Genomic DNA, 72089 nt, shown 5'->3' on the forward strand with positions numbered 1-72089 from the left:
CTGCTGCTGAGTTACTCTCAGATTTCGACTGTAACACGGTGGCTGGCATGTGTGTGTGTGTGTGTGTGTGTGTGTGTGTGTGTGTGTGTGTGTGTGTGTGTGTTTCTTCTTCCTTTCTTCTTCCTTTTCCTTTGCTGTCGTGGTTTGAGCTTCAGTGAATCAACATTAGTATTAATCCGGAAAAAATAATATTCCACTGGATGGGTGATTGGCTTGACAATTTTTTAAAAGTTGTTTCTTTAATATGATTTATACAACATTCCACATACATGTACAACAAAAAAACAAACAAAGACAAAATCTTGATTTATTTTTGGCAGATGTATTACCAAGTTAATGTAAATCATAGTATTAAAAGAAAAAGAAACCCATAACTTAGTGCAGTGGTCACCAACCCTGGTCCTCAAGATGTCTGAATCTGGTCTATTGGCCAAGTCGGGTCAAACGAGACAGGGAATTTGACTTTTCCTCACTGTACAGTAACGGACAGCTCTTATTAACATATATACAATCCTCTGCTGAGCCTTCTTCCGTTTTGTTGTTGTTGTTTTTAACCCAGTAGCTGTCGTGGTTTGAGCTTCAGAGAATCAACATTAGTCTTAAAGGAGCATGAGGCTCCTTTTAAGAAATGAGACTCTCTAGCGCCACCCTTCACCACGACGGCCGTCGGGGGTACTGCAGCCAACAGTGAAGCCGGCACGGGAGAACGGGGAGAACGTGCATGCAGCGTCATGTGACGTCACATCCGCAGGACAGCGCGGGAAATTTGGGCCGGAATTGCAGCACATTTTGCAGCACACAGCCTGTTCAAGGCAAAGGAGAGATACACTAGAGGGCTCATTCTTTTTGGTTTGGAACGCTTCATCTGACATTATTACTAGAAAACTTAAAACGTATACAAATTTTTTTCATAAATCCTGCCTCAAGCTCCTTTAATCTAGAAAAAATTCTACTGGATGGGTTATTGGCTTGGTAATTTTTTAAAGTTGCTTAAATGCATGAAACTGACCGATCCGTTCTGTAAGTGGCCAATTTGGTGCTGGGTTTTGGCCAAGAGGTGCCGGAAATACAGAGATTAGCTGGTAAACTGAAAGTGAAACTATCGCCGCCCATCATGATGGAGGCTGACGTAATTTGGTCACTTTCTACGGTCGGTTGCATGTATATTAGGTTGAAGAAAGGAGCCCAGTTTAATCACCTAGTTGAGGCGTAGCTGGAGCACCACTAGGTGCAGTCAAGACAAGCGTCTCCCCTAAAACCAGCTGCTATTTCTGGAGATGCACTGACATGGCTGAAAAGGGAGCGGTTCTACTGTATCTCTGCTGGAATTTAACCCAAAACATCATATGCCCTCTTCTTTAACCCTTGTTAGCTTGTTTGCTTGGGGGGGGGGATTTGACCCTATTTAATGTTGAAAATCTCTAAATGAACAATTGCCTAACATTTTTTTGCTTCATATCTAATGAGTTTTTAATGTAAGCAGCTTGTTGGATGTGAAATGAACATATGTTTTCAGAGAGCTGTACAGCTCTGTTACCTGGTCTAAGTTTGGCTCCAGGTTGCATCACCTGTGCAAGATGTAGAAGAAATGTCAGCATTTTTTCTGTCTGTTCTGGTGTATAAATATTAAAAAAAAAAAAAACGTTGTTAGTAGGCCCTAAGTTAATTTTAGCACCCATTACAGTTCAGTTCTGACCGTTCATGTGACACAGGGGAGTGGAAGACAATTCCCATGATAGTTTCGATCTCCAACCCCCGCAACACCAGCTGTGGGGGTCATTGACAGTTCAGCGTTACGGAGAAGCAAACACATAAACGCTTGCACAGCAGCGTTGTAATCTAAATCATTTGTCGCATTACTTTCCAAAAATCAGATGCGTTTCCTTTCCCCCCCCAAACGTGATCAGAGTGGCTCCAGGCCCCTCCAAGCATGCTGCATCTGCACTAAACCATCAGCTGAGAGGAACGCAGTCAAGATGACAAACATGTAGGAGGGGGCGCATGTATGGGGACAGCTGGAAAGAGCTGCAGGCCTTCACTGGGTCGCTTGTGTTGGCAGGAATGCTCAAGTCTAAAGGTGAGGCAGCAGCAGGATCTGGCGGCGCTGACGCGGGAATATTTCCAGCAACAACTTCACATTTTCTGCTGTGTAACATAGTTTGATGAAAGAGAAACACAGCAGCGCCGGTGAGACCGCAGCAAGCCTGCGCAGCACAGGATGTATCGTTAATGCGCTAATTTACCGTTGAGCTTCTACTTCTCATTTCTGGAGTCAAACTGACCCCCTGAAGATACGCCTTTGCATCAGTGATGAGTCCTTAAAAACAATGTAACACCTAGAAAACACCAGGCAGTTCTCTTATTTCATCTGCAGGACAACCACAGAGATTTTATGAGTGTTTATGTATTGTTCATGGTCATGAAGACAGTGTTTTGCATCTACTGGAACGGCTCCAGCGCTAAAAAAAAAACTGCTTTGAAATGCTGAGGCTTATTGGAGGGTTCGGAGGAACCAGAGACGGGAGTAATGGCATACGTGAGCTGTATCTGAGCAGATAGATGAGTCTGGAACGGCTCGTGACTTAACATATTCACGGTGACTTTGATCCCGTGTGTGGAGAGTCTTCCTGTCAGCTGCTTTGCACCAAAGCAGTGAAGCCCACTTCCAATTTCACATCACAGCAGCTATGCATGTCCTTCATTTGGTGTAGTTTCTGTCACATGCACCCAGATCCATATATGGTGCACTAGTTTATATTATACCATAACACAAGGTGCACGGATCATGAAAAGTCTGCATAAAAGCTGTTGAAAACTTGTACGCCGAGTACAAGCACGTCCCCCGCTGGCAGTGAAGCAGATGGGCGGACAACCGCAGTCAGGATACTTTCAGCGGTTTATCTTTCTTGAACTTTTGCGGCAAACCAACTTCAGCCCTGTTTCAAATAAAGGTTAAAAGGTTGTGTAACAAATGCAAACAATTTAGACGTATAAAATGTATAAACTACAAAAGTTTTGGTCTTCCACGTGCTGTGAGCTCCATCTCCACCAATGTTTTCACTAAACTGAGGTTTCTCATTTCTTTCTTTAAAAAATATATACTTATTCTGAGTGTTTTAAAACAGTTGTGTTGAAAGCTTTTGTTCTCCTCTTTGTAGATTATTTTACCTTTAAGATAACATCTTGAAAACAAAGGCTGTGTAATACTCTTATAAATATAAGTGGTATTTAATTAACTACTTTCATGGGAATAAGTTAAGAAAAAAATGCCAGTTCATGGTGTAGTTAAAATCTACATAAATAACTATTGGGTATAAAGAAGATAATAAAATATAATTCATGTTAAAAGTAATAAGATTACGTTTGTGAGTTAAAGAACTTGGAGTGTTTTTGCACTTTGGAGGGACCTGGGAGAAAAAAAACACAGAAGAACAAGCAACACATTACTGGTGTAGATGAACTGAAACTCTGGGACTTTGTCATCAATGTAGAGTTTTTGAGTCACGGACTGCAAACTGGAGTTGACTAACGTGTTAGGAGTGTGCAAGTCAAACTTTCCACCACAGCTTTTATTTTTTGTGAGCATGAGGCAAGTTCGCTGCCGATATTTAGGGCCCGAGCACTTACAATGCGAAGGCCCTATTTGTAGGAATTTTTCTTTTTTTCCTCGTTTTCCTTCTTCCAACGAAATGAGGGCCTTTTTGCCCCCCTAAACGTGCCCCGAAAAAGTCACCAAATTTTGCACGCAAGCCAGGCCTGGCAAAAAATGTGATATTTAATGGTTTGCATTAATGGGCGTGGCCTAATGGCTCAACAGCGCCCCCTAGAAAACTTTGTGCCTCAAGCCCCACAATACGGTTTGACGTACATGCACGAAAATCGGTACACACCTGTATCATGTCGCAACTTAAAGAAAAGTCTCTTGGCGCCATGGCCGAAGCCGAACAGGAAGTCGGCCATTTTTAATTAATTGTGTAATTATGGCGCAAATTATGCCATTTCTTCGGCCATTAATGCGGCCGAACCGTAACGTGCACCCAGGTGTGTTATACATCAAAATGTGCGTCTCGATCCTGCGACGATGCACATTACTTTGCTCAGTCAAAAGCGTTACCGTGGCGACACTAGAGCCAAAAAGCGCACGGGACGGCGCTGTGTGGTGCTCCCCTGCTGCTGGTCACCATGTCCCATATTGGAAACAGAGATATTTCTACATTGTTTACGTCTTTAAAAGGTACTTTAATAAAGAGGAAATCCCCAACTTTTATGCAAATTCACATCAAGAAACTTTGCTATTGATAGTTGTTTTATAAGGACAATGACACCCGTCTTCTCACCTGAAAGCTGCTTCAAAGATGCTCTTTGTACTATTTAAAAAATAATAATTAAAATTACCATTTATCAATGTTTTCATTGTAGGGGATGGTGGAATAAACGTTTCTTTAACCTGCTTTGGAACCCAGAGTTTAAAGTTGACAGAAGTGAAATTTTCCCCAAAATGGTGGAAAATCTCACTTTTGATGAAAAGGCTCTGCTTGTTTTTGCAGAAAAACAAACTTCACACCTACGTGTGCAGGAATCCCCTGTCACACGAAACATTTATTTGAAGTTTGCTGTTTGGGACAAACTTTCAGTGCATTTTGAGTCAGAGTCAGATGGGAGGGCAGCACTGAGACTTCTGGTGAGACTTCCTCAACTCAGAGGTATGAGGCGTAGCTACCTCAGCTCCATCTTACACTATATTATATATTAACATCTACATGAAATAAATACCTATTGAACTTAAGTTTTCATGACATACAGTCATTTAAAAAACATGTTTGCATGTGAAGTTTGCCTCCACTTCCTCTTTTACTTCTTTCGTGATTTGATTGACATGTTTGTTTGTTTGTCGGGGAAATTTCCACATTACCAGGTTACCTACAATAAAAACACAAAAGTGACTCTGCCTGGTGCGTTTGACAACAACTAGACAGTAATGGTGGGATGGATAGTTGTAATTGGGAATTTATGGCAAAACGACATAACTTTGTTTTATTTTGTCTTTACACAGTTATGTTTTGATAATAAAGTAGCTTTAAAAGTTATTATAAGATATAAGGATTTTATTTAAAAAAAAATACCTTTCTACCTGGATAAATGAATCTCCACAGACATACTTTAAAAGTTATGAACAACAGCCAGCAGTTCTTTTTGCTAAGATTGAACAGTTAAAGTTAAAGTCATATTAAAATTTTTTTTGACTGTAACAATAATATATGTAAGGGTTTTGATGATTACATCATACAAATTGTTAAAAAAAATTGGTCACAAGCTGAAAAATTCATCGTTATTCAACTAATATTAAACCTGGTCAGTACCAAATAATAAAATATTATTTTCTGATACCTACAAATTAAAAAAAAAAGGAAAAGAAAGAAAGGAACCGTTCTTCTTTTTCATGTTTGTTTAAAAAAAGAAATCAAAATTAGGAAATGGTGCCACTGCAGCTGGCTCATTACATAAGTTAAGTTATTTAAAGAGGATGGGTTGATATCTGGTAAATAAAAAAAAAAAAACATTGTAAAGTTGTTTAATTTTGACTATCTAAAACGGAAATCTGGTCTTCATCATCTTGTGCTGCAGAAGCTATAGGGGGGCGGCTGTATGGACCCGCATCACTGCTCTTGCATCAAATCTGGTATAAAGCTCTCGCCCGTTTACACCCCCGACAGAGGAACCCACAAAGCAGCTAAAGGAAGTGCCGGTACACTTCACCGTGACAGTGTGAGACTCGCATTCAAATGCCTGAGATTTACCACCAAATGACAAAGACTTATATAACGTTGGAGGTAAGATACAAGTTCAGGTTGCTGTACTTTCTTCTTTAAAGTAGGATTCATTTCATTTGCACATGAGGCTGGAATATTTTGCCCTGATAACTTAATTTCATGTGTTTGGAAATCCAAGTTTTGGTTAAATTGGTAATTTCTTTAATTATACTTACCTAAAAGTGAGGTTTGACTACAGGATCAGGCATCTTTTAATTGCTGATGACACCTTTCAAGAGCTTAAAGGCGACCTATTATGGCATGTAATAAAATGTCTATTTTAAACAGCTCATGAATGTCTTAAAAACAAGCTTTTGATTGTTTTTAAATCTAAATAAATTAGAAATAAATTAGAAATTCAGCCTCTAAACCATTTCTTCAGCATCCCAGTCTCTAACCTCATTATCTATGTGGGATTCTGAGTGGGCGGGGCTATGATAATGAGGCTCTGTGCTGATTGGCCGCATGAATTACGCGTAGCAGGGGAGGGCACAAAGCATCGCTCTGGGCAGAAGAGCAGCCGGCTGCGTACACTATTAAACCGTGTCCTAACTGCATGCGATGTGAGCGTCAGTGACAAAATCAATTCCATTGCTTTATTTTCTATTGGACTGTCCTAACTAGCCGCAGCGACGCAGCGATGCAGCGACGCAGCGACGCAGCGCTGTGCAGCGCGACGTGATGCGGCGCGCCGTTTTGAGCTGAACATTTGTCGGACGCCCTGCTTCTATTTTCGTCCTGTCGCTCGCGTTGAAAGCCGGTTGAAAGCGCTGTAGGAAACGGTCATGGATGAGGAACGGCTGATCCAGTTAGTTGAAATGAGAAGTTATCTCTATGATTCCTCCTCATTTCACTACAAAAACCTCAATAAAGTGGCAGCTGCTGGAGGGAGATGGACAGAGAGCGTCTGATGTCACGCAGTGCGAAGCGATAGTCGGACGTTCACATGCAGTTAGGACACGGTGTTATGTTGTGGGCGTGGTTTGCATTTTGGTTAAGTAACAAAAATCAGCAGTAGAAGCCACATCAGACTGGATGGCTAATCCAAGCGGCTGTACAGACACTGCAGAATTTGGTTGCTTTCCTCTTTCTCTGAGTTTGCAGGCTGAGGGGAGACCACTTTATATATGTTAAAGCAAGAAAAAACATGTTTTTCATAATAGGTCCCCTTTAATGAAGTCAGTGCAGCTTTTTCAAACTCCCGGCTTTGCCAAGCAGGATACTTTGTTATCTTTATCCCACACTTAAAACTAGACTACAGAACTTTTCAAGCCTCGTATAACTGCATGTTTAATTACTGAAGCGTAGAGATGCTCTTTAACAGATGTGAGCTGGTCAAGTTGAACGTGCCCCGCTACTTTCTTGTTGTGTCGCCAATGTAGAAGGCCAGCGGGTCATATTCTCTCTCTTCATTTATATTGAAAATATAGGATTATGCACATTTGCGATAAGACTAAATACTTGTTGTAGTTGATGGTTAAAGGAAGGAAAAACAAACCATCGTTATCAGACCTAGAAAAGATCTCTCTGTACCAGTTTTGATGTGTCGGTTTTCAAAGCGGTGAGTCTTTGGTGAGATGTTAACTAGGTTGTTCAATGTGGTCAAAATGTTGGGTATCAAATTTACCCAAAGGTACGTCCAAGGCCTGTGGAGAGGAAGTGAAAAGGATTCAGTGTTTCCTGCTGAAGCGACTGCAGGAAGCTACCACCACCATTACATAAACATTTGTCTCTATGATGGCATCAGTTCATTTTTACTTAAAGCAGCACTATGTAACTTTTCCACCTTAATATCATATTTCTAGAGTCATTGTGATGGTACATCAACTTCCAACAGGTTTAATGACACCTCTGTCATGGTCTGAGGGGTCTGTATCACCTTCACTGGCACTATGTAAAGCTTGAGTTATGGTTCTGCGTCAAATCGACGCCGTGCACACGCCGTCGCCGTGACGCCGTCGTGAACCCTTCGGACTCTTTCCGGTCACAGTGAATCTAAGAGATAAGGACAACTATTGTGCAAAAAACCAAAACAAAAAAAATCACACATACACGAAGAAAAGAGCGTTGAAAGTTCACTACTGCTTCAAACCGGAAACCGGAAATGCGTTGCTTCCAAGTGAACCAATCACAGCCCTCTCCGTCTGCGTGTGGTCTGCGTCGCCTAGACGCGTAGTTACAATTTCCGTAGGCACGGCGTCGTTTTGACGCAGAACCATAACTCAAGCTTTACTTTGAGGTGCATGGTAGGAACCCTTCCACACTACTGGTAAAGCACTACCGCTTTTGTCCAAAGGAAAGTTACATTGTGCTGCTTTAATTTTGAAAAAAAATTATTTAAAACATTTTTTTGGGGGGGACTTTCAGTTTGCTAATTTCACAAAACACTGCATCTCTCTGTGTACGTTGCAGATGATGGACGAGGGAGACAATTTAACAGACTACGATGGGTTCCAGGACTACAACTTCACATCCATACCTGAATGCGACGAGTCGAGCCTGCAGAACTTTGACTCCGTGGTCCGCCCCGTCCTCTACGGCCTGATCTTCCTGGTGGGGGTGCTGGCCAACGGCCTGATGACCACGGTGCTGCTGAGGCGGCGGCGGCGCCTGCGCATCACAGAGATCTACCTGCTGCACCTGGCCCTGGCCGACTTCCTGCTGCTGCTCACGCTTCCCCTGGAGATCCAGGCCAGCGCCGCGGGCTGGGCGTCCGGCGAGTTCCTCTGCATGCTGGCCGGCCTGCTCAGGCAGCTCAACCTCTTTGGCGGGAGCCTCCTCCTCGCCCTGATCGGGTTCGACCGCTACTTGGCCATCGTGCACGCCGTCCCCAGCATGCAAAGCCGGCGCCCGAGGAGAGTCCACCTGGCCTGCATTTCACTGTGGCTCCTCGCTTTGCTCTTATCCTTTCCCAACGCCGTCTTCCTCTCCGTGGCGAAGGAGGACGACTCGTCCATACCGGCCTGCTACCACTGTCGCTTTGGGATACACTCCTCCAACTGGCTCCAGGCCAACAGGGCCCTGAACCTCCTGTGCTTCTTCTTCTCGCTGGCCGTCATGAGCTACTGCTACACGGCTCTGGTGGTCACTCTGTGCCACAGCCAGAAGAACCAGGCCAAGAAAGGCGCCATCCGGCTGGCTCTGCTCGTCACGCTGGTCTTCTGCTTCTGCTGGCTGCCGTACAACGTCACCTCGCTGATACAGGCCGCGTTGGACCTGGGCGGCATCCCGTACGAGTCCTGCGACTTCCTGGTCCCCCTGAACCAGGCCGTCACCCTGACGCACAGCCTGGGCGTCTCCCACTGCTGCCTGAACCCCTTCCTGTACGCCTTCGTGGGGGTGCAGTTTCGTAACGAGTTGATCCAACTGGTGTGCCGGCTGGGCGGCAGAGTCTGCGCCTGCTTCCCCAGAGGTCGGATCCACAGCCGGCCCTCCACCTCTGAGGGAACCAGCACCAACACCACCAACTTCTGAGACTCTCTCCGCCTGACGAACTTTATCAGGAGAATTAGAATCAGCTTTATTGGCCAAGTTTGAACATGCCAGACAGGGAATTGGACTCCGGTTGTTTCTCTCACTGTGCAGTAGAGTAAAGGAGCTCCGATGATACAGCTGCACACCTGTCAAGTCTCCCGTTTTGGTTGGGAAACTTCCGTATTTTACCACTCTTTCCTACTGTCCTCCCGTATTTACGGAAGAGTATTAGGGCCAGGCAGGAGAAAAATAAAAATATTTTAGAGGAGGAAGATTTTTTTTTCATTATGCACTTTGAGAAAAAAGTCAAAATGTCGAGAAAAAAGTCAAAATGTCGAGATGAATGTAGAAGCACAATTTCGAGAAAAAAGTCAAAATGTCGAGAAAAAAGTTGAAATGTTGACAAAAGTCAAAATTTCGTGAATAAAGTTGAAATGTTGAGAAAAAAGGCGACATTTCCAATTTTTTCTCGAAAGTGTATTTCAACATTATTTGATATTTTGACTCTTCCCAAAGTGCACAATAAAAAAATAAATCTTCCCCTCTCAAATTTTTTCTCCTGCATGGCCCTAATAGTCTTCCGTACGTATTAGTATTTTCCTGTAAATTTCCCATTAAAAACCATTCCCGTGCCTCTCCTAACTGAATTGCCACTAGCCTCGGGAGAACTGCCTCCTACCGCAGCCTGGGTGGAAGTTCTCGCGAGGCTAGTGGCAATAACAGGAACAAACTCAGAACAAATCAGAGATGGACGTAACGAGAGAGAAGAGAAGACTGTGTAAATATCTGTAAAAATGGGATATTAAATGTACTTTCCCAAAGAGGAGCGACTCCCCTGTGTGTTTTCATTTAGGCTCTATTATAGGAATTACATACGTAGGAATGTCCACAGCATTTCAGTGTTAACAAAAAGGTAGAACTATCAGATTAAGTGTAAGTGGTTGACAGGTAGTTATTTTAGACTTTTTGTAAACCTGTCTTGATATGTAAGATACTGGACCTCGGGTTTTCCCCTTACTTTTAAATCCAAAACTTGACGGGTATGCAGCTGTTTCTTTATCCCCTGACGTAGAAACCTCCAACCGAAACCCGTGACCTGCTTGCTTTGTAAATACTGTCGACTGAACTCAATAAAAGGTTTCAGGTTTGATTTCAGAAAACCCCGTCTCTTATTCAAAACAAAACCTGGCAACGCAGAAAGGGAAATGATTTCAGAGATAGTTTCTATTTTTTGACTTCTATTAAAACACAGTTATACAGAACAACTGCAAACAATCACAAATTGCATCTTATTTACAGCAAGTACATATTTTCGTATATATATTCATATTTCTTTGCACAACAGTTTGGTAGTTGGAGAAACAAATCAATGATATTAAAACAAATAGAAATTTTAGGCACTCCTCTCCTGACCACCAATCTGTTCCCACAACAAATACACAGATTCTTTTAAATTTACACATTTTACAGTATTTCTAAAAAAAAAAAAAAAAAAAAAAAGTTTCAAATTTTTTATTGAACAGTGTTACAGTGCTTTTAAATATTTATTATCATCATTATTTATTTTTTTTTAATCAGTTTAAATTCAAAAATTTGAAGTTCATCACTGATTCTTTTTTTTTCTTTTTTTAAACGTCTTTTCTGAACGACTACAAGGACAGCGAGGGGGGGGGGGGGGGGGATAAAAGATTTGGACACAATGAGAAGGGAAGGCGTGTTTTTGACGGTGTTTCTGGGCTGGATCAGAAGGGCATGTTGGCCATGCCCCCGGAGCCGTAGCCGATGGGCCCCTCCAGGGACATGCCCCGCTGCCGGAGCGCCTGGGGGCCCATCATGCCGGGCTGGGGGTGGGGGGGGCCCATCATGGGCCCCTGGTGCCCGAACGGCTCCCCTGGAAGGGCCATGCCGCGCTGCTTGGCCTGCATCATCATGATGTTCTGGTGCTGCTGGGGGGGCATCATGCCGGGGTAGGGGTTGGGGGGGTGCAGCAGGCTGCCGGCCATCATGGCCTGCTGCTGCTGCAGCTGTTGGTGCGGCATCAGGCCTGTCCTGCCCATCATGTGTCCGGGGGGGCACATGGGGCCCATGCCCTCCCCGGGCATCATGCCCCGGGCCCCCCCCGGGGGGATGCCCATGCTCTGACGCATCCCCCCGTGCGAGGGGTGGGGGGGCAGCTGCTGCTCCGCCATGCTCTGCAGGCTGGCCAGGTGGGGGTTGGACGACGGGCCGGCGCCGTGCTGGGGCCCGGGGGGGGCCAGCTGCTTCAGGAGCTGCTGCGGCGTGTGCGGGTGCGGGTGAGGGTGCGGGTGAGGGTGAGGGTGAGGGTGAGGGGGGGGCCCCTGGTGGGGGTTCTGCTGAGGTTCAGTTTTGGGGAAGTACTGCAGCGTGCTGCTGGGCTTGTCGGCGGGAATGATGCGGGAGAGGTCGAACTCGGGGATCCCCGTGTGCGACGGTCGGATGACCTCGCTCAGGTCCGGCCCGTCGTTCATGGGGAGGGAGGCGAACGAGTCCGAGGGGTGCGGGTGCCGCTGGTGCGGGTGGGGGTGGGGGTGGGGGTGGCCCTTGCTGAGCAGGTGCAGGTGCTGATGCGGGGGGGACGTCGTCGCCGGGCTGAGGGAAGCCCTGCGGCATCCCTCTGAGCGGCGAGTGCAGGGGCCCGTGCGGCGGCGCCGGCTGCATGCGCGGGAAGCCCGCCATGGGATTCTGAGGTAACGGCGACGTGTTGTTGGGCCCCATCCCGTCCGGGGCCCCCCCTCCCAAGATGACAGAGTTCATGGCCGGCATGCCCATCGGGTTGGGGGACGAGAGGACGGGCCCGGGGCCGTCGTGGGACAGGTGCTGCTGGCCCGGGACCACCAGGCCGATGGGGCTCTGGGGGTCGCTGTGGGGGCCCATGGAGCCCTGGGAGACAAACGCCCGCGATGCCTGGCTGTTACCCAGAGTTCCTGGGGAGGAAACAAAGCAGTATAGAAAAATCAATGTATGAAAATATACCGCCTCTTTTCTTTCTTGTTTTCATACCTAGTGTTGTTTTTTTCAGCCTGTTTCAGTTTTAGTCTAGTCTTTGGGTCAAGCTATCATTTTAGTTTTTATTAGTTTTAGTCACGTTCATTCTCCTTTTAGTCGTGTCAAGTTTCAGTCGACTAAAAGTCTGACCATTTTAGTCTCGTTTTAGTTAAAGATATGAACCCATTTTTTTTTTTTAAGATTTTTTGTGGCTCTAGTGGCCTTTTATTCAAGTTGCATACAGGAAGGGGGTAGAGAGAGAATGGGGATGACATGCAGCAAAGGTGTGCAGGCCAGATTCAAACCTGCGACTGCTGCAGGAGGACTGTAGCCTCAGTGTATGAGCCGCTTGCTTAACCCACTGCACCACCGAGCGGCCCAGATATGAACCCATTTTACAATTCAAACAAGTTTATCTTATTATTGTTACCTTATAGACTCAAGAATACATTCATTCCAGATACAGAAGACTCTCATTTGAGTTTACAACATATTTATTTTTCCACATTTCTCCCCATCTTTTTCTTTATCAACGACACATTGGGTTTTCTTTTCCACGTCTATGTAGGAAAGTGTATCCAAAGATGGTTCTTCTTCTTCTCACAGCCCCAGAGCAGATCCCCGCGAGGCCGGCCATCGGCCCCTTCCTCTATGTAACTTTGTTTTTAATCTACGTGAACCTAGAGCTCTGCGTTAACGGCATCAGCCTCTAACTCTGCAGCTGCATCTTCTGGATCCGATTCCCCACTGCAGCGACTGGGATTGAGGACTAACGTCACCCAGCAGAACTAACCCAGAGGAAACTACTGAAAACATGGATTAGAACATTTCGTCTCATTTTGGTCAACGAAAATGAAGACAAAAGTTTTTATTTTGTAATCTACATTTTAGTCTCGTTTTTATTCCTCTACGATATTGCATTATATATTTAATTATCGTCACATGATCTGCATTTTCGTTGCGTCGTTTTCCTCGGGTGATAAAGGTTCGCCGTCGACGATATTTAGTCATAATTTTCTTTGATCAAAGCAACTTTACGTACCTCCAATACTGACTCCAGAGAGAAGAGGTCGATCTGGCAGCATCTCATCGTCGGAGGTGGCGATCGTTTTGATTGCGTCGTGGTAGAGAGGAGTAGAACTGGGAACCGCGTACTTGGACATCTGAGTCATGATTAGGGACAGAGGATTCTGGGTCGTCGGTGCGTCTGGAGACGACGTAAATGGCATACTTGGATTCATGGAGCCCGGTTGACTGACGGGGGTGGAGCTGGAGCTCCTCGGGGGAAGTGACTGACCTGCCAAACACAGAAACAACCGCACATCACAATCAGAAATCCTGTTTATTTGGCCAAGTCAGGTCAAACAAGACATGGAATTTGACTGTTAAATTCTGCTCACTGTACAGTAAATAGTCAAATTACAGCTCTTATTAACAATATACAATTAAAAGAAGTGAAAGGTGTCTATGAGGTAGACATGGTTATTAGGGCTGGGGATCGATTCAAATGTCAAGAATCGATTCGATTCAGATTCTTAAGATTCAGAATCGATTATCACGATTTGATTCCGATATTGATTTGGGTTAGTGTTATTAAAACTGTTTTTTGAGCTGTTGCATGAATTATATGACTGTAGTTATGCAAAATATTACTACTAGTATTATATTGAGATTAAACAGCAAGTATTGGCAGCTAATGATGCTGTAAAGACCAATCAGCTCCCAGAATGCTGATAGAACTGCTTTCAGAAACATCATGTGGGTCAGAATTACCAAACAGATCCAGGGAGGAAACAGAGACGGATGAAATCGGTTTTAATTTTTCCCACATTCCGTTTTTATTTGTTCCATTTTCGGTCTATTTTGGTTTTTAATTTTTGAGCATTTGGTTTTTAGCATTTTTTGCAAATGTAACCCCAAGACAGTTTATAAAGTAATGAAATATAGACAATTTATGCAATTATAACCTAACACTTTAATGTCTTCATACCATTAAACATATTTAAAGGCAAAAACATGGCACCAGTTATTCTCGTGTCCAACAAAACATTACTTTTTTGGGGATAAACAAAAAAAATAACCAAAAGTTGTAAAAAAAAAAAAAAAACATAAATAAATAAATAAAAGAAACCCCCCCCCCCCCCCCCCCCCCCAAAAAAAAAAAAAAAAAAAAAAAAAAAAAAAAAAATCGATCTTTAGACATATGAATCGATTTTTAGGAATTAATATGAGAATCGATTTAGAATTGGGAAATCGATTTTTTTCAACACAGGCCTAATTGTTATTGAAAGGTGCATTGTTACAGCATATTATTGTTATTATTATTATTGTACAGTGGTTGATTGATTTCTCTGAGACTCTGAGTGATGTGAGTTCATCAGAGCAACAGCTTGGGGGAAGAAAGAAAACCATGGAGTGTTAATGTCCAGCAGAGAAGCCAGCGCCTCCATCACCGTCTCCACGTACCTGTTTCAGTGGAGCTGCTGCCTCCGTTCCCCACGACCTTCCCGGCCGGACCGCCTGGGCTTGGAAGAGCGGTTTTGGGCGACGCCCACCCCGGGGAGCCGACGCCCATCGACGGAGACTTGAGTCTCCCCGGCGAGACAGACGGAGAGTGCAGCGCCAGGCCGGACGAGCCCATGATCTGAGGAGACTTCATGGAAGAAGAGCAGGGAGTCCCCGCGCCGGACGCGGGGGGCAGAGGGTGGTGGTGCCCCGCCGACGAGAGCGGGGACTTCAGCACCGGGGCGGAGGGCGAAGGCAGGAGCGGCGACGGCTCCTGGTGGAAGGAAGGGGACTTGAGCTGGTGAGACGGAGGCACTGAAGGAGAGGTCAACGGGTTGACCGGTAAGTCCGAGGCATGCCGAGGACCCATGTCCATTCCTCTAAGGCCTCCGGATGACGGCATGTGACTGAGTCGCGAAGTCCCCCCCATCTGATTGGGGCCCGGCTGATCCGGGCCGAACATGTCGGGGCCCGGCTGCTGCAGATACGGCCCATCCACCGCTTCTCCAGAGAAGGGCCCTTGGTTAGGAAACTGGAACGGCCCCGGGATCATCCCTTTGTTTCCTCCTCTTCCGTTCTGCGAAGCACCGATTCGTGAAATCTCCCCGGGGCCAAACATGTCGCTCAAAGCCCCGGGGCCGCCGTGGCTTCCCCGGAGCCTCTGGGCCAGGATCATCTGCTGCTGCTGCTGCTGCTGCTGCTGCTGCTGCAGGGTCATCTGAGGGTTCATGCCCATGGGGATGTTGCACCCTAACGGGGAATCCACCAGGTCTCTCATCTGAGGGCCGGCGCCGGGGGAACCCATCATCTCCCGCGAGGCGGGAAAGTCCATGGGGTCCCCTCGGCCGGGAGGCGGACCTCGGCCCATGCCCATGTTGGGGAAGTCGGGGCCTCCCAGACCGTCCATGATCCTGGGGCCCAGGCCGCTCTGCTGCTGGTGCTTGGCCAGCCGCTCCAGCTCGTAGCGGGAAACGCCCTGCATGTAGGGATGCAAATTATCGATTATTTCATTAATTGACAGTTGATAACCTTATCGATCGATCATCGATTAGTTGATAAGCGGCGTTTTTCCCCCATCTGAGATACAAACATAATTTTTTTTGCTTATATAAAATACAAAAGGACATTTTAATGTATTCCTTAATCAAATATTTATTTGATACAAAAGTAACAAAAAGACATTTTTGTACCACAAGGAATATAATATAAAGTGCACTCCAAGGCTATTAGTAGTAGCAGCAGCCATAATAGTGTCATTTGTGTCAAGCAAATTTTAAGTTCTAGTTACGTTTTAAGTTAGAGTTTTGGCAGTGTTCAAAATAAAATGATGAGACCTGCTGTATTGGAGCACATTTTCTTTTAGTTAAAACTGTAGCGGGGACAGACGTTTAGAGAAACCTATGTATGTACCGGGTGAAGGCTGATTTATGGTTCCGCGTTACAACAACGCAGAGCCTACGCCGTAGGCTACGGCGGCGGCTCTGCGTCGATTTAAGGCGGAACCATAATTCAGGCTTTAGGGGAGCATATCGGAGAACAACCAGAAGAATATAGAGTGGATTAAAAATAAAAGTTAAGCACTGAGCTACATGTGTCTCCCGTCTGGGCCATTGCAGACTCATTGCCTGAGCATGATATTACTAAAATCAAACATATCCGCCGTCTCTTTCTTCTACTTTATGTGCGCAGCGCAGCGCGTTGTGTCGCATTAAATGTGGTCCGGGCGTAATACCAGCTGGTGAAATTAAATGAAAAAAAAAATAAATAAATAAATAAATAGATAGATAAATAGATTAATTGTAATCGTTAATTTTAATCGGGTAATTTCATAACGGCAATTAATCGAAAATCGATTAATTATTAACATCCCTACCTGCATGTGGCGCTTGTCCATGATCCGGAACATCTCCTCGCGCGTCAGCAGCTCCGGGTCTCCGTGCAGGTGCTGCTGCGGCGGCCCGCCGGGGTAGCAGCCGTGGAAGGGCCCTCCGGTGCCGATGTTGTTGGGCATGTCGTCCAGCCACATCACGCCCTGCCGGGGGGGGCCTCTGGGGCCCCAGCCCCTCCAGCGGCAACCCCCCGCCCGGACTGGCGGGGAAGCCGCCGCCGCCGCCCCCGCCGGCGTGTCCTCTCTGCATGAACCTGGGCCCGCGGGGCCCGTCCTGGTGGACGTCCAGCATCCTGGCGTTTCCCCCCTCCCATCATGTTGTTGGGGGCCCACTGCTGCTCCCCGGGTTTGCTGTGGTAGGGAGGGGGGGGTCTCCTCATCAGCACGGGGCCCCCGTGCATGCCCATCTCCGTGATCATCCGGAAGTGTTGGGGGTGCGTGGGCGGCTGGATCTCCTGCTGCCGTCTCTTCTCCTGGTAGTACTCCTCCTGCAGCTTCCTCCAGGCCATCTGCTCCCGGCTCAGCCCGTCCGGCCCCAGCAAGGGGCCCATGTCGTCGCCGGGCGAAGGCATCTGGTGATGTGGGTGCGATAGGTGGTGGTGGGGGTCCATCTGAGGGCTGTCCAGGCCGGGCCCCCCCAGGGACTGCGTCTGGGAGATCATGGACTGTAGCGGCTCCTCGTATTTCTTCATCCCTCCCCCGGGAGCCAAGGCCGACGACGGTAACATGTTACCGCAGTTTCCCGTGTTGTTGGTACCGCCGTCCCCGTCCTCCACCCCGCCCCTGTCGGCACCGTTGTTATTTAGGTTGGAGTTATTGGGCGCGTTGCTGTTGGGAGCTCCCGGGTCTCCCGGGCCGCCTCCCGGCCCGCTGCGCAGGAACAGTCTCTCTATGTCCCTCAGCGTCTGCAGCGAGCGCTCCCGGTGCTCCAGCTGCTCCTTGGAGAGGCCGTCCGTGTTCCCCGGACCGTTCCCCGGACCGCCCCTCTGGCCCGCGTCGCTCTGCAGGTGTGCCGACAGGATGGAGGGACTTCCGGAGGGAGAGAGGGTGGCACCGGGCGGGAGCATGCCTCCCGGACCGTCCCCGTTCCCTGGGTTCCCCGGGTTTCCCGGGTCCGGGCCTCCGGAGGCCGAGTTCCCCCCCTCCGACCGGCCCGGCGCTCCGCCGGGTCGAGTCTGAGGGGAGTCGGTGTCGGAGTGCACGGCTGACGACGGCGTGCCTGCAGCCAGCAGGCCTCCCACTCCTGCAGAGGCCGGACGCGGAGTCCCGCTCTGGGACTTGGGGGTTCCTGTGGGCGGAGAGCTGCTGGAGTTCATCTTCTCCGACAACGTAGAGAGCTTCCCCATCGGCTGGCCCTGCGGCAGAAGAAGCAGTTTCAAGCTACGGAAACATACACTTATTGTTCAAAAGTAGTAAGATTTATTTAGTTTGGTAGTGTAATACACACATTCAGCTTTACTTTATCAGTATTAATAAAAGCAGTCATAGCAAGTGACAAATAGAAGCAGGAGATAAATATTAAACAAGCCGCAAGCCACAACAGTGTAACTTGTAAAGAAAAATACTTCTGTTAATTTTGAGTATTTACATATTTAAAAAAAAAAAAAAAAAAAAAAAAAGGGGGTCTTCAATTTAGGAAAATACAACTGCAATCAAGCAATAATGTAGAACATCTATATACCGTGTACATTAATCCCTGCCCTGTATGAACAACTAAGGCCACTTTTACACATAGCCGGGTATTTACAAAATCGGATATTTCCCCCTCTACGTTTACACATCATTTACACGAACCCGCATAAATACGCTGTTAAGGTTGCTATGAGCAGCCAAACCTGCAGGGGGCAGTGTAACGAGAAGATAAAGTCATGCTAGCCAATCAGAATCCTGGAAAAAAACGTCAACAAATGACTTCCAGTTACTTCCAAGACGGAATGAGAGTCTTTCGTTTGGAGTGACAGAGAAGTGGAGTTACTTTTAAGTGTGACTTTAGAATATAAAACAGGTAAAATACAAGAAAATATTGACGGTGGCCAAACAAATTGTAAACACAGGTCGCACACATGACGCTGGTGACGTTTCTGTCTCATAACGTGACGTTCTGAAGCCTAAATGTCCGTTTCCCTCCGTTTACAAGCAAACGTGAAGACGGGGTTTTTGCAAATCTCCACTTTGGCCGGAGTTTTCAGAACTGATCATTTTTGGTGACTTTGAGCTTCGTTTTCGTGTAAACGCATGAAAACACCACCGCTTTTGCTCCGTGTAAACAGGGCCTAAGATTACCCCTACAAATACTTGATATTCAGCAGCTACGTAGCTGACAGGTGCGGCCAATCAACAGCCTTTCCTGAACTGATCATCTAGTATACAGGTGTGTGTTAACACAATGCCAAAGAGGAACAAATCAGCCTGGGAAGAGAAAACCAATCGAAACACCGTCAGTGAAACCCAAACACCTTATACCAGCTAAAAAGCACAGCGGTGGACGGGGGGATGATTTCTGGCTTGTTTTGCAACCACAAAACCTGAGCAGCGTGAAGTCTAGGAGTCGAACATGAACTCCACCGAACACCAACATCCCAGCTCATCATTGTTAATGAGAACTGGTCTCAACTGACTTAGCTGGTTAAATAATGGCTAAATAAATAAATACATGCTTTTGGTTAAAAGCATTCTAGATATAAAGTTGAAGCTGTGCAACAGACAAAGTTTGGCTGAAACCGAGTCATGCTTCACAGCCCCGGTCGAGGTCCAGACCCTAAAATGCTGTAGCAGGCTTGTAACAGGGGTGCATAAACAGATGCCTTCAAACCTCAATGACCAGAAGAAACGTGAGAATAATTAGGCTCAAAAACATGAAGACACATCATGTCATAGAGACATTACTTCAAGCCATTCCTGTTAACAGTGGATCTACAAACACCCTACCCTCCACAGAGTCTCTCTTGTGCTTAGTTTGTGATGAATAAATATTGACGGAGTGTAATACGTCATGTGTTGTAGTCAGTACAGTAAAAAAATCAGGGGGGATGGTGGATTTTATCATATTGGGACAGATCATTTGTGCTGATTACAAATAATATAATATATTACAAATAATAGCAGTGACCAAAAACACCTGCAGAAATACTGCAGGAATGACATAGCAGCAGTTAAATGCAGCCTTCTGTAAGCTTTAAATATCCACTGGGCTTACATCAAATACATCAAAACACAACAATAAAAAACAGTTTTCTGAACTTATCAATATGACTCTGTCCTTCACAGGATAAGTAAAATGGATCACTGCAAAAACTCACAATCTTAACAAGAATATTTGTCTTATTTCTAGTCAAAATGTCTCATTTTAGTAAAAGAATCTCATTACACTTAAAACAAGACTAATCATTGGAAAAAACAACAATTTTCACCTGTTTCAAGTAGATTTTCACTTGAAATAAGTAGAAAAATCTGCCAGTGGAACAAGATTTTATTGCTTGTAATAAGAAGATAAATCTTGTCCCACTGGCAGATTTTCCCTACTTATTTCAAGTGAAAATTTACTTGAAACAGGTGAAAATTGTCAAATAAGTTATTTTTCTGGTGATGACTCTAAATGTTGAAATAGCAGTAAAACCACATTCATTGATGAAATGACATAAGGGGATGGAAAGGGGGGATGGCAGTTTTACAGGGGGGATGATTTTTACTGTTTTTATTTCAGGGGGGGATGCCATCCCCCCTCATCCCCCCTCATCCCCCCTCAACTCCAGTACTGGTTGTAGTTCACTGAGGCTGTATTTACCTCAGCTGAAGCGCTAGAGTTACACATTATAATTCATATATATTATTTTGGTGTCTTACCTGCTCCAACTTGGAGTGGGGAACATTTTGCTGGTGGTATAGAAGGATGGTATCAGTCTGTCCTTTCATCACAGCCTCTGCGGCACTGTTGAACAAAAAAATACAAGTTAAACATTGAACTTCATAGTCAAATATCAACATTTCCAATTAAAACGAAAGAGAAACGGTGGATCAAATTGTCCTTCCTGAAACTCACCTGTTGGCGAGGCTGGTTGTGAAGACGTACACCAGCTGCTGTGAAGGCGGAGGCGGCTCCACTTTCAGCCCCGGTCCCGCTCCGCATCCCATAACCGGTTCAGAGATGTTTCCAGTGGCGAGACAATCGGAGAGGCCCTGGATGGAGCCGGCCACACCCTCGTTCACCTGGGAGGTAAATCAGAGGCGCAGTGATTTATCAGTTATCTTGCACCTTCACACACACACAACAGAGCGTCACGTTGGCTACAAGGCCACTAGATGGCGCTAGATCACATGTAAAGTTCAATCCGAGGCAGCGGCTAGTGAGCTACAGCAAGCTGACACCTTCTTCCGGTGAATGCAGGATTCGATAATGCTACTGCATATGCTATAAAAAAAACAAAAAAACAACAACAAAGAAAAGATGACAGCCAATGTGTATGTTTGGGAGGAGGAATAAAGACACAGTTTCATATTTCATCATGTGAGTTGCACTGCTGCTGGTGAGGATTGATGTGGAGACTCACGCTGAGCTGCAGTGTGTGGTTTCTCTTCATCATCCGTGTCTGCTCCAGAGCACCACTCATCTCCACTATACGGCTGCTTCTTTGCCAGAACGCAGCGCCGCTTGCTTCGCATAACACCCTCTAGAGAACAACACACACACACGCCGACATTGGCCTTTAATAATCTTGCTTTTTTTCGACCCTCAGACATAAAAAAAAAAAAAAAAAGGATATTTTTATTTAAACACACTGAAGAAACTCAAGGTCACAGAATTAAATCATCCTGCTTTTCTCATGCACAGAGACCTGCAGCAGATCCTCTAAACACGCTGATGAAATCATCTTCCAGGTGCCAGTATTGGTTTGTGCTCTGATGGCTGCTAACGTCGACAGAAACTGAGTTAAATTCAGAGATCTACCCCTTACCTACCTACCAGGGGCCGAGCCTGGACATTACAAAATGAGTGAGTGGCAGTACGCGGAGTCCTGCAGGGGGGGGTTTGAACAAATTTGATGTGATAATCACAACTTTGGGAGATAATTAGGCCAGTTTGTTCAAAGTCTGGAAAGCATCCCACGCAGCAGGGCTGAGAATGAGCCGCCAGCCTCGTTGCAGACAGGTGAAACCTTTGTCTTCAGGTTCTCGGTGTCAGTTTCAGAGCCTCCGTGTGAAACGGCCTCAAGCACAGCAGCACCCTTGAAAATTAGCGAGAAACGCTTGTGTCCTCTTCTGCCGGAGCAGAGTTAGACCTGGGAACGCTGTGGATGCTGGACGTTCAAAACCAGAGGAAAATGAGTGGAAGGAGGCCAAGTGAGGTGGTTGCAGCATCTCACCAGGATGCCACCTGAACACATCACAAGGGAGGCATTCAGGACACATCCATGGGGCGGAGAGCACAGCCTGGAGGGATTATACGACCGTCCTGGACCCAGAATACCCCAAACCTGTTTAGATCATTACCTCCATAAACTTAAATGTGTAAATTAGGGCTGTGCGATTAATCGATTTTAAATCTAAATCGGATTTATTAATCAAGACGATGTTAAAAAAAGTAAAATCGGAAAATCGATTTTCCTTTTTTGCAGCTGGCTGCATTACAGATAGAGCTCGTCTAGTCATCTTTATTTGGTCAAGAAAATGGTAAATGTTGTCACTTTACTAAACTCAAGGAGGATTTACAGTATCTTTCAATTGCACTTCATTCCCAATAGGGAAATTTGTTTGCTATTATTCTTTAAAATAAAGATAAAATATTTGAAACAATTTATTCCATTGTCTTTTGTAGTTTATACAAAAAAAAAAAAAAAAAAAAAAAAATCGAAAATCGGGTTTTCAGAGAGAAAAAAAAAAAAAAAAAAAAAAAAAAAAAAAAAAAAATCAGGATTTTATTTTTGTCCAAAATCGCCCAGCCCTAGTGTAAATGTAAACTAAAAACATAATAAGTGTATTTGCAAATCTCAAACATTTGTACATCCTGAGAAGCGTGCAAAATATCCCCCACAACAAATTGTATACATACATATGCTCTTTTTACTTTATTTAAATTCTATTTGGCTTTTTATCCTGCTATTCAATTGTTTTTAATCTTATTCCACTGCACCAAATAGAGAGCACTCCCAATCTTGTTGTATACCGGATGTATAATGATAATAAAGGCTTTACTTTATAAACCCATAATGGATTCATCACAGTTTACAGAAATGATTTCACATACTTTTCATGAAAAATATTAACTCATTTTAAATGTGATGACAGCAACACGTCTCAAAAGAGGTGGAAGATGGGGAATAACGGGGGAATAACGGCTGGGAAAGCAGATGGTACGAAAAATAAAACCCAATTAGGGTCCAAGTAATTGTCAAGTGACTTGATTGGGTTTAAAAACGGCATCATCTCAGGATATACAAATGTAAATTCAGGAGCAAAGAAAGGGTAGAGGTTGACAAAAAAAAAAGCTTCTCAGCGCAAAACTGCAAATCCTGTGAATATGCCACCTACAGCACGAAAGCATCAGAGAATGTGAAGAAATCTCTGTGTGTTGGGGACAGGGCCTTAATCAATACAGGAAGGCTGCCATCTGGACTCTAAGGCAGCACAATTTAAAAAAAAACAACACGTTTCTGCGATAGAAATGTCTCCAGAGGACTTCTGGATAACACTGCGTTAGAAGATAATCCACATACGCAGGTTACGAAGCCGAAAGTGAACATGCTGCCGTCTCTCGGGACCAAAGCTCACTTAAAAAGGACTGCGGCAAAGAGGAGAACTCTGATGTGGTCACATGAAGCAAAGCTTGAAGTGGCTTCTGGAAACCACAGAGTGCTGCATCCTCTGGACTGGAGATGAAGGGGACGGTCCGACGTGTCGACGCCGCCGTCAACCCCAAAAGCCTGCAATCTCTGATTGCACCAGGTTGCATTGTTGCTTGCACATACGGAGAGAAAACAATAATGCTGAATGGGGTTTCCAGGTTTTTGAGCAGCACAGCTTTCAGCAAGACGATGCTAAACCTCATTCTGCAAACTTTACAAAAGCAGGGCCTTGCAGAAGAAGAGTCTGGGTGCTGAACTGGTCTGCTAGCAGTCAAAAAACATTTGGTGCATCATAAAACAATAACTAACATGGCTCGTGTCAGACAAGGGGATACGAAACAGCGGTTCATCAAATAAACCTTTTTGCCCCATAAGACGACAAACATCCTCAGATTAAACATTGAAACTGAAATGTTTTCGATATTCTATTTGTGAGATTTGCAAATCACTGCATTCTGTCCTTATTTAGATTTCACAAAGTGTCCCAACTCTTCAAAATCATCTGCAAGGCAAGGCATTGTGGCATAGAATTGTGAAATTGGTTTAATTCACCGTATGAATTGTTAGATTACTTTTGTAATACTGTATTTGACCCCGTCTTTGTACGTTTTGACCGTATAGAAACGTAATTCTTGCCATTGTGAGAATGAGATGTACCTGCTGTACTCTACTGCCCTTACTTTTTAACAACTTGTGCTTTTTATTATTTTACCTCTTTTCTTATCATAGTATTTGTTATTTACTGTTTAATTGAGTCTTGCAGCTTTTAACGTTGATGTAAAGCACTTTGAATTACCTTGTGTTGAATTGTGCTATACAGATAAACTTGCTTTGCAACCCTGCTAATCTCAGTGTTGTTGCCCCCACAGAGCGGCGGCGTGGAGGACGGATACCTCCCTTCACAAAATCAGGTGAAGTTATGTAAGCAGAGGCTCAAAAGCTCCCGAATGTACAGTAGAAAAGGAAGTTGCTATGATGATACGCAGAAAATGTCGGCGGGAGGAGGACGGCAACCTCGTCACACGCAGACATTATGAAAGAGATGACCTTTTGTTTGTGGTTTTATCTGAGGAGGCTGAGTGGCGAGCCGCGTCACGCTGGAAGCCTGGCTTCCTCCGACACTCTGCCCGGCTCAGAGCGGCGCTGAGGAGGAACCCAGCTCTGCTGCTACAGAGCACAGTTAGCGGAGTGTGTGAGGAGCTCAGCCCCCCCAGACCCAGCCACAAAGACCTTCTGAACCAGCCAATCTTGTTCTCTGCGTTGGGACCACACCTCTCCTCGAGTGCCTTCTCAGCCTCATGCTTTTGTTTTTAACAACAACAGGTGTCAAATCAATCAAAATCAGAGTCCCTACAAACACCAGGAAACTGGACCACATTACACCGGCCATGAAATCGCTACACTGGCTTCCAGTTAGTCAGACGTCAGAGCTAAGACCTGGAAACAGGCATTATGGCATAGAAATTGTCAAATTGATTTAATTCACCGTATGAATTGTTACAGATTACTTTTGTAATACTGTATTTGACCCAGTCTTTGTACATTTTGGCCGTATAGAAACGTAATTATTGCTATTGTAAGAATGAGATGTACCTGCTGTACTCTACCTTTTTACATTTTACCTCTTTTCTTATCATTTTATTTGTTATTTAAAGGTTTTTTTTTTACATTTTACCTCTTTTCTTATCATTTTATTTGTTATTTAAGGTTTTTTTTTTTACATTTTACCTCTTTTCTTATCATTTTATTTGTTATTTAAGGTTTTTTTTTTACATTTTACCTCTTTTCTTATCATTTTATTTGTTATTTAAGTTTTTTTTTTACATTTTACCTCTTTTCTTATCATTTTATTTGTTATTTAAGGTTTAATTGTGTCTTGCCACTTTTAATGTTGATGTAAAGCACTTTGAATTACCTTGTGTTGAATTGTGCTATACAAATAAACCTACCTTGCCACAATTTAGAATAATATAGTTATTATGAAAAGGGTTAAAGTTTTCCTCAGTAAATCAACCAAACCCTCCCCGAAGAGGTGAAAAAAAAAAAAAAAAAAAAAATGCATGTGAGAGCCTGTTGCATGAGAAAGTTCAAGTCACGTACAGGAAGTCCCGACGAGTTTCACAAAACGTCGTCATGTCATGTGCCCTCATATGAATACTTGAATAAACAACAGCAAACAAATGCAAATCAGACACTTTTCCCAGAAGCACGCATAATATTTACCTAGACACACGCAGAGGCTCATCTACCCCTGCTTAGGTATCAGGATCGCTAACTTTTCACAACCCACGTGACTCGCCTCTCTCCCTCCCAGCAGCGAGGAGGGCCTGGATGTTTTGGTTTAACGTGAGACACGTCATTGCTGTACAGACTCGGCACAAACAAATACCGTGGGGGAAATTCTGATGCTCCAGCGAAAAGGTCAGGGCATTTCAGTAAGAGAGAAAACAAGTTGGTCTGTCCTTTCAGACCTTACATTTCACTTCCTGCTGTGGAGGAGGCCGATGCACATAATCTGGTAAAGATCACGCTGATAGGAAGTTAGAAGGAAATGAACTTTATATTTAGAAACGGAGCCACGACAACTATTAGTCCTAGAGGCTGACGAGTTTGCCGCAAGACGACGAGCACCACGTACCTCCTTTGGCATCCGTCTCCAGGACTGAAGGAATGGCGTTTCTGGATTCGGAGGAGTCGATGGAGACGCTCCGCTCCCGCTTGGATTTGGTTTTCAGCATCCCCCCGACGCCGCTGGCCGCCTGGCCCGCGGCCTTCAGCCCGGCGCTGCCCAGGGAGATCTGGTTGGTCTTGACGGCGTGGCCGCCGGGACCCTTGGGGCCCAGGTGGGCCGCAGCTCCCTGCTGCTGGGGCTGCTGGGGGATGCTGGGGATCTGGGACCGGCTGTCGCTGCTGCTGACCTGCTTGCCATGATTGGCCCCTTTATTGTCCGTGAGCATTTGAATGGCTGGTTGTTGAGGTGGATGTGTGGTATGGAGAACTGCTGCGTCTGTAACTGGAGCTCACATCTCTAAAAAAAGGCAGAGCTGGCGGAGAAAAAAGAAGATAATTAAGTTTTTTGGACCTAGAAAGAAGGGCTGTGCGATTAATCGATTTTAAATCTAAATCGGATTTATTAATCAAGACGATGTTAAAAAAAGGAAAATCGGAAAATTGATTTTCCTTTTTTGCAGCTGGCTGCATTACAGACAGAGCTCGTCTAGTCATCTTTGTTTGGTCAAGAAAATTGTAAATGTTGTCACTTTACTAAACTCAAGGAGGAGTTACAGTATCTTTCAATTCCCAATAGGGAAATTTGTTTGCTATTTTTCTTTAAAAATAAAGATAAAATATTTGAAACAATTTATTCCATTGTCTTATGTAGTTTTACCAAAAAAATCGAAATTGAAATCGAAAATCGGGTTTTCAGAGAAACAAATCGGGATTTTATTTTTGTCCAAAATCGCCCAGCCCTACTAGAAAGTTAAATTTTATGCCATTATTGTCATCACATAAGGAAACAACAGACTGGGTTCCTGGTTTATTCACTCACCTCTTCTCACCTGGATACTCAGCTGTCATGCCGACATGTTGCTCTGCTTCCCAGGATGCCTCACTGACCACACACACCTGGGGGGACAATGGGACAGTGATGTCATCAGCACAGGCAGATAGCAACCTTTTTTCTGTCAGTGCAGGCGTCCTCGGCCCCCGTGGGTCAACATCAACGCTACGCGTAGAGTAGAGTTTGAAGACAGAAAAGGCCACCGGAGTGATAAGAGCGCGAGGCCAGAGAGAGAGAGACACAGGCGACTGGCCCTTTAAGGGGAAGAGATCACAACCCGAGCAGGAGCCGGGGGAGGGACCTGAAACCCAGAAGCAGCCACCCCCCTCCGCCAAACGCTTTGCAAAACCACAAAAACTCCGGCGCACAGTTTTACAGCACTGTCTGTAGCAGAAATCTTCCGTTTCTGCCTCACTCCGACACCCGCTTTCTGATTCACACGAGCAGAGAACGACTGAGCAGTTAGTCCCAGACAAACTAAAAAGGCTTTATCAGCACGTTTGCTTTCAGTCTATTTTGGTTCGACTTGTCAGGTGACAAGGAGACAACAACCCCCCCCCCCCCCCCTCCAGCAGCTATTGTACATCTGCTTATGGCTTTCCTGGAAAAGTAAAAGTGTTAAACATGTCATGATTAATATTAAAAGGCTTTACTTTGGGGCTGACGCAGTTCTGACGCCACCTTTCCCGGGTCCATAACCTGCAGCTCCTGGATTTAACCTTTGCCACTGCGTGTATACATTTTCTATCCTGAAAGCTGATGTATACATGCATCCCGGGAGTCTATCCCATAATATGTCAGGGTTTATACAGCAATCCTTATGTTAAATTTAATACCAATTTAATACCTTTTTCACTACCTTCAGATTTTTTTTTAAAAACTGTCACAACATTAAGTGTTAATCACGGACCTTTTAACATTAATACAGATTTTGAAGTATAGAACACTATACAGAACAGATTTATAGACTCATTGATGTTGACCAGATGTTTCACATTTATTTCACTTTGTGAATGACAATAAAATAGACTGCTTAAAATGTAAAAGGTAAAAAATAATACCAATTTAAAAAAAAATAATACCTCTGACAGTGAATTTAACACTTTTAATGGCCTTAAATTTGGCAATTTTCATTTATCACCTTTTAATACTTTTTAAAACCCAGCGGAAACCCTGTATGTGCTTGTGAAGAAAGCATAAAAACTGTTCCTCAGTATCTGCAAGTCTCAACAGGATCTTCCCCAACAAAATAGTTGTCACAACCGGTTCAAAACAAGAAAACCGGCCCAGATGTGCAGCTGACATGAATCCAGAAACATTTGGTTTGCATTTCTGGATGAAGACACAACCCCCACCATGACCGTGGACTCGAGCCCGCTCACCTTTTACAGGTGAAACAAAACAAATCTGGACTCAGTCATTGACCGGCGGCAGCTCCAGTCGAGCTCAGGGAGGCCACTTCTTCACCGGCCCAGAACTTCATCACTCATTAACTCAATCGGGGACAGTCAGACGTTGCTCCTGTTGACAAAGTGTGACTCACCGGCGCTGGGAAACAAAAGGGGGAGGCGGGCTAATCATATGGTGAGACGCTGACCTTCGAGTGGACGATTACGAAAAAGATAGGCTTATCTGAGGAGAATGCCGGTCTAGCGGATATCGAGAAGGCTCACGGTCATTTCTGCTGCGGTTGACGCAACGAGGGACGCGCGGTGAAAACTGACGAGCATCAAGGGCTCAAGTCCCCAGGTGGGCCGTTTAGTCTAAAACACACACATTCAATATTTACTACACAACTGTATGAAAAACATCATTTTTAGTTAACCGACTAACATTTGAATCACAGCGTCCACAAGTGTCAAAGAAAAGCAGCAATTAACTCATTTATTTAAAAAAAAACAGGCTCACTGATGACTTTTATTCAACTTTTGGTTCGGTTTCTATCTACCATTTATGTCAAACACACATCACCAAAGAAATAAAAGTCTTCTTCAGCTTTGCAAAATAAGTTTTTACACACACTTTTTACTTTTACTTTTTGAAAAACTTAATGGGAATAGATGCTGGTAGGAATACTGTAAGACGTTTTAGATATTATGAGTAATCAGCAGGTTTACTTTAATCCATCGCTCTACATTGATACCAGTTAGGGCTGGGCGATATATCGAGATTTTAATATATATCGATATATTTTCAAACACGATATGGTACGAGACAATATCGTTTATATCAATTTTAAAAAAAAAATAATTTTATTTTATTTTTTTTTAATTTTTTTTTTAATGATTTTGATATAGCTTATTTTGTGACAAATTGACTTGAATGTTTTATTTGAGATTTGCACAAATGTTTTGTTATTTGCACAACTGTCAACCTCAGTGGAAAAGTCTGCCTGTTACTGTCTACATTGTATTAATTGCACAGTGTATTTGAATTTAATTGTCATGCAGGAAAGGAATATTTGTGTTATTTTATTCAAGAAGCATTTTTATTCTATATATGCAGGCAGTTTATTTTTATTTCATTTGTTTTATACATTTTGATATTGTGCAGACCTCTGTTAATAAAGGAACCTGTGTGACATTTGGCACGAGGCTTTGTATTAAAACTGACTGTTTTTTTAAGGGTTTGCCTCAGAAAAAATGAAGCTAACAGAGATGCTATGCTATAATGCTTTGAGGAAAAACCCCAATTATGTCACAGAAAAAATATCGATATATATCGAGTATCGACATTCAGCTAGAAAATATTGAGATATGACTTTTGGTCCATATCGCCCAGCCCTACTGTAACCTAAGATGTTTTAGATATTATGAGTAATCAGCAGGTTTACTTTAATCCATCGCTCTACATTGATACCAGTCATGTAATCCTTATCCATTCATGTTATCAAGTGACCTTTTGTGGTCCATTTTTTATGAAAGGAACAAACTGTCTTTCATTTGACCCAAAAATAAAAAAAGTGCAAAGTGATTTTTTAGTTGTGAACCTCAATTTGATGTGACTGGAAATGATTGTGTTCAAATCAACATGATATTGTCTCATATTGATAAGGTGAGGCGTCCTTCAGGGGTCTCTCAGGCCTGAGGATTTAACCCCCAATCAGCCAGTTGACGATCCGTCTGATGGGTCAGAGGCAAATCTGCAATCAGTTGGGACTGGATTGTAATGTGTGAACGACTCAAAGACTCGTCAAAGACGATGCACTGCTTATTAATCAAGCCAAATACCTGAAGCCGCTTCGGGGAAATCACTGTTTGAGTTACAGCCAATGAGAGAGTCAGGAACCACGAGGAAAGAAATCCCAAAAGGGAAATCCAAGAAGCAAAAGGCAGAGCCACACAACTGCAACACAGCTGTCGATAAAATGTAGTTTTGGAGAACAGATGTATGTGCGGCAATCGATCACGTAACGTGAACAGGAAAATGACTCTAATGGCACTCAGCCCGGTTCGGCTCGCCTCCACTCGGTTTGGTGCTTTCCCACTAGGGTCCCACCCGTGCCGAGTAGATACTTTTTCTGTAACTATTCTGCCGAGGTTCTAAGCAGCTGAGTCGGGCCAAATCTGACATCATCACACTACACACCACTGATTGGTCGGGGGGTTGGAGTCAGACGTCTGAGTCAGGATGTGACATCAGAGAAAGAGCGACTCTGACGGCTTCTTGTACATTTTATTCAACCAGCAACGGCAGCAGAAGTCTGTTTGGTGATCCAACTCTGAGGTGCAGATGTTCATAAACCTGGTGGCTGAGGAGAGAATTAAAAAAAGGGAACGACAAGATCTACCAGGAGCTCTGTCACTTCATAGCTGCTCGCTGCTACCAACGGACTTTTCAGCAGCGCCGAGACAAACTAAAAAAATTAAAAAGCGTCGCCGCTTGAAGCTTCCCTCACTCTCATTTTTTAACTTGATATTGCACCAAAAATACCTGATATACCTCAAGTATTTTTGAAAATATTTGTAAATTTTTTGTAAATATTATCCATTTTTTTTGGTGTTTACTATTTTTTTTCTCTCTTGTACATACTCTTTTTCTACTTTTTATATTGCTCTTTTTTTTATTTAACTATTTATTGGTTATTTCTATTTTAAATTTTTTGTATAAAGCGTGTGTGTGTTTTGGCTGCTGCACGACTGAATTTCTCCTCTGGGAGATAAATAAAGTCTTCTATTCTATTCACACAAGCCACTGATCCAGCAGCACATCTATCATCTCCTCCAGGTTCTACATCTTTAGTGTTGTTGTCTTCTTCGTTTAGATCACACAATCAAATACGTCACAGCAGCTTCGCTCCAACCTCCTACTTCTGCTCCAAGAATTGTTATAGTAAAGAAACCAGGCCGAGTTGAGCCGAGTAGGTACGAGTGGAAAAGTGTCATAAGACTTGCGATTACAAGACGTCTGTCAGAAACAGCAAACTGTTTCATCGTAGCTTAACACAGTTTTCAGCCTTTTCAGACAGCCTTCAAGGTGCCTTTGTAAGACTCAATTGCAGCGTAGGAGGGACAATAACAAGAGTTCAAGCTGATTCACTTCTGAGTCAGCAACAACGGTGGGCGCAAGCCACAATCAACATGGTTGTGCCGGCACATCTGGCACGGCAAGCACACGCACATCCAACCAATATCCCCGTCCTCTGACTCTGCAGCTCCGGCCTGCTGTTTGAGTCGCTTTGACTCAGTTTGGCCGGTATGAAGAAAACAAAAAGGCAATCTGATGAGAACAGAGCACCAATTTGGGAAGAAATTGGCACAACACAACACAAGAAAAAGGTGATAAACGTCATGTGACAGCTGTCAGATGCCTCTGAAGAAGACAGCAGGTGACAAACAAAACATCTCCTTTGTTCATTTGTCAGGAAAAAAAAAGAAAACAAAAAGTAACCACATTTTCTATACAAGTGGAAACAACTACTGAAGACTTAAATTGAAGACCAGACATGTTCGGTGTTCCATAATCGTGTTAAATGCCAATAAGTGTGTGGGTTTTACTGTTCATTACCGTTAAATGGCCTAATAATGTCTGTGATTCAGTGGAGTAGAAGAGAAAAGGTTTATTACTTACAGGTACTGTAATGCATATTAACCAGCACGACTAAATACAAGCATGCACGTTATGCATTCAGATCAGGTTTTTAATCCACATTATGGCGTCACCTGATCACACACCTGAAGCACCAACATTAAACTTAATTGGAGCCATCTGCATTCATTACATTCTGACCCCAACACACCTAGGAGTTTAATGCCTAAGCTCCAGAAATAATTACTACTTAATTAAGGTGACATTTTAATCATGCGTTCATTCCAATCAACTTGGCTGATATGCTATTAATTTACAATAATATCAAGGCTATAAAATGAAAGCTCATTTTCCTTTAGAGAGGCATTTCTCATTTTCCCCTCCCACATTATTGAGTCGGTTTGTGCCAAAGCGGCTTTAAACTCGTGCGACCCGGCTCTGTTCGTGCCGTTCCATCTGGCCTCACTGTAGATAACAAGATCTTCTTCCTCTTGTAGTTTGACAATTTGTCAGAGGTGGAGAATATTCCCCCTTCATCCCTGCAAGCTGGAACGTAGTTTCTGTTTAAACTTCTAAACCCATCGATGAGACAGATGGGAACAGGAGTAAAAAAGACCAATATTTGTCAGTAAATACAGAATGTGGAGATCCAAGTCTGACATAAAAGAGCCTGTTGAAACGTCTTCCAAATGCCCAAATACCAGTATAACTCGTTATGTAAAGACTAAGGCTTCTTCCAACTCATCACAGATACCCGGTGTGTACATAGACTAACTAATCAAGGCTGAGGAACGCATTTGGGCAGAAAAGGCATTAAAAGGACAAGGAAACCATTTCAAAACAGTTCATCAAAATGGTTAAAGGAAAAAGGGGGGAAAAATGCAGATAAAGAATATTATGATTTCACTCTTGGATTTCCTCCAATGATGCTTCCACTTGCCCGATGAGAGTTGGGACGGGGTCCAGTTGCCCCGGCGACCCCGAGAGCAGGATGAATTGGGAATAGAAAAATTGATGGGTGGATTTACTCTAATGTGCACGGCTCAGTAAAAGACAAAACTCTCAACAGCAAGCATATAGTGGATAAAAAGACTATAACTCTTCATAAAAAGTGCCGGCTCTTGGAATGTTTTTTGTTTTTTTGGGCCAAGTTTATTAAAAAAAAATTGCCCCCAAAGTTTAAGTGTTATTTTCTACCAATATTTCAAGAAAGAGTCATGGATATAGCGCCAGCTGCTATATCCAAACCTAACTCCATTTAAAAACACTCATTAAAGTTTAAAGTGTGAAGCTACTTAAAATTTCCAGTGAGTTAAAATTAAGAAAACTGGTAATTAGACATAAAAGAGACATCTTTTTTTTTTTACGGTCTCTGTTGGAGCAAATTTGATCATGTCTTGATCTGAAGACACTGCTGTTTATGTCACTGCGTTGCATAGAAGATGAAGTGTTTCTCTGTTATGTTTAGCAGTTTGAAAACAGAGATTGCTTTCAGTGTGATCAGGATGTGAGTTTATTAGTCCTGAAAATGTGCAGATTGGAATTTGGTAATAGAAAAACAGGCATAATGGAAAAAAAATAAAAAATAAAAATCTCATATTTGTTGCCTTCCATTAATAGGAAAAGCTCACAAGGTCACTGAAGTAACTGTCAAAATTAATTAAAAATGTACTGAAAATGGACGACTGAAAATCAGACATCGCTTTTGAATAGTGATTTAAAAAAAAAATCTAATGAAACTGGCCTGGACAAATAAGCTGGTAAGTCTTCACTCTGCTGTTTGGTATCATGGACAACAAATAAGCATGTTAAAGGTAAAGGATAACACAAAAGGTAACAAAAGAGCTCAGAACAACTTCCAAAGAGATTCAAGGTGAACTTCAAGGCAACATCAGAGTATAATCGGACCATCTGCCCCCGTTTGAACCGTGATGGATTTGATGGGAGACGACTGAAATGCTGAAAACAACTCATGAATAAGTCGGAATGGATTTTGATAATCGATGAGACACAAAGTTCTGGGAGAGTGTCCTTTGGACAAATGAGACAAAACTGGAGCTTTTTGGGAAGTCGCATCAGCTCTATGTTTATAGATGTAGAAATGAAGCCTTCAAAGGCCAGAAGACTGTAGCGACCGTGAAACATGTTGGAGGCTCGGTTCTGTTCTGGAGCTGCTTTGATGCAGCCTGACGGCAGGTCTAGAGTCTGTGCAGGGAACAAGTGACATCTCAGGACTACCGAGGCCTTCTGGACAGAAATGTGCAGGTCACACATCCTCAAACAGGATAAAGACCCAAAGCAGACAACTATAAAAACTAGGCCTGTGTTGAAAATAATTGATTTCCAAATTCTAAATAGATTCTCATATTAATTCCTAAAAATCGATTCATATGTCTAAAGATCGATTTATTTATTTATTTTTCTTTTTTTTTGGGGGGGGGGGGGGGGGGTTTAAATTTATTTATGTATTTATTTTTTTTTCTTCATCATTACATTACAACTTTTGGTTATTTTTTTGTTTATCCCCCAAAAAAGAATGTTTTGTTGGACACGAGAATAACTGGTGCCATGTTTTTGCCTTTAAATGTGTTTAAAGGTATGAAAACATTATAGTGTTCAGTTATAATTGCATAAATTGTCTATTTCATTACTTTATATACTGTCTTGGGGTTAAATTTGCAAAAAATGCTAAAAACCAAATTCTCAAAAATTAAAAACCAAAATAGACCGAAAATGGAAATAAAAACAGAATGTGGGAAAAATTAAAACCGATTTCATCCGTCTCTGTTTCCTCCCTGGATCTGTTTGGTAATTCTGACCCACATGATGTTTCTGAAAGCAGTTCTATCAGCATTCTGGGAGCTGATTGGTCCTTACAGCATCATTAGTTGCAATACTTGCTGTTGAATCTCAATATAATACTAGTATTCATATTTTGCATATAATTCATGCAACAACTCAAAAAACAGTTTTAATAACACTAACCCAAATCAATATCGGAATTGAATCGGATCAAATCAAATCTTGATAATCGATTCTGAATCTTAAGAATCGGAATCGAATCGATTCTTGACATTTGAATCGATCCTCAGCCCTAATAAAAACACCCAAGAATGATTAAGAATAAAACATTGGACGGTTCGCAAGTTCCCTTCTGTTAAAAGATCTGAAACATGGAGTCTAGAGAAGAAACCCTTCAAACCCGAGACGGCCGGAGAAGTTTCCTCTTGAGAAGTGGACCACAACAGCCGTAAACTGTTGGATCAGGTATCGGGTAATGGGGCAGATCTACTCACTTTAATTCTACGTGTGGGATCATTCCTATCTCCAGCACTCTGAATGTTTAATGGCTGTCTTTAATTAGAAAAAAAGAAGAAATTAAAATACTTTGGTCTTTTAAAAGGTTTAAGCACATTGTCTTTGATCGTATCAGGTACCGGTACTCCAAGCATGTGTATCATAATGGAGACTAAATATAGTAAACACAACAAAGAGGCATAACAAGGATGTTAAAAGGTCCCATAACATATTTTTCCTGACTTTCAAATGGTACAAAATTGGTGTAAACTGTAATAAACCCAGTTTTCTAGCCATCTAATTCTCATTTTAAGATTGTTGATAAAGCAGTAAAAGTTTTGAGAGAGCAGACACACCAAAGCCTCAGGGATTTTTTTTCCCAAAACAACTTCCTGTCCTTGGACACCAAACACGGTACTGGTGGAGCTCACAGTCTGCACGAACAGACCCAGCATTAAACAACACGATTCTGGTACTTTATCAATAAAAACTGGGATTAAAACTGCATGATGTAGGAACTATTAATGGAAACGCAGTAATGTTTTGATAACATTTTGAAATATGGCTTAAAGTTTTGAGCTTAAACAGTAAACCTGGACTCTCCACCACAGATGTATAGACCTAAGGACCTAAGCTTCCTTCTCTGTCCCTTCTTGTCGGCATCCTCAGTGCTGCATCTCCAGATGAACATCCAGGAATCTTTACTCCTCCAGCAGCACATTTCTCCCAGGATGGAGGGGTTTGGATCGCCCTCAGTTCTCCTACATTCACAATTATCTAACTTGTCTTGTTCACATCCAAGATGAAGTTCACACAAAATGCCCTATGGATCTGATGCTAATCAGTAATGAATCAGCTCAATAATCACTATTTGTACAAATGAAATCCAACCAAAAGGGAATAGCAGCACATTCCCTTTTGCTGTGCTAGATGTCCTTTCTGTCCTGTGACAGAGAGAACGCTGCTGTATTGTTGCCGTTTTGGAAAAAAAATGTGTAATCATTAAAATGTTAATTTTCAATAAATCGCAAAAATGATGATCCTTAGAAAGAACATGCAAGCGCACGAATGAGACCTTCAGGAAACTGGCGGGAGTAAACAACAAACAAAAAACTGAATTGACCAAGAAAATTGCAAAAATCAGTGCATTTCTCATCTTATCCAAAAGAAATAAAGAATAAAATGCTTCACATTTTGCCTCCTTTGACATTTGCACAAGCTGCTTACAAATAAATTCAATTTAAAAACTGGATCCTGTCCAGGCCTAATCACTGTCCTAGACAGATAAGTGGAAATAATTCAATGAGTTTTAAACTCCGTGTCACATGATCTTTACGTGCCGACCGGTCACTTTCGGTCATGACGACAAAAGCACACAAACGTCCACATTCCTTCAGAAGAAATAAACCATCAGTGGATCTCGGCATTGATACTTGATTCAAAATCATCTGGAAAATGTATTATGAAAAAGGCTGGCGTTACATTTATGTAAGCTCTTTCTTGTTTTGTGAGTAGTACTCCAAGAGAAACTTGTGTTATGGTGGTTGAACTTAAGGCAACATTACGGACGCGGTGTTATTTATAATAGGTCTGTGTATATGAGGAGGGCACATGTAAGAGCTTGAGCTTCAATTTAGTTCCAGTGGGTCACAGCACTGTTATTAATAGATGCACAGAGTCCTGGAAAGTCCAGGCTGACAGAGAGAGAGAGAGAGAAACATACGAAGCCAAGTCTGAAATGCAGATCCTACGGCACTGCTATGTGGAGCGACACAAGTAAACACTGAGGCCAAAGTGTTTAACAGCACTAATGAATGAATAATGTGCGTGACGCAGGAGCACATAAAGTTACATGGACACGAACTTGAGAAGCTTGTGACATCAGCTTGTTAACAAACTGCATTTGCACTTGGCGCCAGCCAGAATGTAGCCTCAGATAAGGAAAATTAGTTAAATGTGCCTCATCACTTTGCGGAGAAGGCCGCGGCTAACGCAACACGTGTGATCCTCAGCGGAGAGCTGCTCTGCCCTGAACAGCATGATCACTTATTCTCCACATAGAGACAATGAACATTAGATTTTTCTCTCTTTTTTTTTTGTTTAGTTTGGTTCATCCCGGTCATTATCGGTTAGGCTTGGAAGCATTTTTTTCCTGAAATGTTTCCATTTTCTGCTGCAGATGGCATCTCAGCTCCTGAGTCACAGTTTCCACTCAAGCTTATCATCAGTTTGTTCAAAAATCTTTCCATGTCTGATCTAAATGTCTGGCAGCCGTCCTCCTGAATGACTGCGCAGATGCATTTTCCAACAGCTAAGGCTGAATGAGAAGAAAAAAAAAAGCTGCGTCGGGTTGTACTGATGATTTAATGTCCGACTGAGTCACGCTTTCATCAAGAATTCACAGATTTCAATGAAACACAAAATCAGGAGAACAAAGAGATTTCACCACAACTGGTTTCACGTCAGAAAAACGGCTCGGCATCCTCCAGGCTTTTGTTCATTATAACATGTGCTTCAAATGTGGGTTATGTGGCCGTCCATATGCAAAGGCTTCACATTGAAAAAAAGAAAGAAGTAAAAGACCACAACTGACACCTTCATCACCACTGAGAACTTTCCACCGAGTCAAACCTGCTGGTGAGTTTATCTGTGAGCTCTGCAGTGGACCGTGACAAATGTTATCAGACGCAGAAAGTCCAGGACAGTTGAAAGCACTTTTTATTTGGGAGCACAGAAATAACTCGGATGCTGTATGACCAAATTAAAGTGCTGTTGGAGCAGCACAATGTGGAACCAAGTGTAATCAGAGGAACGAGGGAACTGATTCACCCCAACTCACATATTTCAGTGCCGCCGAAGACGCAACAACAGTTGGACACGCAGGGATTTAGTTGAACGCCAACTCAAGGACGCAGAAGAAAACGTGTAGTTACTGTGAAAACGACTTGATCGCTCTCACGCTCTCATTCTGATCATGCAAAGAAACACAGGAAACCGTGTCAACAAGCAGATACACGAATACAAGATGACTGATATTTGAGGCAGTTTCGCTCAGTGCATGAGCAGACGTGCTTCGCGAAGACGCGTAACTTTTGAGGAATCAGCAACGATGACAAATGACCTCGTCTTTGTTATAAGATGCTGAGTCAGCCCCCAAATCCACCTGCTAATCTCCATTTACAGCCAACTGAGACCAATACTGTGGCAAACGCTCCAAGTTACACCCATCCATCTATTTTTAGTGATTATTGGTGTCTGCAGCGATTTCCAGAGCTTTTACAGCTTTTGCAGCTCAGTACAGCATGTATTTTCACATTGTGATATTTGAAGTTGTAGAATAAATACAGCTTCAATTTGATGGAATTGACATCCCAACTGGAAACACGCCAGAGATTCGATATTGTTCATGATCAACAGGGGCCGGTCATCCAAGATAACAGTTATTGTTGTGTGTTTGTCTTTTTTGGAAGACTATTCGTTTTCCTTCCTCATTTCTAAAAAAGCGAACTCCAGAGTTTGCAGCTGCGGTTCCTTCATCTTCCCCTTTGAGTGAGTAAAGTCCTCGTGAACAGTCCTTTCACCTGGTGGCTCCTTAAATGCTTAATGGAGGTGGTGTCATGTTACAGTTGGCCACATTCGTGCCACCTCTGGAAACCGCAGCCTTGCACAACGAGCAGTCCAGCGTAGACATGACATCACACTGCCAGCACTATGCTGCTGCTTTATAGCCAGGTCAGTGCAACAACTCACATCTCCACGTGCCGACTCTCAGGAGGAAGTAAGTTGCAGAATCGCATGATTGGCTGTGCTGGATATTTAGAGCAACAAAGACAAGTTGGGAGTATTTCTTTTAAACTAAACGGCATGAGTTGGTGTATGGAGATTGATAGACGCATACCTCAAAAACCCCTATTTTTGTCAGATTCTGTAACCATTTCCGATGTTTGTGGGTAGGGTTCCCACAGACCAACAGAACTCATTTCAACTTTCAAAGTGTACAGGCTATTCCATCCCCTCCTATCCCAAACTCTGGAGGTAGTCTCTGATCGTCTTGGAGGATAGTTTGGTCCCAGACTGTGGAGACATGGGATTACCACTGGTTCCAGAATCTCCTATCCATATCTCTCCGCATTGAGATTAACTCAAATGATGACGAGCCTCACACCACACCATCACACTGCCGCCACCAAAAGATGTCACTGCTATCGGTGCAGCAATCAGCAGAGCTTTCTCCGTGTCTTCTCCACACTTTGACCCTATGATCCAACCAAAGATTGGCTGTGTGCAGGACTGTCTGGGCAGAGAGCCATCAACCACATCATCCTGCAAACCTGTGGAAGACAGCCTACGGTACCCAAGTACTGACAGGGGGAAAAAAACTACTACTACTGTAATTTAGCAAACGCTTTTATCCAAAGCGACTTACATTGTTTTTGTTTTTTCATTTTTATTTATTTTTATTTATATATTTTTTTTTATTATTATGTTTGCATAATGTTATGTTCGCATGTGTTAGCTAGTCATATTTAAGGAGAGGGGGTGAGAGTTTATAAGTTTTACTTCTTCTCACTCCCTTTCGAATATGTACTTTGTTATGTCTCATGTTAAGACGATTGTCTTATTTTCTTTCTTTTTTATGATTCATATTCGAAATAAACTCTACTACTACTACTACATCTGAAAGAACAAACACACCATTTCACCCAAGGGGGTTAATCTTGGTTGCCATTCCGGGGCTTGAACCTGGGTCCTCCAGACCCAAGCCCACCTCAGTAGCCACTAGACTACCACTACCCTATAAAACGGTCTTCTTGGGGTGTCATCTTTTTGGGACGTCCACTTGTTATGTAACAGTTTGGAGATGTTACCAGGGCTCACTCCAAACAATGCTCTAATAGTGTTTTGGAGAACATCAGCTCGAAGTTGGCCTATGGCACGGGCCCGATCCAGATCAGTCAAACGTGGTATACCGATTCTTGAAGCAGATACCTACTGACCACTGTACCAGGGCCGTTGGTGACTGACTGGCACCAGATTGGCAGTGACTGGGATACCAGAAGCTCAGAGTTAATAGCAACAACTAAATAAGCTGTTTGGTGATGGCAGACGGGCACAACCCACATCCTCAGCTCAGCCCACAAATGCATATCCCTTACAAATGTGGCAACATTTAAGAGAAATAAATTAAATAAAAAGTCTTTCCAATGGTATAAGATTTATTGCCCAGAAGCATTGTTACAATAAAGAAATAATCAAATGTCCTTACTTTTTGTGTTAAGTTTAGAAAGATCAAATTTCACTTTCTCATCCAATAAGCTCAAAAATGTTCCCATGTATGACAGTTTTTCCTTTTTTAAAACATTAGATGTGCCTTAATGGCCACATCTAACAGCAATAATTAGATTTTCTGCTCCTCTCTCTCTCTTTTTTAAGGCTTACATCACTTCTTAACCAACAGATTGCCATCTGCTGACATAACAGGCCTCGATGAACAGTAACAGCATTGCACATGACCTGAGATGTAGCCTTCTTTTGACACCAAGGCAAAGCACATAAGGGGTGAGCAATATTTAGCATAAGTATTTCATACATGATCCGTTACACACTCCCAACTGCCTCTGAGAAAGGCCTAACCAACTCATTGGAAAACAAATAACAAAAAAAGCCTCCAGTTAGCCAATTCATGCTTTTGCCAAGCTCAAGCATACGTAGGTACTGGGTTTACTTTACATATCTGTTCTAACATTTTCTAAAGAGGGAAAAAAGTCCAAACAAACAGCCTCCGAATGGACAAAAAACAGCCATTATGGCAGAGAAGCAGATGGAAATCAGAAGAACCACAAACAGAAACCCTTCAGCATCGAGATGAAAACATCCTCCAGTCTTCTGAGGAGAGGATGACCAGTCTGAGCAACCGAAAAGCCCTTGTTTCTGCTAAATCTAGTTGGAAACAGGAAACACCAACCACTGGTCCTCTAGCAGTAGTAAATTTCACCATTTTGAGTGAAATACAAAAATAGAGCGTTGCCAAATCATTTTGGGCTTCCGTTAACTTCCTCAAGTTTCTCGCTCAAGTGATAACGTTGTGTGGGAAACCCTGGGTACGTCATGCTTCTTCTTCCAAGTTCACAGTTTCCAGCGATCAAAAACTCCTGATCCCCCATGTCAATGCTCTGATCTGGTCCAAGCACAGACCAGCTCCGTTATATTGCCTTAATGTGCCTGGATACCAAGGTTTAACCCTGCGATATTTATGCACTAGTCGTTTCCTTTTGCCCCGACTTGCTCGATTTCTTTTGTTTTGGAGGGGTGGGATTTTTGCTGCTTCACTTCACCTTTTCTCATGCAAGAAAATGTGCATCAAACAGCCTCGAGGAAACTCAACCAGCAGGTATATAACTCATAAAAGTCAGTGAACTGTGTACAATATGCATAATGGCAGAATCCAGAGCCTTGAAAAACAATTTACACCCAAATAGAAAGATAAAAGGTTCACGGCAGAAGCAGAAAGGCCTGTGATCTTTAAAGAACATCAATGTAAGTAACATGTTTCAAAAAAATATAGATAAGGGCATACGTACCATTACCATGCATCTATCCTTGTTTTAACATTTTGGAAGCACGAGACCGATCTGTAAATTATTTTTTTTTAAATTTTGCTGAATTTGCTCTGTTTTTTTTTTATTTCACAACGCTTTCTACGTATTTACTGGGCGACAGGTAAGGAAGCCAGGCCTGCATGTTTTAACACTTGGGAGTCTAACGAGAAAATGATGCAAATGTGAAGCATGCTGAATGTACTTTGGCAACATTTTGCTGAAAGAAAGACGACTTTCACCGGAGACTCGTTTAACCACAGGACAGTTTTTGTCTTCACCTCAGTCTGGAGAAGTCAGCTTTCTGAATCATGTTTGTAAACTTGTTTTAACTTACTTCTGTAGATGCAGTGCATAATTCTGCTCAGTACTCTGCAGAAAACCATGGTTCACATGAGGACAGGAATGCTTCTTTTTCCTCCCTCTCAAAACTAATATTGCTAGTCTGCCTTTATACAGATTATTGTAAACAACAGTTGGTGCTTATGAAGGCTCATTGTTATGCCGACCAGCGTTTCCAAACGCTGACTGGCATTTATGAATGCTGCTACAAACAGGATTTATACTTGATGTTTTGAGAGGGATGCACAGTAGGACACCAGCGTGTGATACTGAAACATCCGACAACATTTATTAATGACAACGCAAACACCGTTTTTAAATTCCGTTTTAAAAAAAATTTGTTTTACTGCAAAAGCACTGAGCAAACAGCGTTCAAAAGGCTCTGGGTTTCCAAATGAACACTGCTGCAATGAGGATTCATCAACAATCTTTGAGTTGGAGCCATAAACACAAGCCATTTATACTAAAACAACCAAAAATGTTCATTAAAGATGCACACACTTTTTAATTTCAGTTTAAAAACAGCTGTAGCACAACGGCTGACTTTTGATTTTCAAATCATTAAAAATGTTGTTGTTGTCACGGCTTTGTTTGAAATTCCTTTTGCATCAGATTCTTCTCCACGACCTTGATTAGACATTGTTTTACAACGGCAGACAGAGTCTTGGTTGGTAAAGGAAAACCCTCTCATTACACTTGAAATAACTAGTTGCCAACTGGACAGTGCAGTTGCCATAACAGAGCCAATTTATCTTGGCTGGCTGAACTTGTGTTAACCACCGATGCAAATCAATGTTACCTTAAAATCATTCAGATCAAATCTGTCCATACATCCTCATTCAGAAATCACTACTGAAACAATATCCTCAACAGGTTCTAGCTACACAGTTGCTAGACCGGTCAGTCACTGATGACTGCAGACCTCAGCCGGTTGCTAAATGACCTGGTCAAGGGCCCCCCGCAGGCCCAGACCAACTGGCCAGTCACACATGCCTCGAGCAACGCCGGGCTAGGCTACCTGTCGGCTAGTGGTCCCATTAATCAACTCGGAAGGGTCTGATGCAAAGGTCAAACAAACAGTTGACGCCACTGTTGCGAGGAGTAGAAACTGACGAGCAAGAGAGTCTAGCTGGTTGTCAGTGGCTAGCTGGCTTGAAGCTGGTGCGAACATAGATACATTGGGGTGCTCGGCTAAGCTTCAACATCAAACTCTTACAGGTCGGGCCGCTCGGTGGTGCAGTGGGTTAAGCAAGTGGCTCATACACTGAGGCTACAGTCCTCCTGCAGTGGTCGCAGGTTTGAATCCCGGCCTGCGCACCTTTGCTGCATGTCATACCCATTCTCTCTCTCTCTCTACCCCCTTCCTGTCTGCAACTTGAATGGGGGGCCACTAGAGCCACAAAAAAAACTCTTACAGGTCGACCAAAACCATAGCAGTCTTGTAACAGTTAACAGGACAACAAGCGATATCATATAATTAGCAGCACAGAGGTCAAGTTCACCAAAGCTGCCAAGTAGCTAAAGAGATAGCAAAAAGACAGTGCTCCTTATTATGCACGCATTTGTGCATTAAGATAATTTTAGCTAATGAGGTACGTCAACATTTGACCCCCGTACCATTGCATGTAAAATCCAGTTATGCAAACAAAACCAGGCTGAAATATATACATGCTCCTGCTACACATTTGGACAACTTAAAGGGGACCTATTATGGTTATTATCTATCTAATATTATCTAATACCTATTTTAAACAGGCCTTGAATGTCTTAAAAACAAGCTTTTGATTTTTTTTTTGCTAAATAAATTAGAAATTCAGCCTCTATGTCTTTATCGTCCCATTCTCTAACCTCCTTCTCTATGTGGGATTCTGAGTGGGCGGGGCTATGATAATGAGGCTGTGCTGATTGGCTGTCTGAATGACGAGATACACCGCTACGAAAAAATGGCGTAAGCTCCGGCCAGCGGAGTTAGTTGTGGGCGTGGTTTCACGCATCGGAGGCCGACCTATGTAAATCACGCCCGTCGTTACGTAACGACGAGAGCAGAATCTGAACGGCTCGTAGAAGCCACATCACACTGGACGGCTCATCCGGGCGGCTGTACAGACACTGCAGAATTTGGTTGCTTTCCTCCTTCTCTGAGTTGGCAGGCTGAGGGGAGACCAATTTATATATGTTAAAGCAAGAGAAAACGTGTTTTTCATACTAGGTCCCCTTTAACAAGGAGGTTCATGATATTGACTCACTCTTGGAACCAGCCCCTAGTGGTCAGTCAAAAAACTGCAATCTTTCTTCATTTCTTGGATTACACCAGACTAGTAAAGTGGATGTAAACTTTGTTCTGAAAGACCTCTGGAACTGACTTGGTGGAAAATACCCATCTGCAATTACTTCTTATTCACAATCATGTAATAAACCGGTCTTGGTTGCAAAATATTCCAGCATGTGTGTTCAAACAGACACATTTTGGAGTCTTTTTGTTGTTTTGGCCAGAACAAAAACGTTTCTGGTGGCAGAGAGGGGAGATTATAAGTAAATATATTTAACATTTTTTTAATCCATTATAAAAGGAGGCACAGCTACTGGAACCAAATGGTCGGCAAGGCTAACCCCTAACCCCATTTCCTCCGGGTCTCCAAAGGTTTGCACATGTTTGGCCTCTTTGGTTAATTATAAAAGTGATGAGCTCACTGGTTGTGCTTTGAGCCAACTCTGATGTGGGAGGTCGACTTTGATTAATTATTTCCACATCTATCTAGTCAAGTCATAGTTAAACACTAAAATGTTTTGAAAAATTGTGCATGCAGTTCCAACAGACCCAAACTTCCTGGACAAGGTTACTGCTTCAGAGTATTAAAAATATATATATATATATATATATATATATATATATATATATATATATATATATATATATACATACACATATATATACATATATACATACATACACATACACACATACACTCTAAGTAAGATTCCTGTCTGTAACTATTTGTGAAATGCTATGTATTTATATGGATGTGTTACGAGTTAAGTTTGGTAAATACATTAATAAATGCAAGCACCACCAGCAAAGAAAAATGTCACACGCAGCTTTCAAAGAACAGGTGCTTAAGCAAGAAAACAGATGTGAGCAGCTGATGTTAACATATGTTCACTTGTAGTGTTGAATCCTTTAACTGGATAACATTACATTCTCACCTCTAGAAAGCAGAATTTGTAAGGAAACGAGCAGCGATGGTTGGGTCACAGGTCTCACTGTGGTTAGATAGTACAGAGTTCAAAAGGCACCGTTCTCACCAGACAGAAAGAAAAAGCCAAGTTAAAGGGTATTGCCTGTATTCCTCCACTGCGAATGTGACGAAACGTACCGAGGTCATTGAACATTTTCAGACTCAGCTGACGGAGCACTTTCCACATATAGGCCTGTATGCAAAACATGCAAAGAGATAAGCGCACCGAAACACAACAGCACCAGGATGATGATACGAAACAGAACGCCAGTGTCATTTCTGTGTCAGCGACGAGGCCTTGCTTTTTTTCATTAAGCCCATCCTGAAGTGTCTGAGTGTATTCTGTCATTAAGAAACGTTCTCAGTATCCCATTATTCTTTTATAGCTTACCTTAGCGGTGCTCCCTGTAACTCACCCCAATGTTCTCAGATCACCTTAGCCATATAAGAAACACTTTGTCAGCACCTGGACAAATCTGTGTCAGCTTGCACTGGACCAGTTGACCTGCAGCAGCTGCCATGTCTTTAATCATTCAAATCAACTCCAGACAAAAAGAAAGAGAAGATCCAGGAGGTTTTTTCATTGATGCCTAGAGTATGTCAATCATTTCCAGCGTGTCCTGTACCACTAGTGCCGCACATGGCTACCCCTTAGTGATGTGCTTCATCATCGTCACTGTCATTTACACTAATGTGGGGGGAAAGAGCACGAACCTGAATACACTATAGCAACTGTTTAGCACAAATTTCCATTATTGTCCACTACGAATCCATTAACAGGGGCACCTGAAGTCAAGTGGCAGCCATAGGTGGTAGTATAATTGCCCTTTCAGAATAAAAACCAATCAATCAAAAAGATGCTCGAAGCCAAAAGACACATTTCCTCTGGTGGAAAGAAATGCATAGCGCACTGTGGCCCTGAAAGACAATTCGGATCAAGTTGCAAACTCTGTTAGGTGCTATATATAGTTCTCCAGGATATTGTAGATACACACAAGCGTATCTGCATGTGCTACACACACACACACACACACACACACACACACACACACACACACACACACACACACACACACACACACACACACACACACACACACACACACACACACACACACACACACACACACACACACACACACACAAACGTTGTAGTAGCTGTGTTTAACAGCAGTATTGCCTCACCACACTGAACCTGCTGGGTTGTACTAAGTTCAGTGCTATCAGACACTTGTAAAGGTTTTTTTTTTTTTTTTTTTTTTAAAAGTGACGAGTTTGCTTAAATATCAAACATTGAGTCCCAGTTACAGAAGCATTATTTCAGCTGGTGGGAGCATGTTAATGTTTTTACAGACCAGCTGGCGCTGGTCGTCTCTAAACAGCAGCAGCCTGTTGAAATTAAACAACAAACACCTTTCTAACATGCAATAAACCAGCTGGAGGGAGGAAAAAAAACCCTCAATGCTTTTGGTATTAAATGCGTGAGTGGCAGACTGAATATTCAAGACGCTAGCTGACGTGCTAAGATAGGAAACGGCTGGTGGCGGAGGGGGGACGTTGCTGGCTAACTTAGCATGCTAAAGGCTGATTTATGGTTCCGCGTTAAATCGACGCAGAGCTTACGGCGTAGGGTACGCCGTAGGCTCTGAAAAAAAAAAAAAAACATTTCCATCATACCAGCTATTAAAGTCATTTGTCATAAAATGTATGCTTCTATTATCATTTTTTTAGAAATCATAAGCTTTTTCTCACTGTGTCTTGGCATTTTTATAACTAAATATCTTCTTTGATATTTACACAGAGAAAATAAGTTTTCAAGCAATAAAACAAGCTTATATTGTGGGTTGCAACAGAGAAACAGTTCTGAATTTAAAAAAAAATGGAGGAAGAATTGCATAGCAGATCAGAATTAACTAAACAGGAACTGATCTTTTTTTTGGTACGGTGCACATTGATTCATGACTAGCCTTAAAGGCTGATTTATGGTTCCGCGTTAAATCGACGCAGAACCTACGGCGTAGACACTGCGTCGATTTAACGCGGAACCATAAATCAGGCTTTAGCCGTTGCCGTAGCAGCGGCGCGCTCCCGGCGCGCTCCCGCCCTTAACTGACGGGATCTTTAACTTTGTTAACGGCTCCACTCCCCCACACACCAGACGGGAAAGTTAGTTTTTTTTTTTTTTTTTTTTTTTTAAACGAGACATTTCGTTAAAAAAAAAGGTACCAACAGCTAGGGCGTTTCGGCTGTGACAGTGTTATTTTTTTTTATTTTTTTGAAAACGTGCTACTTTACCCCCCCATCCGGCTGGAGCTCTCTCTCGGAGGAGGCCGGTGTCAGGACCAACGGCCGGCCGGCCGACCGAGCGACGTTCCCCGCCGGAGTGGCTGGCTCCCCTCGCTCCCCTCTCCTCGCTCCCCTCCTCGCTCCCCGGCCGCCGTGGTTGTTGGTATCACTGCTGCAAGATTTGGTCCCGGATCCGGGGGATCCGCCGCAGTTTTGGCAGCAGCAGCAGCAGCAGCAGGGCTTCAGACGGCGACGAATACCGTAGGCATGTCTAGTCTAGGTTGAAGTTTGGCTCGGAATCGGAGGACGCGTCACCTTGCAGCGGTTCATGGCTCGCTGCGTTTCCCTGCTGCCGCGTCCATAATAACACTCCCGGCCGCGGCGCGGAGCGGGGATCGGTGTGGCCAAGCGGGCATCCGTATGTCACCGCGCTGATATGTCATACTGGACCCGGAGAGAGAGGCGGGGGCTGGACGTTTATGACACCGTTCCAGCCTTTCATATTCATATTTATGTTACTCTTCTCTTTTATTTTATTTTTATTTTTTTCACAACTTAAAATGAAAGCATACCTTAATTCAACCATCCACTTAGTTGTTTATTCCTTTTTAAATCACACTTATAACCACATTTACACTTTAAATTTAATATTTTAGTTGAACACAATTCAACGGGAAATAACAGTGATTTTAATCAGATACCAGATGCAAATTAATAAAAAAAAAAAAAAAAAAAAAAACTAAATAAAAAACTTAAGTTGAAGAGGTTCCAGTTGTTGCTGCTTACCTATTTTTTCTCAGATGAATACTCCCTCTAGTGGTGTGGGCAGATGGAAAAAGCTCAGTAACCTTTCTTCAAGTGATCTTAACACATTTCTTTACAGTTTTTAACCAGACACATGGCTTTAAATTACCTTTTAAAATAAATACATTTAGCAGATACTTTTAGTCAAAAGTGAGTCACGGCAGAAGAAAGTAATCAAGCCACAGTAAACACTGTACATGTCAGAGGAAATGCAATTAAGAGGGCATTCAGGTTAATAGGAGATACTGTACAGCATGTGTTAGAAAACACACCTGAGTCAGATGAGAGGATCACCTGGGACCAGGGTTGAAAAACCTCAAGTTCCAATAAATCAGTTTCCAGTAAGAGCTTTTCTTTCAGGAGGAGAGTTTCCAAGAGCCTTTTGAATGTAAAGAAGGACTGACCTGCTCCTGTAAGATGTCTCAACCTAACTTAAGACATCATACGAGAGCTGACAACCAAATTAATTCCCATATTCAGGTGCAAATGAGACACTGGTTCAAAAATGTGTTGTCTTTTATCCGTCCTCTGACATTGTGGACACAAAGACGACTGCATTCAGAGGATGAGACGAAAAAAAGATGTAACTATAAAAGCTCAACACATGGTGTGCAGTCCTAAATCTGTGAGGCAGAACTATAATTTACAGAAATGAGAGTTGGCTCTGTCGCACATGGAGACAGCGTTTGGAGCTGGAGATGAACCACCTTCTGCGTGACATTCAGCTTCAACGTAAGATAGAAATATGTGGATTTTATAAGTCAAAAGGAAGATATTACATAAAAATATAAATATATCACACCTGTTAGCAGCAGGTTCTTTTCTTTGTTTATTCCTGGGTGATTGAGAAGCTCTGGATTTTTAATTATGCCAAATGGGCAGAGTCATTATGTGCCAAATAATAATGGAAATCCCCTCAGACTGGATTTAAGATTAAAATAAAATGATATTTGTCCAAATAAAGGACGAGGACCTATGCGGTTGCCTGATAGGAGCATCTTCTTTTATTCATCGTTCTTTGTTCTTTTTTAATGGTAATGCACCGTGCAGACACACCGTCTAATGAGTGCGTGCTCCTTTTAATCGGGGGTAAGAATACTCTGCTGCACATTGTTGTGGATTCAATAATTTCCTGCCAGAGATACCAAAGAGTCAATGAAACACCCGGCAGGCAGGGCATGCCGCGTTTGTATATTATGATGAAAATGCAAAAAAAAATAATAATAAAAGACCCTCTGAATTCGATCCCCTCAAAGACATATTTTAGTCATGCATCCATCCAGTCCATTTCTCTCTGCCGTTATGTGGCGAGCGGAGGAATTAGATCAATTAGGAGATGAAATGCGAGGAGAGGAGGATTTGGTACCTGGTATTTTGGAGGAAGAAGAATATAAAAAAAAAGAAGAATGAAATACTGGAGGAAGGTCAAGAGAACACAAGAAAGGCGCAGTGGGAAATGAGAGAACATAAGATTAGGGGGGGGGGAGTCGCAGAGAGTGAGACAGAGAGGATGAGAAAGTGAAACTATGTTGTCATGGAAACTGGCATGGATCTGAAGAGCAAAACAAGAATGTAAATTGCTTTACCCTTTGGGAATGTGCCGGCGCACCGGAGAAAAATGAGCGAGGGGAGAACTTTCTGTAACATAAAATGCGTACAACTGGATGTAAACAAAGCTGCAGCCGATGACGAGGGGGAAATCTTTAGGTTGCAGAGGTGTAATGTGTTGTGTGCAGCTTCCAAGCAGTCGGGAGGCTGCAGTTACTTACAAATGACTAATTTAAAAGACATCAGCTTGGGCGGCGCGGAGGTCAGTCTGAGTGGGTGAATTACTAATACAGCCGAACAAATTGTGTCTTAACTGCGGCTGATTCGCCAGACCGATGGTGATGCAACAGTACTGACTTGAAAAGCTTCTCCAAGTCTGCTTTGTGTTGAGTTTGAAATGTAAAAAAAAAAGCAAAGTTTGTTTTCTTTGTGCCTCATTATTTTCTGTCACCTGTGCATGTGACCTGTGCACGGCCGCAGCTCAACGGCATCATTGTTCAGTCGGCGCTGGAATCCAACCATTAGGTTTGATCAGCCAGTCAGCTAGAGATGATATGAATTGTTGCCAAGAAACCGATGGTTTCCGTGGTGACAAACGCTACCCGTGTCCATTGTGTGTCGCGGGCGAACAAAGTCGAGTCCCTCACCTACAGTCTCTCTGCCATCGCTTTCAGAGCGGAGGGCGATTACATCCGAGGACGACACGTGCGCCACAGAAAGAGCTCTGATGTGTGTTATTTTTCAAAATTCTCTGGCTGTTTCTCACAAAAGATCCCCATTAGCTAAATGAGTCTGACGTGGGAGCGCCGAAGGTACACTCTGATGCTCCGATATGCTTTTATGATGGATTTCAACCTCACTGGCGTGATTTTTGCTGTTGCACACTGGATATGCAATCATGTTTGGAGTCCATTATCACACACTTACCACACATGCAACAAAAAAAATGAACAAAAGAGTCACAGAACAGTCAGACACCTGAAACTGAATAGATATGTAAGGTTGTAATTCTCTCATTACAGCTGTCATGAGCCTTGATATAGCTACAAACTCCTGATATGGGTCCAAGCTGGTTTGCGATATTTTGTTTTATTACTAGCATTTGGGGAAAAAAAAGAAGAAAGAAACAGTTGGGAAGTAGAAAATGGGTACCAGGGCCTTCAAGTCTTTAATCTATCAAATAAAAAGCATGTTCATCACAACCTTTCCCTAGACCTAATGAATTTGTTTTGGCTCCAAATATTTATAGAAAACTCGTCTTTTTCATGTTAAAATATCAATTTCAAGCTCCATCCATCTATTATCTATAAAGATTTACCCTTATCCAGGGTCAGGGGGGTCTGCAGGGGCCGATTCCAGCTCTCTCCATGTGAAGGGCAGGACAAACCCAGGACAGGTCACCCGTCCATCACAGGAACATGTGGACAAACAACCACACACCTGACTTGCATCTTATTGGACTGTGGGAGGAATCTGCGGTACCTGGAGAGAAACGTGACACAGAAAGACCCCTGCCCTGCTGGGATTTGAACCAGGAACCCCTGTTTTTAGCAAATGTCAGCTACTTATGGACCTCCAGCTACTGTACAATCGGCAGAAACAACCCAACTGTGGAGTCCCATCGCGGTGGTCTCCCCTGAGCTGAAGTGGACATCATGGAGCAGCTAATGCTCCGAGTCGGCGGTGCGTGTCGTGTAGAGCGAGCAGCTCAGCGATGGGCATCACAAAGGTTTTGCAACCAGCAGTTGCCAGTAATCATTTCAACTGTGTAGGACGCTCCCTCTGCTCCCTGGGAAATGTTTGCAGCTTCCTTCTCAAACGTTGGAAGGTGAAACTTATAAATATTGAATGCACTTTGCTCTCCGGCTGCAGGTTCACCTGTGGTCAGGTCTCTCTCTAGTGGAACCATCAGTGTTCTGGATGCAGGAACCCTCCATGCCTTCAAGATGAGGCATCAATCTCTCCTCATGCATCGCGAACCATCCCATCATTGTGCTGCCAGAGGCCGAGGCAGCTGTGCCTCATGCTGGCAGAGGCGAAGACTTGATTTAACCTGTTGAGTTCTTTCGCGCGGGTCATTTTATTACTTTGAATCTGGACTCTGCCTAAATGAATTGGGGGAACTGACTCACAATGAACTGGGTTGAATATAAATATCATCGAGCTAAAGGGGATTTCTTGGATTAGACCGCATGAGACTTTAAATGACTTAAACCTATCATCGCCAAATTTTGTGACAGCCTGAGTCGTGGCCTCAGACGGCACAAACTAAATTCTCCCCAATTATATTCAACCAAGCGGAAGATAAACACGTTTGAGTCGAAGTGCTCTGGACATGAACTTCTGCATCTGTTCGATCCTGTCGAGCTGAACCGCGACGTGTCTTAATGCACGATTTAAAGCCGTCGTCACCACATTCACATGTGGTTTTACTCATCAGTCTTCCCAGAATTTTACCATTTCTGCAGACAGAGAAATGGATAACTGAAACAAAAGCAGATTGAATAGCCTGTAATTTGGTCCCCAGTGAGATGATGTTACGATACGCAGCTTGCAAACGTGTGTGGCGGCAGACCATGTGCCGGTCTGAGCAAAACCAAGCAGTCGGTGCCGCTGGAGAGTGGGACGCATCATGAAAGTACAAGTCATGCACCGGTTGAGGGCAGCAGTAAACTGTCCTGATGCCACTTCACCAAAACTAAGCGCTCTTATGGCACTTTTCCACTAGTACCCACTCAGCCCTACTCGGCTCGGCTCCACTCAGTTTGGTTCTTTCCCACTAGGGGTCTAACGTGCCGAGTAGATACTTTTTCTGTAACTATTCTGCTGAGGTTCTAAGTGGGCTAATGGCCCTTTTGCACTAGTACCGCCCGGCTCGTCGCGGCTCCACCCGTTTCGTCCCCGTTTTGTTTTTCCACAGCCAGGGGAGAAGTGGCCAGGTTGGGGTGAAGCTGCTGTGACGTACTGGATTGCGCAACACCTTTGTTCGTGTCGGCGCAGATCAGAAATCAGCTGGTGCCGCGAGCGGCTGAGAGTAAAACAGCCCGTCTACATCCCTTTTTTAATTCTCTCCTCAGCCACCAGGTTTATGAACATCTGCACCTCAGAGTTGGATCACCAAACAGACGTTTGCGCTTTATAATAAAATCACCGCGAGCCGCCAGTCCATGCGCCAGTCGCCCTCGCGCTGACTCCCGCTTCCTGATTCAAACGTCTGACGGCCCCGCCCCCGACCAATCGGTGGCGAGGAGGGTGGTGACCTCAGAAATAGTCCCGGCTCAGCCCTGATAGAACCTCGCCAGAATGGTTACAGAAAATGTATCTGCTTGGAGCGGCTCTACCCGCCTCAGCCCCTAGTGCAAAAGCGCAAAACGGGGCCGTGGCGGGTAGAACCGAGCTGAGGCGGGACTAGTGCGAAAGGGCCATAAGTCAGACTGTATCTGACGTCATCACTCTACACACCACTGATTGGTCGGGGGGTTGGAGTCAGACGTCTGAGTCAGGATGTGACATCAGCAAAAGAGAGACTCTGACGGAGCTTCTTGTTCATTTTATTCGACAGGCAATGGCAGCGCAAAAGTCTGTTTCATGATCCAACTCTGAGGTGCAGATGTTCATAAACCTGGTGCTGAGGAGAGAATTAAAAAGGGATGTAGACGGGCGATAAGGAATTACAAGATCCACCAGGAGATCTGTCACTTCATAGCTGCTCACGGCTCCAACTGACTTTTCAGCAGCGCCGAGACAAACTAAAAAAAATAAAAAGCGTCGCCCCTTGAAGCTTCTCTCACTCATATTTTTTAACTTGATATCGAACACAAGCCACAGACCCAGCAGCACATCTATCATCCCCCCTAGGTTCTCCATCTTTAGTGTTGTTGTCTTCTTCGTTTGGATCACACAATCAAATACGTCACAGCAGCTTCACTCCAACCTCCTACTTCTGCTCCAGGTGCTGAATTGTAGTGGAAAAGAAACCAGGCCACGTTGAGTCGAGTCGAGCTGAGATGAGTAGAGCCGTTCTGACAGGAACCATCAAGCAACTAAAGTCCTCCGCAAATCCTCGTTGCCACATGAACCTCGGATAAACCAACAACGATGTCCAGTCTGAGTCAACCGCTTTTTCACCCCCCCGGATCGGAGACACAAGACGCTCCTCAAGCTCGTCCAAAACATCCTCCGGTAAATACCAGCGTCCCAACCTGCCTGTTGACTGCTCTTCGGTAACCGTGGGAACCGTGTCTGTCGGAGAAGCCAGCTTCATCTTTCCACGGTCTCGTGGGCCTTCTCTTCTTTGTGGGAGGCTTTGACATTTCATGTCATAGTTCCTGCCAAGAAGCTCAGCTGATGATTTAATCTCCTACACATTCCTTTCAAAAAGTAAATAAATCTAAATTTCTTTTTTAGTTTGGCCGGCTGGAAACTCTCATCTGCGTCTGACGCACATGGCTCGTGCTTCCTGCTGTCGGTTTGCCATCTGCTCTGGCCTCGGTTACTGGGATGCATCCGTTTGTCAGGACTTCCTCCCGTCCCAGTGGATCCTGGTGGCAGCTTCGCCAACATTAGACCAGATTATTAGACCAGATTACTCTTTTGGGGTCTTGCTTGATGGCGGGGGGGTCAGTGGGAGCTAATCTTCAGTTTGATTAACGTACCAGGCGGGAAGCCATGTCTTTATGGTTTTATCAGCTGAACCTCTACGCCATTTGGCGAGCTGCTCATAAAGGATCTGGCCCGCCAAACACATTTACGTCTTCATGCATCTGGTACACAGTTTTTTGGGATGGAAATCAAGAAGAAGTGTCACATCTTCATATATTATTATTCATGAGCCAGAAATAATAACACGACTTAAAGGGAAAGTTCGTTTTTTTTACAACCTGGACCTTATTTCTGGCATTTTTTATGGTCGTATACTCTCCCAGGCAAGTTTGGTGTCATTTGGAGTCCTTCGGAAGATATTAGGGTTTTTGTGCGAGCCTCTTCTCCATATAACGGTAGTGAACGGGGCACAGCGGGACACAGCCGATGCAGCGTCTAAATAACACATGATTGCCGCGAAACTCGTTCATTTCTTTTATGAATCACTAGATCTGCTTCCAGGACCTGTTGTCTACATCGGGGGCTGTGTGTGTAACAAATAAATCTGTTTGTAAACAAGACGCGCACACAGAGATGACGTCATGAGTTCAGAGGTCTTGTTTACAAACTGATTTATTTGTTACACACACAGCCCCGGATGTAGACAACAGGTCCTGGAAGTAGATCTAGTGATTCATAAAAGAAATGAACGAGTTTTGCGGCAATCATGTGTTATTTAGACGCTGCATCGTCTGTGTCCCGCTGTGCCCCATCCGCTACCATTATATGGAGAAGCGGCTTGCAAAAAACCCCCTAATATCTTCCGAAGGACTCCAAATGACACCAAACTTGTCTGGGTGAGTAAACGACCATAAAAAATGCCAGAAATAAGGTCCAGGTTGTAAAAAACCGAACTTTCCCTTTAATGATCAGCAGCCATCCAGATATTTGTTTGAATATGACATTTGTCTGTATTTAAGTGGACGTCCTAATTGGTACTGGCCTAAAGCGGTTGCCATGGTGACTGGCAAAGCCGAGTATCTCACACAGGTGTATTTGTTTTGTTCTATCTCACACCTTCGCTTAAAAAAGACCCCAACAAAGCTGCTTTTCTTTGACCGAAGGGCCCCAGAAGACGTAGAAATGACCAGCTACACCAACACAGAAGCCGTGGCGGGACTCACACTCGCGGGTTTGGGACCATCACATCTCACCTGTCCATTCGGAGATGCTGTCGTCCTCTCTGAGTGCTGTAAAAAAAACCCGTCCCTGTGAGGAATGGCTGATTAGAGAGGGAAACGAGCACACGGGAACTTGTGGAAGTCAATCTAATCTCCATCCTGTTTGTCTTTTGATCGGGGTTATTGGCATATACCCCTGTGGACATTTCTCTCCAGCTAACTGGCTCTGGACTCGGCCCAGGATGATGGAGAATAAAGACAAAGGCGTCTCTGATCAAAGAACAAATTGCTGTACAGCCAGCAGCAACCACTCATTTATTACACCATTAGACCAACCAGAACAAATGCTTTTGTTTTTTCTCCACATAATTGGGAGGGAAATGGACGGGAGGGTTTACAAACGCAGATACCGCAACCATATCAGCTCTTAGACCAAATGTGTCGTTTCCTGAGGGAATGGGAATGTGTGTTTTTAAGCCGGGAACACATGTTCTGTGATACTTACCCCACAGTTCGCTCACGGCCTCCTCGTTGGCAATGAGAGGTATCTGGACGTAACACTGGGGTTCGTAAACCTCCATCACCAGGGGTTTGGGGAGGAGGGATATGTTGGAGGGTACTGGACTGTAAACAGCAAGAAGGTCCCCGGTTCGACTCCCAGGCCCGGCAGGGTCTTTCTGTTTGGAGTTTGCATGTTCTCCTCGTGCTTGCGTGGGTTTTCTCCAGGTACTCCGGTTTCCTCCCACAGTCCAAAAACATGCATGCTAGGTTAATTGATTATTCTAAATTGCCCGTAGGTGTGAGTGTGAGTATGTCTGGCTGTTTGTATATATGTGTCCCTGCGATGGACTGGTGACCTGTCCAGGGTGTAACCCCTGCCTCTCGTCTGAAAATAGCTGGGATAGGCTCCAGCAGACCCCCTTGACCCTGCAAAGGATAAAGCGGGTATAGATAATGGATGGATGGATGGATAAATTTGCTTCTCTGATGACATTGTGAGGCCTCTCTATCGATCCATCATCAATACCCACTGATAACTATCGGGGGTCTTGGAGATCTGCTGCAGCCTCTCTTTGGGTGGAAAGTAAAGTTGCTTTCATCAACGAAAATTATGACTAAATATCGTTGTCAACGAACCTTTATCACCTGAGGAAAACGAGACACAACGAAAATGCTGGTCATGTGACGATAACGATAATTTAATATATAACGCAATATCGTAGTAGAGGAATAAAAAAAATACTAAAGTGTAGATTACAAAATAAAAAGTCTAAAAACGCTAAAATGTGTCTTCATTTTTGTTGACCAAAACGAGACGAAATGTTCTAACAACAACCTTAATGTCCATGTTTTCAGTAGTTTCTCTGGTTTAGTTCTGCTGGGTGACGTTAGTCCTCAATCCCAGTCGCTGCAGCGGGGAATCAGATCCATAAGATGCAGCTGCAGAGTTAGAGGCTGATGCCGTTAACGCAGAGCTCTAGTTAACGTCCATTAAAAACAAAGTTACATAGAGAAAGGGGCCGATGGCCGGCCACGCGGGGATCTTCTCAGGGGCTGGAGAAGAAGAAGAACCATCTTTGGATACACTTTCCTACATAGACGTGGAAAAGAAAACCCAATGTGTCGTCGATAAAGAAAAAGATGGGGAGAAATGCGGAAAAAAAAAAATGTTGTAAACTCAAATTAGAGTCTTCTGTATCTGGAATGAATGTATTCTTGAGTCTATAAGGTAACAATAATATAATAATAAGATAACCTTGTTAAGATGGGTTTGGCTAAATACAATCTTTGACTAAAACTAGACTAAAATGGAGACTCAGACTTTTAGTCGACTGGATCTTGACACGACTAAAAGGAGAATGAACGTGACTAAAACTAATAAAAACTAAAATGATAGCTTGACCCAAAGACTAGACTAAAACTAAAATTGAAACAGGTTGACAAAAACAACACTAGTGAAGAGCAGGGCTTCATCGTGCACAGTTGGCCAGTCCATCACAGGGTAACCACAGACACTCTCGCCGCTTAAGCTGATGGTAGCAAAATTCAGCTACCCAGGGTTCCCAGTAAGCGAAGCCAAACTCTTTCCAGAGGCCGTGAAACCGCAGCAGCCCTGATGCCCCCCCCGAATAAAGAGACAGGTGATGACCTAATCGGATCCAGCCAGCATTGTTCCCCAAAATCCCCACAGCTGATGTTTCCGGAGGTTCTGAGGAGGCTGGAGGAAACCCACGTTTAGGGCAGTTTAGCAAGGATTCATGTCGGTACGGCGACGGACAGGCCAGCTGACAGTCTTGCCGGGGCCCCGGACAAAATAATCTAAGATGGGCCCCCCTGCGCCCGGATCTCTCCTTCTCCCTCTTCCTCTCCTCTCCCTCTGCTCTTCAGGTTTTTATACAAGCTAATGGACGTTAACATTAGAGCTAGCCAGTTAGGTTAAGTTACAAGGTTGGTAAATGTTGGCTGCCCTGTTTCTTACCTTGCTCTACGCTGACTTTATTAATTCCAGCTTCACCGTCACCACCTTTTAAAAATATTTGTGTAGAGAATCTCTGAGGCCTCTATTCTCTTCTTCTCTTCTTCTCTTTCCTCTTCTTTTCTCTTCTTTCCTATTCTTTTCTGAGCACCGGACTTGTGCTGACCGGACATTTTGACCATTCTAATGGTTGAATTAAATGATAACATCAAATTTTGATCAGCGGCCAAACCATTTTTGTGTTGGGGGTTCTTGACCACAAGGACAATTAGGAAGAAAACAAATAACAAGCTTTTATGTAACTCAAATACTACATATTTTTTCCACAAAAAGGCATATTTTGAAACATTTTGAAAAATGATTCCATAATTTAATGAGAATAACAAATAATACATTTTTTTTTTTTTTTTTTTTTTTTCAATTCTGGGCCCCCCCCCCCTACCCTGGGCCCGGGAAAACAGACCCGTTTGTCCCCCCCTATCGGCGGGCGTGGCGACGGAGGCCCCTCCTCTTGTGTGCTGGAAGCGATCCCTTTCTAAAGTTCCACAAAAATGAACACATCGTTAAAAAATACACAACAGTAATAAAGTAAACGTTCAAAGGGCAAACGCTGTAAACAATGAGTTGTTTTCTTCTGGATCTGCTTGTTGTGGCGGAACGAGAACCTTCTGAGGTCAGATGGCCGTCTTTGTTGTAACCAGTGGCCCTGATTGCATGGTAAATGAGTGCTCCTCGGGCCCTCCTCCTCCTCGCCCTCATGCACCACCTCTCGCATGCCATCTTCTTCTGCCTCTCACATTATTCCCATCCATTATTCCGTTCAGCCTTTAATAACACATGCACTCTGAACCGGTTTGTGCTGGTTTCATCTCATCATTTGGACTTGGAGTTGCCCTGTGAGATCTGTGACACCTGTTGTCTGTTTCACTTCTGCAACCTCACGAGTACGTCGCAGGTGTTTCCGTGTCGACAAACTCTTGAACGTGTGTGTTTAACCGAGGAGAATTGTTAATTTTACTTTTATTTTAGCCGATGTTTGTTGGGGATTTGGGTCCTTAAACTGTGTTTACATCGAGTGTCTCTGTGAGACAAGAGAAACGCCGTCAGAGTTTCGCTTCCCTTATATTTGGTTTCGTCTTCAACGACGTGCTGGCTGGGTTTCGTGTGAAGGAATGACCTTGTTCTGAAGGAAATGTGCTAGATGTTGGAGCCTCCTGCTGTCGGGGGACGTGGGAGTCTTCATGGAGGCTCCTAGTCCTCCGAAAGGGAATGGTTTCAAGACCGTTTCTCACTGAGGCCCAGTTCATTTTGTACATCACGTTGGAAAACGTGCCGCAATTAAATAGCAGACATGCATGTTGGATGTTACATGTCTGTGACTTGAACAGAATAATTGTTAATTTGCAAATATAAACACACACAATAGATTATGAAAGTTTCCACATGAATGAATGGAGATGTGGGAGAATAATACGAGTTCAAACGAGGTCACAGATCAGTGTTTTCAGCTGAGCCCGGATAAACAGGGAGGGCTAAACCTGCACCAGATATGCAGAAACCCTTAAAATACACCTAAACTGGACTAAATCTCTTTAAGTCAGTTTATTTCTAAGGACTTTCACAACGACCGCTGTATTAAAAAAGCAAAACATATCACAAAGGACACTTCTCCCCCTGGACTGTTTGCATTGTTGCCCTCAGCTAGACCGTACAGAGGAATACAAACAAGAGCAACCAGATTCAGAGACCTTCTGGTATTGTTACTCTTACCATTGCTGGTATTTATTATAAATATAAGTTAACGGTTTATTATAAATATAAGTTAACGGTTAACTATAAATATTACTATATACATTGTTCCTGGATTTGCAGGCATTGTGGCCATGAAATGCATCTGCATTTCGTGGCCACAATGTGTGTGAATTTAGGTGAGGTGAACTGTAGAAAATGTTTTATTATAATTTGATATAGGTCTTTTTTTCATTTTTTTGGTTCAAATGTTGAGACAGGAGGAAGCCTTAAAAAAAAATCTGTCAAGTTGTTAATGAGAAACAGGGGTGGGATTAAATACGTTTTCTTCTTCCCACTCCCTTTCGAGTGTTGACGAATTAATTTGTATTTTGAACCTGCACCTGATAAACCTGATAAAAGGTATTTGTTTAATTTTATGTTGCACGCAGGTAACTTATGCTATGTTTATTGCTCGAAATAAATAAATATGAAATGAAAAATGAAAAAGAGACAATTTTTATCCTACAGCTGTAACAAAACTTAATTTACTCAAAAACAAACTGTAAACTGATATATATATTAATTATTTATTGGTTTTAATCAATGATTTGTTTTATTTTATGTTGTGTGTGAATGTGTTATATACTATAGTATTCATCTATTTATTTTTTAGCACTGACTGATGGCACTTTTGATTTCGTTGTCATGTAACAATGACAGTAAAGATCTGATCTAATCTAATCTATTTTACTTTTAAAACAACGTTTGACCAAACCGACCTCTTGACCGAAACGTGTAAAAATGTACTCTCAAAAGTCCCTGAAATTAAGAAGAAAGTAGAGCTTAAAAAAATCACTAAAACGTCCCCAAATCGAAGAAAAGTTAAACGAAATAAAACAAAGTCCAGCACTGGCCAGCAGGTGGCAGCAGAGTCGCTCTGATGAGTCCCATCAAACAGCAGCAGAGTCCAGCTGCAACATGGGGAGGAAACTGGGAGGAAACTAAGAAACAGACACCTCTCTAAGGACTGAACGTGATCATTATCATGTAAAACTTTTAAAAGCTTTGATTTGGATGCCAAGTGAGTAGAAGTCAATAAACTACAACACAATAATAAAATCTAAAACTAAAAACAAGAAAAAACAGATTCAGAGACAGTTTTTATCCTACAGCTGTAACAAAACTCAAACTATTCAAAAACAAACTGTAAACTGATATGAGAGACTGTGAGCATGTGTAGGCTATTTTTTAATTATTTATTGGTTTTATTCAGTTATTTCTTTTATTTTATGTTATGTGTAAATGTTTTATATACTATAGTATGTATCTATTTATTTTTTAGCACTGAATGATGGCACTTTTGATTTGGTTGTTATATAACAATGACAATAAAGATCTAATCTAAAACATGACTTATTAAGTAAAGTATTGCTTTTACTGTGAATAAACGTTGATATTTGTTGTTAAATTAATGTTTTGTCTTAAAATGCGAAAATGCGAGTTGTCAGAAAAGAACAGATGAATGTGAAATAGTTGGATATTAAAGTAATCGTTTTATAAATATTACATTTAAGGACCAGAAAACACCCTTTGTTGGTGTTGGTGATTATTTTTTATTCGATATAAAGTGATTAAGCTGAATTATTTTCCCTCAGCTCATAATAATGTCGGTGTAAACGGCCCCAACACATGTGTCATGTGCAATAAAGCAGAACATCCAGCCCGGCTGCGCCTGTAGACGTGAAGTTCTGCGAGGGAAACGGCCTTAATGGGGTCAGACGAGGTCCTGCTGCCCCGTGAGCCGAAGCCCCGCCCTAAACGGCGAGCGGAGGCGTCAGAACGCCGTGACCTCTGGTGCCGCGAGGCCCGGTCCTGCCCGCTCAGGGCCCACAGAAGCCCGGCGAGCGCACATGTGCACGTAGCAGCATCTCCTTTTGAAACAGCGAGCGCTCGGAGCTGCCTGGATCCCATTAGACCCCTCAGACCCCCCCACCCCCCTCCAGTTGGCCTGTCTGTTTTTACTTTGTGTTATTCATATTCATTTCATCACAACCCCCCCCCCCCCCCCCCCCCCCCTCTGTCTTGAGAATCCCAAAATGCATCTCAATGAGACTGCCAGGCAGATGTGTTTGTGGCGCTAAGAGAAGTCCTGCAGAAAAGCGGAGGAGCTGCGCTGCAGCGTGAGGCAGACGGAGCTGGAGAGACGAGTGGTTTGTCCTATTGATCCGAGCTGGAATCCCTTTCCCCAAAAACACACATGACGGAGCAGCTGGCGGAGAGCGAGCCTCATCTGGATCCGCCATCAGTTGCTGGTTAAACGCTGGTGTGTGAGCGGGGTGGGAATGTGGCAGCAGGCAGGCTCGGCCAATCCCTGACCAGACACAAGCTGACCGTGCACACAAGCTGCAAGTGTGTATGTGTGTGTGTACATGCTGAACCCTGCCACGATAAAGAATCTGCTCCCTCCTCGCGCTCCGAATCCCGTCCACGTAATTGATCCCAGACTGGACATTTGAGTTGCCAGCAGCGATTCATATCATTTTTATCTTTTAGACAAGCCCTCTACTGCTTCCAGATGAGCAAGGCACTCCAGGGTTCAAGTCTGTCTTTTAGAAAAGAGGGAAGAAGAAAAAAAAAAAAGGGGGGGGGGAGGTTGCTTTAATGTTTTTACCTTACACAAACAAGGCCGCGGACAGAGGAACGGGAACCAGGGTGATGCAGCCTGGTCGGTTGTTGTTTATGTCTGCTGCTGCTCTGTAGGTGTGAGAGGAAACTTTGTTCACTGGTGATGCCGGAGAAGCTTGTAGAGCTGACATTTTATTGTTTTTTTCCATGCGTTAGACAGGTTAAACTGTTTTTGATAACAGTGTAATCCTCCAGTCTGCACGCTGCTGTTATTTCTAACCGATGCAGCTGAATACGTCGGTGTATTAGGAGGGAAAGCCTCCCAATGCAGATGTGACTTCCACCATATAAATGCGAGTATCCAATTTAAGAAGCTTGTAAAGCAGAAGGAGGACGGTGACATCTATCGTTTACATTTGCCTGTAACGTAATAAAACCTGCTCCATCAAGTCCACGAGTCTTAATCAAGACAAAGTTTGCAATAAAGAACGGTTTACACTTGCAATGTCTTCTTAAGGCCTGAATAACTATCAGTTATGAAAATAGCCTCCAAATATCATCCACCAGCTCTGTAAATACCGTCCATTTGACCTTCATTCGGGCTGAAAGAAAAGTGGAAGAGGGGGGTTGGAGGGTTTCATCGCTCTTGAACACAAATGGCCCGCATCCCTGTCTGCACTCGGGAGACGTTTCCTGCAGCAAAGATCACGTTGCAGTTTGATAGTAAAACAGAAACAAGTCAAAACAGACAAAATCATGACAGCCACAAATGAAGCGAACAGTGAAGTCAAAATAATTAATATCAGTTAAATACCTTTACATATTTAGACGCTTTACTGTAATTTCCAAAAAATAAGTCTATGTAAGGCTTTGTAACGATACCGCTCCAGACCTGAAGGGGGCAGCGCACCAGGAGGAAGTTCATGCATCAGTCTGTACTGTAAAAAGAAAATGATTATTATACACAATTATGTCAAATGTACCGTATTGTCCCGAATATAAGACGACCCTGATTATAAGACGACCCCCTCTTTTTCAAGACTCCAGTTTGAAAAAAGACTTTTTGAACACCAAATAAAAAATTTTTATACAGAAAATAATTACAGTACATTTGAAACAAATGATTACAACAATATATTCGAGAGAAAAAGCATGTTATTTTGCCTCATTCAAATCATCATCTTGAAGTTTGCATCATAACTTCTCCTCAGCTGCCGGTTAACCTGCCGAACTTCCACCCACTTTTCTCCAGATTGTCGCTATGTTTCTCCTTTTTCTATTATCTCTTCTCTTATTTTCTTCTCTTTTCTTTCTTACCGCTATTTTTTATTTTTCTTCTTCGTGCCACCGCTATTTTTATTTTTATTCTTTGTGACAGGGGGTTCGCTTTGGCCTGGGGAGTTTAGTTCAGCGTTCGCTTTAAAGGTATCTGGCGCCATCTAGCGTTGTGAATGGGTATAGCGTCTAGACCCTGAATGTAAGACGAACCCCACTTTTTCAGTCTTATTTCAATGCGAAAAACACCGTCTTATATTCGGGCCAATACGGTACTTTTTTTCTCTTGGTTCTGCACTTTGGTTTTAAACGTTTCGGTCCATAATGTGGATCTGTCTCTTACAGCAGTCTGATATTGTTGGTTTCATATTGTTCTGTGGAGCTTTCTCCGCTTCCTTTTCTCGTTTCTTGACGTATAGCTGCTTGGTACTTCATACGCGACATTACATTCGTTATCCTGCTCGATTTTAACGTTTTTCATGACTCGCCGTCCGGGTTCTGTCACGGCCGGATCAACGGGCATGTGACCATGGTTTAGTTTTTCCTTGAGTTTCTTGTGCATGTTTCGTCTTTTGTTGTTTCTTTACTTTTTGTTTGTACACGTTTGCGTTGAGCAAGAATTTTGAGGAGGAAGAGCTCTCGTTGTAGGGAAACTTTCAATAAATGTTTTTTCCTGATCAAACGTTGACGACATTTCAAGGCTTCAACCATCTGCATGACATTTTAACGGTTATTTTATTGATCCAACAGACAAAACCACACTTTGTGATGTTCTTGAAAACTTACATATAGCAGCTTTAAAGCAAAACAAAGGAGGTTTTGCCATCTTGTGTCTTCTCCTATTCGGTCTTTCATTTTCTATTTTCTTGTTCTGTTTCTTTCTTGGTTTTTGTCACTTCTGTTTGAATGTCCACTGCAGCTCCTCCAACTAACCTCGTCATACGACCACTTAGCTGCTTTTTGAATGATGCAGGAACGAGGAACTCTGAGGCCACGTTTCCACATAGCCGGGTATTTACAAAAACAGATATTTCCCCCTCTACGTTTTGAAAAATACCCTCGTTTACACGAACCCGCATAAATACGGTGTTACGGTGCTATGAGCATCCAAACCTACAGGGGGCAGTGTAACGAGAAGATAAAATCATGCTAGCCAATCAGAATCCTGGAAAAAAACATCAACAAATGACACGTGTGAAGCCTGAATAATATGTTTCTGCGTTAAATCGACGGCGTAGCCTACGTACGGTGCGCGTCGCCGCGTAGCCTACGCCGTAGGCTCTGCGTTGGTGTAACGCGGAACCATAAATCAGCCTTGACTGCAGTTACTTCCAAGACGGAACGAGAGTCTTTCGTTTGGAGTGACAGAGAAGTGGAGTTACTTTTAAGTGTGACTTTAGAATATAAAACAGGTAAAATATTGACGGTGGCCAAACAAATTGTAAACACAGGTCGCACAAATGATGCTGGTGACGTTTCTGTTGCATAATGTGACGTTCTAAAGCCTAAATGTCCATTTCCCTCTGTTTACAAGCAAATGTGAAAACTGAGTTTTTGAAAATCTCCACCTTGCCCGGAGTTTTCAGAAATGATCGTTTTTGGTGACTTTTAGCTTCGTTTTCGTGTAAACGAACGGCCAAAACGCATGAAAACGCCACCGTTTTTGCTCCGTGTAAACGGGGCCTGAGACTCGAGTCAGCAGCAGGAACTTACAGTTAGCCATAAAAAGACCAACCTGTTCTTAAGCAGCTGTGCTGTCTCTCCTTTAACGGACAGAGTTCGTCCAGGGTTGTTTGGATCATCTCAGGCTCCTGAATACACAACGAGACTCTTAAATGTACTTAAATGAACTGACGAAAAGAGACCACTGCCAAGCTGGAACTGGACTTTCAGGTGTGACCTTGAAGCGTTTCCCGGGGCTGAATGAGGGGAACTTTGCTCCCCAAACCTTGAATTCTGCATGTTTTCACATTTCCAATTCAGCGGTTGTAAAGGTTAGTCACGTCAGTTTTCCAGGATCCCTTCACTTGTCGTCGGTTATTGTGATTGACGGCAGCTGCAGCGTTTGAAGGGTCCGTTTAAGACCGACCCGAGTGAACGTCCGAGGAGTTTACTGCAGATCTGAGAAGGACGATCACTTAGGAAAGCCTGAGACTCGGAGCTCGGAGTCGTATCTAAACCACTGCAGACTCCTCGGACATCGGTCCAAACATTTGTATGTTAATGTGAGCAGATGAAGAAACAACCAGCATCCGCCAAACCACAGGCTGCTGGAAAGATCTGGAAAGATCACATCCAAATCCAAAGAATGTGGGTTCGTCTCGAACAACCTGATCCTCTGATACATTAACCATGAGGCACAGATTTAGTTTGCTGATTGTTATTTAATCTCCCCTTTCTTTCTTGTGATGTCCAGCATCTCTTCAGCACGATAAAATAACACCTTTCTTTTGGAGTTTTCCTTTAATATTTGTGTATTTTGCAGACGGGACGGGATTCCTCTGCCAGCCCGTTTGGATGAAGTCGTCTCGTGATGACCTGGAGACGTCATGAGAGGGCCGAGTTTAGGGTTGATCACGCGGGTTTTACTTTGAACCCAACTAGACAGCTGCCTGATGAAACTGATAAACACCTCATTATTTAGCTACATATATCACAAGATTATGTTTCAGCACTAGGTTTGTGGCTTTAGCTGGTAATCAACACCTCATGGATCCATTCCCATGATATTTGGTATTTTCTCAGGCCTCAACATGTTAAAGCCGCTTCTCCTTTTCATTTAAATAGCATTTAAACATTAAGACTTAAAAGTCTATGAGACATGGGATCCATCCATCCAGACATGTCAGTTCTGAGTCAGTTAAGCCAGTGGTTCCCAAACTTTTCTCCTTGTTTCCCCCCTACTTGTGTCTAAGACCAGCCAGGCCCCCCGACCCGTACGTACTAGCAGGAAAAGAGTAAAGTTATTCGTTACAAACCTTTAATTGAAAAAATGAACATTAATTATGTTTTTTTTCTCTTTGGTTTACCTTGTATACAGATTACTTTGTTTTTTTCACCTTCCTTTTGTGTCACCAATGTATAAAATCCACACAAAAAATAATTGCAAGGACATAAAAATATTTCTGAAAAATGTTTAATATGAGAGCAACATTTTTTAACATTTTTCCTTTAACAACCTGCCGTAGTAGTAGTATATTAAATGTTGAAAAATGATATATTAATACGTTTTTAAGTTTTTATCCTGATAAATAACTATTTTAAAATGACCAAAATATATTTCTAAGTGGGTTTATACAGACTTGCATTACTGTATTCCATTAGGTGTGTTATTATGATTTTTTATTTATTTAACATGTGTAAATACTGTATAATTTTTACAACTGCATATCCTCAAAGCAGACAAAGTTTCGCGCCCCCCCAGAGATCTCTGGCGCCCCCCCCCAGGCCGGACCCCAGGTTGGGAGACACTGAGTTAAGCAACTGTAACAGAAGACAAACAATACAACAACAACAAAAATCAGATTCAAATCAGATTGGAAGCACCCAGAGATGTGATTTAAAATGTGATTCTATCCAGTTCAACCCAGTTTTATTTCAGTAGTATTTATATCAATGCAAATGGAAACCTAGATCAGGACCTGGATCTTGAGTGGGGGGGTCTCTGAAGACCAGCTGGGTGGAGCAGGAAAAGGGAGTAGGAAAGACAGGATGAAGAACAGAGAGAGGAGAGGCTCAAATGTGCTGCCGATATTATACCAGACTAAATATATCAGCAGTTCTCATCTGTTAGCTGGAGAACTATCGAGATACTCCTAAAAAACATCTATGGATGGAGCTGAAGGACTTGAAAGTGGATCCTGGACCCGTTTTCAGCGGCCCCCGGGCCTGATGACTCTGATAAAGGCAAACGTAATTTTGAGTCTTTTTAAAACTACTTCTCAGTCCCTTTTTTCATATATTATGCAGGAAAACAGCAGCTGATTACGGTATGTTAAAAGTGAAATATTCTTAATTGTTACATGATCCTTGTGTTTAAAGTTCGATTAAGTGACTGAATAATTTGACTGTACAGTTCTTGATCTATGTTCAGCTGGCTAAAGCTGTATACTTGTGGGTCTTCGAGTTTTTAGCGGAGAGCTCTGTTAGGAACCATCAGGTCTTGCAAATAACGCAGAGCTCGGCTGTGAAAGCCTTTATACCCAAGTAACAGCTTCAAATCAGGTTTACTCAGATGTGTCACGATCTGAACCGCCCGCCTGCTCAAATGTCAATTTAAATACCTTGTTTTTTGTGTTTCTTTCACAACGTGACGCAAACAACATGTACATTGACACGAGTGATGGGGATTTCTGCTCCAACGATCCTACAGCACTGACGGACGGACAGATGGACAAAATAAAATAGTGCACAGGAACATCTTTGTTCAAATTATAATTTGTAGAAAAGTTGGCTCTTTTATTGTATTTCTGTGCCGTTCTGTCAGAGTTTCTCTGCAGCCATGATTTCTGCCAGCGTTGAACCAACCATCATCAGGCACATTCACGCCCCCAAACGGACACATCGGTGCTTGTAAGTTGCACGCAGGGTGTGTTTCTCTTTTCCAAGGACATGAGGGAGTTAAACTGTTGGACAACTCCGTTACACCGGTGGAAACTAAACGCTAATTTCTCCATCCTGCCGAAAGCTGTTTGGAGCCTGATTTGTTTTGGTTTAACGGAAACATGCCAACGTTTAGCTTGTGGACGTCCCGCGGTGCCGGCTCCTGTGGAAAGATGATTTACTGTTGCACATCTGGTGATAAACTGTAAAACAACACAAACTGATCCTCAAGCAGCAGCAGACAGTAGTGAACAAGAGGGTGGAGGGTCACGGCGGCAGGGAAACGCTGCACGTCATCTTCATCTGACTTCAGAGATTAAAAAAACATGATATCAACATTTAACCAAATCAACCTGGGTCCATGTGGTCGGTGACGCCTCACTGGCTGAGGAGCTTAGCCATTACTTTGCCCAGGTTGAGGTGGAAAAGCTGGAGGTTTCCAGGCCTCACCCAGGAAAACCACAACTCCACCTTCATCCATCATCCCCACCTCTAATCCTCCATTATAGTCACCTCCCCCCAATAAAGAGACCATGGACCCCTGAAGTACTGAAGTGCTTCGAGAAGCTCGTCAGGAACCAGGTCATCGTTAGACCAGTTGGCTTACAGAACTAATGTTTGGGGGAGTACATTTACAACTACTCTCCATAAAATCTTAGTTCTCCAGAATGGTTTTGTAAGACTTGCATCTCGATCTCTCTGGGATGCTACTGCTGCTCCCTTATTTAAAAATCTACAGATCCTTACTATGTATGACATCAACAGTTACCAAATATGCATTTTTCTTTACAAGATATTTTCCTGAGAAGGAAATTTTCCTGAGCACTTTAGGTCATACTTCGCTACAAACTCTCAATTTCATTCCTACTCAACACGGCAGGCCCTCGCCCTACATCCACCTAAACGTCTGGAATCTAGAAGACCATTTTTGTTTAGGTTTAGAGGTGTCAAAGTCTGGAATAGTTGGTACCAGATTGCAAACAATTGTAGGTCCCTATCCATTTTCAAAAGTCGCTCAAGAGAACATTTAATTCAACAATGTAGTCAAGAAAGCTCTTGCTTTTCCCACTGTTAAAGTTTCTTTTGTACTTCATATTCTGTGTTGCCATTTGTTCAGCATAATATTCATATTTTCATGATCATGTGATCATAGGTCTACAGTAATTTTTTATTTTCATTTCATGTTCTGAATGCAATTTTTATGATGTATTATTTATTTTTATTTTATGATTTTGTATCCTCATAACTTTATTGTTAAATGTTATTAGGTGGGGGCTCCTCATAAGCCTACTGGCTTGCTCGCTCCTCCCTGCACAGTTTCTTTTAACTGCACTTATTTGTGTGATGCTATTTTTTATTGTATGTGCTAAATAAACTAAACTAAACTAAACTAAGCTAACAGATCTACATATCTGCCTCTGGATTAAAGACTTCCTCACACAGCGTATGCAGCGGGCCCCCACCTCTCCACAGCCATCAGTGTCGGCCCCGGCTCCTTTACAACCTCTACACCCATGACTGGACTGTATGGCAGGGTGTCAGGACCACAACCTGCTCCTGGACACATCAGAAACCAAGCAGCTCGCCGTTGACTTCAGGAGGAAGAAACACAACATCCGGGGTCTGAGACGGGGTCAGAGCTCCGGTTCCTGGGAGTTCACATCAGCCATTATTCCTTCAGTTAAAATTGTTGAAATTTCATGAATTAGTAGACTATAGTATACTGCAAATTATGTTTAAAGCTCATAAAAAACTTTACCAATCAACATTCAGAAAAGATTTGAAAAAAGAGAAAGCAAGTATAACTTAAAAGGAACAGAGATTTAAAAAAAAAACAAGATTCAGGACTAAATTGATGGAACTTTGTGTTTCTGTGAAAGGAATCAGTTTATGGAACAATCTGAATAAAGAAAACAAAGAATCCAAATCAAACATTACATTCAAAAGAACAAGTAAAGCCTGTATGTTAAGTAAATATAATGAAATATGTTAGTTAAGTTTGATTGACATACCCATAGACGGCGGTAATTTTATTTTATTCTAGTTTTTTATTCAATTAGTTGTTGTTTTTTTTAATTTTTAATTCATGTTATTGTGAATTTATTTCTTGGAAAAAGGGGCAGATTAGATAAGATTCTTCTTCTTTCTGCTCCCTTTTCATTCACAATTTATGAACATTTGTATTTGTATTGAATTTTTTGTTTTATTTTTTTGAATGAAATAAAGAATAAAATGAAAAATAAAATGAAAATGACCTGAGCTGGGGTCCAGAGCTGGTGAAGAAGGACCAGGAGAGACTCCAGAGGGTCGTACGTGCTTCCCGGCGGGTAGACGGAGGCCGTATCCTCCCACCTGAAGACCTGCACGACTCCCGCTGCCTCGAGGGCGCTGCAAGGATCCTTCACATCCTGGATACGGACTGTTTGAACGTCTGTCCTCAGACAGACGCCTCAGACCCAGAAAGTCAAGGACAAGTAGACTCAGAAACAGCTTCTACCCTACAACCGTCAGCAAAGACTGCTGAATAATATAACGAGCAATAATCATTACTCTGTGCACGATCGTATCTCTGTTGATAGTTTAGGCTCCTCTTCATGTTCTTTTATAGCATCATGTATTTATTGTGTATTTACATTTTTTACTCATCCCTTTGTATAGATCTTATCTATTTATTACCTGTCTGCACTTGAAAGTCTGCAACTTAATTTTGTTGCACAATTTCACATTGATACAGTCATTATGTTTATATGCACTAACAGAAAGTCGAATTGTTGCCTTAATCCGACCGATATCAAACTTTTAAGAGCCATGTTTACAACCTTAGCCAGGTTGTAGTCAACCCAAACTGAAGCTCTTGAGATTGAGCTATTAGTGCCAGATAATGCGTCCTAATCTGAGTTATTCCAGCATGCATATGCAACCAGCGTTTAGCCGAGCTACTGACTGCCCCAGGACTCCCCCTTCTGGAAAGGACGACACATCGAAAGCCAGAATATCAACACAGTAGGAGAAGAAGAACAACAAAGAATGAACCAGAGTCGAACGCAGCTTGTCATTACCCGATTTGAGTCACACATGCGCAGTCGCATTATGAATGTAAAATGATTGTAATGCAATGTTAAAAATTTGTTAGTTAAAGGAGCCGTCTGTAAGAAATGTCCAAAACTGGTACTGCAGTCACTTTCAAAATATTGTTGAGCGGCGTGTACCCTCCTCCTCCTCCCCCGACCAGAGGTTGCCAGGTAGGCTGCAGAATGCAGCAGGAACGTAGGCTGCCATGGCTGAGATAATTAGAGCCGAGCTGGCAACCCGGATGCCGAAACAATACTGACTTGGTGATTGGGAGATAGGTGGAGGGTGGAGCTTCAGAAACAATACTGACTTGGTGATTGGGAGA

The 72089-nt window shown here is 43.2% G+C and overlaps 2 protein-coding genes across 2 annotated transcripts; one reads left to right on the forward strand and one right to left on the reverse strand.

Annotated features, from left to right (window-relative positions):
• Window positions 1–8225: 8225 nt before the first annotated feature.
• LOC133442572 (C-X-C chemokine receptor type 3) lies at window positions 8226–9284 on the forward strand. Its single transcript, XM_061720580.1, has one exon. It carries the CDS (start codon window positions 8226–8228, stop codon window positions 9282–9284), a length of 1059 nt encoding a protein of 352 aa, XP_061576564.1.
• A 1215-nt stretch (window positions 9285–10499) lies between these two features.
• bcl9l (bcl9 like) lies at window positions 10500–48305 on the reverse strand. The gene is given in 13 exon segments (XM_061719807.1): window positions 10500–11869; window positions 11871–12229; window positions 13333–13587; window positions 14757–15771; window positions 16669–16839; window positions 16841–16991; window positions 16993–18038; window positions 20527–20611; window positions 20723–20885; window positions 21228–21350; window positions 26161–26566; window positions 27073–27149; window positions 47879–48305. Coding segments are annotated over 11 exon segments (4530 nt in total). The 5' UTR covers window positions 26480–26566; window positions 27073–27149; window positions 47879–48305; the 3' UTR covers window positions 10500–11026.
• Between the last annotated feature and the right edge of the window lie 23784 nt (window positions 48306–72089).

Source organism: Cololabis saira, chromosome 4 (genome assembly GCF_033807715.1).
Source record: "Cololabis saira isolate AMF1-May2022 chromosome 4, fColSai1.1, whole genome shotgun sequence".
Classification (NCBI taxonomy): Eukaryota; Metazoa; Chordata; class Actinopteri; order Beloniformes; family Belonidae; genus Cololabis; species Cololabis saira.

Excerpts from the sequence above, each read along its gene's own strand:
- LOC133442572 (XM_061720580.1), top strand. The coding sequence starts at position 8,226 with ATGGACGAGGGAGACAATTTAACAGACTACGATGGGTTCCAGGACTAC.